This window comes from Cryptomeria japonica, chromosome 11 (assembly GCF_030272615.1).
Source record: "Cryptomeria japonica chromosome 11, Sugi_1.0, whole genome shotgun sequence".
In the NCBI taxonomy this organism is placed as follows: Eukaryota; Viridiplantae; Streptophyta; class Pinopsida; order Cupressales; family Cupressaceae; genus Cryptomeria; species Cryptomeria japonica.
In genome coordinates this window covers 696,913,341-696,985,429 of record NC_081415.1, presented here as the reverse complement: position 1 = coordinate 696,985,429, position 72,089 = coordinate 696,913,341, and positions in this window count along the sequence as shown.

Genomic DNA, 72,089 nt, shown 5'->3' with positions numbered 1-72,089 from the left:
ACTATTCCCCAATAAAATGTTTTGAAATGGTGAATGTATAAGTTTGTAGTTTACTTTCCTAGACTAGGACCCCATTTCGTCAACATTTCACTATGAAAGCATAAATATTTTTTCTTGAAGAGAACATCTTACAGATTATGCTTCAATGTATAACACATTTTCATAATCAATCATTCAACTTCACATGAATAAAAAAATTCACATATTCTAAATCATGATCTGATGATGTGAACAACTCATATACAACTATATGGCATGCAAAGCATTTATTTTAACATACACTTATTCATCCACATTGCAGGGATAACAATACAAGGCTCACATATTGGTCTAAGAGGATTCCATGGTCTCACAAAGTAACCAAGAACCATATGAAATGATGGTCTTGAATCCACACACAACTAGGGAGGATCCATATGATTATGTATGACTTCCCCCTTGTTTGTTTAATGGGATTAGCCTCCAAGACATAGCCGTCAATAATCACTAAGAATGTACAAGTGGATCGTAGCTACCCATACAACAAACACTTACCCCTATCCTCAAATTTTCCCAATGTTTGATTCCTTATATACACTCATCCAAGGCTATCTACGTCGATCTTGGTGAGGAATCACATCAAAACAAAGAAGGCAACATTTAAAAATAGCAAGAGTTTCACTAAACTACCAAAGATCATAAATATTGAAAGAAAGAAAAAATAGTACCAATAATAAGTCAAATAAATGTGTTCAATTCCAATAGCAAATCAAACATAGCCACAATAACTACACAATAGAGAAAACTCACAATAGTGATTAAACTAATTCAAACAAGATAAAATAAAATTGTTGGCCCATGCAACAAAGATGAGAGATCATCAATAATTGAAGGAAACTTCACAATCCTTAAAAGTGCACATTACATAACTATACGACTAGAAATTGTGGCTAAATAGAGTGAAGATTCATCATGACGCCAATAATAGTCCCTCATGTGTGCATTTATGGCATGAACACAAAAACTCCCACATGGCATGGCCATGAACCTAATGGAGAAGACATGCCTAGGCTACATGCCCAAAAAACATGACTATAATAATAGTCCCTCATGCATGCATTTGTGGCCTGCACACTACAAATCCTAACATATCATGGCAATACACCTCATAGAGAAGACACACCTAGGGCCACATTGCACTTAGCAACGTGCCTCACAAAGAAGACATGCATAGGGCACATGCCACATAGCAATGTGTCTTATGGAAAAATGTGCATGCATGTCACACACCAAAGCTATATGTATACATCATGAGGCACATTCATATGTTATCAAACACAACCTATTGTATCTAACATTAGTTCCTCTCTACATGTGTGCAAATCTTCCAACACTAATCACCACTAAGAAGTAATAATATAAAATGCATATTCAAATATTTGTGTGTGTGTGTGTGGAATTGTGTCTTTGAACCCAAATCGCTACCATCAACAACATGTAACCATCACCTACACTATATCAAAACATAAGTATGGTGTGACATCATATCTATTTGTATAATGTCAAAACACATGCAAACATGAAAATCATCATAGCATGACAAAAATCAATGTCCACATGTTGGAACAAAGATATAAATAAGATAATAGGGTAAGAGGAAACCCATACCAAGAACCACATACCAACTATCGGCAATTCCATCAAGATAAATGTAGGATAGGATACCACTATGAGCCATCCAATGGTCCATTCTATGAGGAGAACTAGGGGATACTATCTTTGAAAGGTGTGGTCAATAGAGATAATCCCTACTAACGCCACAATATGTCACCATAGCTTCTTGAGTTTTCCATTCTTCTACTTAACACCACATTTATTGAGTTCCTCAACAGTGAGGTTGGTTCTCAATAGGATGCACAAACATGTAAATACACAAGTATGGTTTCATCATACTTGTACAACAATACAAATTCGTTTTTCTAGTTAATTACTTAGTGTAAAAATAACTCCATTACATAACATAGGGCAATAATCACCATAAGTTTTCAAATAAACTTCCCAAACATCAATTGGAGTTACCCTTTCTAAGGTACAAACATAATTTATTTATAACTTTGAAATTAAAATAATCACAATACATCCAAATAAGTTCAATAGTGCATGGAAATAGACAACATGATCCATAATTAAACCCATAAATTACCCTAATTGGATATGCTAAAAAAATGGTGTCTCAAATAATAGAGATTATGTTGGACCTATAATAGAGATCTGGACTTTGTTTCATCATACACAAGCATGGTTTCATCATACTTGTATCCAAATACACCATCCATAGATAGGTACTCAGTACCACAATCTCATGGGTACCCTTTTAGCTGAATTTACCCTATATTTAGGTGAATCTACCCTTGTATCATTCCTTGATCTAGTATGTCATTCCACCAATCAAAAAATTTTCCATATTCTTGGGAGAATACACTATGCCTTAGGTGAATATGCCATATCCTTAAATGAATCCTCCTTGTCATCATCCTAAGTCCTCTTTTTGTTAAGTCTTATCCCTTCATCTTTAGGAAAATCCACCTATCCTTATGTGAATCTACTTTCTCTTAGGTGAATCTATTTCACATAAATCATTTATCTTATCCATCTTTCTTACGTAAATGGTGAATTTTTCCTATCCTTAGATGACTACACTCCCATTTAGGTGAATCTATCTAGTTTTAGTCTCCTTCCATTATTTTGTCCAAATTTGTATCCTCTAGTTTACATGAATCTACTTGTTCTTAGGAAAATCAACCCTATCATTCTAAGGAAAATTCACCTTGTCATCATCCTTAATCATCTACCTTTCAAGTGTATAGTCCATCCATCCTTGGGAGAATCTAACATATTATTGGGAAAATCCACTCCCTCTTAGGTGAATCCACCTTTTCCACCTTCTCTTTAATCTATTATTTGTTCTAAGAAGGACACAAAAGTGGATAGAAAACAATAGAGGAGATACTACTCAAACAAGTACTAAGGAATTGCATTAGTGACATGTCACAAATATGAGTTATACATGTCCCAAATTGATTGATTCTCATGAAGGAACTAAGTTATCTACAATAAATAGCCACCTAAGAAACCCATTTGCTTTAGGCAAACTATCTTCTTAGTAGTAACTTAATTCTTGAGACACTTGATTTAGATATGATCATGTAAATGGTGTTAAAAAGAGTAATTAGTCACCAACCAACCACACTCTTCATTTGTATATTTAAGAATTAGTTTGGTCAAACCTTGATTGTAACAAGCATAATCAAATCCTCCATGATAAAGTTAACAACAAATATATTATTGCATAACCAAATCTTTGTGGTGGGTGTCTTCAACAAATATATTATTGTGTGAATTGCTTTTGTCCAAAATGTAGGAACTTGATCTACATATCCATGAAGGCATGATTAGGTCTGTATACACCACTGTTTTGTTGATGCATTTATGTAGTGGTTAGTTGTTTTCTTTTAGTTGTGGATAAACCATTTTGAGTGAATTTCTCATTTACTTGAGCATTTTGCATTTAGAGAACAACTGGATGACCATTCAACAAGGGGTTTAAACTCTTTGAACTTCACAAATGCTTGAGCTTTTCTTGTCAAGCAATGTACCCACATCTTAAAGACATCAAATTATGAAAGATGACAGTCCCAAATCTACAAATGACTGTCACAACATAGTGAATAAGGGAAATCCATAGATACATTAATGAGTAGCCCTAGATCAATACAAAGAGAGCACATGCATGCTAAGGGAGCATTGAACAAGCCTTTTTCAAGATAATATAATGGTAGTAAAAGAAATCAATAAAGAGCATAAGTTCATCAAGAACAATTCTTAGCCACAAAGATCTAAGGTAATCATAGAGGAGCTGATAATAAGTGAGTTCAAGAAGACACACTCAAGCCTTCATCACATTCCATAAAAAGAAAATCATTATTCCATATAATTGGAAGGAAATGATATATGGCAAAGATTACTATGAAGGTCTAAAATAGTAAAAGAGATGAGACTAATCTTTTATTTCTACTTACAACAGTGAATTGGTTGAGATATACTCATAGACAAAGTGAATGACATGTATGAGAACAACCTCAATAAAGGTAAAAAGGACAATAAATAGTAGTGATAGATGACAATGCATTGAATGTGCCAAGAAAGAGATAGTGGAAGCCATGGAGAAATCACTATCAAAGCAAAGACATTAAATAAAACTTTGTTGGTGCAGCTTGAGAAGCACAGTAGAACAATGAAAAAAGAACACTACTTGGTCCTTGAAAAGCATATAGTCGCAATGATTGAAAACCACAATGACAATATAGAGGGCATGAATGTTTGGAGTATTTCCATTCTTAAGAATCTCATGATAGTCCATTATTAGGATAGGTGAAGTGCACTATGAAAGTATCTTAAAAAGCTAATATAGCCATAAGTGATAGTGCCAATGCTTTGAGTTCAAATCCTCATGAAATACAATCATGTTTATCTCAATGCAATGTTTGCCAACATCCTCCTTGCGTGTGCCAAAATAGGAGCTTTGGAACAAGGTATGGACATCCATCAAAGCATAATCGAAGGGGTTTTTTTGTCAAAAATTAGTTGCAAATGCTCCAATAACAAAAATCGCAAAATGGGGTAGCATACACACGGCATGTGAACTGTATGATGGAATACCTCAAAGAGATGTCATTTCATGGAATTTTAAGATAGCAGGATATGCACAAAATGGATTAATTCACAAAAAAAAACCAGTTGCCCTTGATTGCAAAAAAAAATTAGTTGCCCTTCATTGAAAAACAAAGAGTTCCTTTGATTGCAAAAAAAAACTTACCTTGCTTGTGCAAAGATTGCTTTGGTGGGGGGAGGGGGGGAAAGGAGGCAAGACGGTCGCCGCTTGCTTCGGTTTGCTTTCAAAATGAAAATGCGTTGTGTTTTTTTTTTTAATAAAATGCCCAAGGTCATCGGAATTCCGACGAACATGGGCATTTTTTTTAAAAAAAATCAAATTTTCACACAATGCTCCTTGTCCATTGGAAACCTCCATCGAAATTTGACCCCAAATGTATTAGTGACACAAACATCCCCAACCATGCTCAAAATAATAAAACTAATCGGGGACCTAATCTAGACTCAGGGGGCAATACAAACAACTTTCAAAAATGCATTTACACACCACTGGGACAATCACTAGAATCAGCATTCAAAGAACTCTTGGCAAACAAAATTATCTCTTTACCAGCAATCAGCAACTATGAACCACAAATCAAACCACCTTGGTGAAATGACTCGCACTTTTCTGATTTTCATCGCAACAAAGGTCATCAAACAAATGATTGCATGAGACTGAAAAACATTGTTCAGGACATGATTGATAGAGGTGATTTAATGGTGGATGGTCTCAAGACAAATGGTGACCATGGAGTCTTTAAGAATCCTCTTCCAAACTACAACAAGGATGGAGCTTCAACCTCGAATGATATACGTGGAGCTCATATCAATCACATCTATAGTAACACCATCAATCATATATCAGCTAAGGACAATCAAGTCAATGTCATCACAATCCGAGATCAACGTGATCATGAATCTATCAACGTAACAACTAGAGCTCAAAAATATGTCTTAAAGGGACATACGTCAACAACAAACACCGTACCTAAAATTCAATATGATCTAGTCAGCCAACTGTGCAAAACTCCTGCTCAAATATGTATACTGGGGTTTCTTAAACTTTCGCCAAAATACAAAGACATATTAGAGCAAGTGCTATTAGAAATGAATGTACCTCAAGATCTGGATGCTGACAAATTCCAAGCCATGGTCGCTCATATGACAGGGCCTCATAATCTCACTTTTTCTAAGCATGATAATATCTCGTTGAGTCATCCACATAATACTCCTCTCCATATTGAAGTCATAGTCTATAAACACCGAGTAAAATGAGTATTAATAGATGGAGGAGCTGGACTTAATATATGTACCTTAAAACTTATCAATGCATTAGGCTTCTTGGAGGAGTCTATTGATCCATGCAAAAAGATTACTATAAAGGCATGTGATGATGAAGAAAGATCCTCTAAAGGAATAGAGGTGTTTCCAATTCAAGTCGGACCGATACAAAGAGATACTATGTGCCAGGTCTTAGACATAGACCTCACATACAATATCTTATTAGGTCAACCCTGGATACATGAAATGCAAGTAGTGCCTTCTATGTATCACCAGTGTGTCAAATTCCCCTATAATGGGCAGGAGGTTTCTATATCTACTGATCATAATCCATTTCAACATTGTAATGCAATGGGCCAAACCCAGGACAGTTTGGTTCCACATAATAGAGAGAAACAGAATTCCTCAGCACCAGATCTTCAACAAGAGAAGTCTAAATCATTACCTAGAGATTTCAAGCAGAAAATGAAAATCAAAGAACAAGGCATGGGGGAATACTCTTTGGAACCCATGTGTTTGACTAACTTACCCACATCACCTAGATCTCATGGATTACCTATAGCATCAACACATCAAGCAACTCAGCCCATCATCAAGTTTGATGGCACATTCATTCAACTTGGCACTTTAGCACATGAATCTAAGGAAAAGGATATCCTCAGTTGGCTATACAAAGATGAGGAAGAAGACAAAGCAATTACTGTGGAAGTAGCTATACCCATACACCTATATGGATAAGGCTACTTAATCATGCAACAAATAGGATACAATGGCAAAGGACCTATTGGTAAGCGTCAGGAAGGTGTCACAGAACCATTGGATCCTCCTTCATAATTTAGTAAAGATAAAAAGGGACTGGGCTTTGAACTCACTCTACTACCAAAGAAGGTACCACACAAATACCAAAAACCTTAGTGGAAAGAAAAGAAGAAGTACAAAGAAGAATCCTAGCAAGAAGCACTATTTGAGTCAACAGAGACAATCCGTAAGGAATGTGAACATCAAGAAAGGAAGCAACATCAAGGGGAGTCCATTATTCACAAGAAGACAACATCTACAAAAGTCAATCATATTCAAGAACAAATATCCAACAAAGTAGTATCCTCTCCTGGTAACATCATTCCTCCCCAAGGAGGGATATTATATGAACAAATACAAAAGGTAGAAGCAGGATCTGACACAGAATCAAAGAAAACTATCAAACTTGTATCAATCATCAAAGACCTATTCTCACAATATAACATACCAGTTCACAGCACTAATAGAATCTGGGATGATACCTCTGAGACTGATTCCAATGAATATGAATGGGGTAGCTATTCTAATAATACCGAAGATGTTGCTGAAAATAGCAGTCATACACCCATTTCTCAAGAAGCATGCAACACAGAATATAGAACCCTTGAATTTGGTCCACAAAATATCTATGACGCCAAGGAAAATGAGCAACATCATTATGAACAAGTCTATACAGAAGATGATACCATCAAATACAGAAGATGATACCATCAAATACCTCGATGGAGTCCTTGACTTCTTTAAAACCTAAACCAATCATGATGAAACCTCTTTCCTGACACTTAAAACAGCAGAACTTGATCTGCCAAATGATTCCTTACCACTTGTCTTTCCGGACCTCATAGACTGGGAAGAACCTGAAATTCATGATATACCAATTTTCCTGAATGATGAATCCATTATCCATTACTTATATGTCATTAACCCCGAAACAGGCTCTACCAGTCAACAAAGTAATGATGTCTGCAACCAAGGGAGTGCCAAGTCTCTCACTCGCAAAAATAAACCAAATGAGGGATCTATTGCTGAAAACCAGTTAATGGCAGCTATGGATCACAAAAAAGTAAAAATAAAGGACACATCTGAGGGTGAAAACCTTTTTAAGGCACCTAAACATGGGAGACTTGACACTCTTCCTAAACATTATCATGAGTGATCACCCATATCCACTCAATCAATCAACATTGGTTCTACAGAAGCAACCAAAAACATACACCTGGCAGATTCTCTAACAAAGGAAGAAAGATCAGAATTTATAAATTTTTTTAAAGAAAAGCAAATCAACTTTACTTGGTCATATGCAGATATGTCTGAAATTAATCCACAATTAATCATGCATCACTTGTCTATTACTCTAGGAGCTAAGCCAGTTAAGCAAAAACTGCAAAAGATGAATCCACATGTGGCACCCATGGTCAAAGATGAACTAAAGAAACTATTAGATGTCAGATTTATCTGACCCATCGACTATGCAGAATGGATTTCCAACATCATACTAGTATCAAAACTAGGTGACAGTATCAGAATATGTACTGACTTTAGAGATGTCAACAAAGCCTATCCAAAGGACTACTTTCCTTTGCCCAGTATCGACATAATTGTAGACCTCATAGTAGGCCATGCAATGCTCTCACTAATGGATGGTTTTTCAGGTTATAATCAAATAAAGATAGCCCTGGAAGATGAAGATAGAATAGCGTTTATCTATCCTTGGGGAGCATACTATTGGAATGTTATGCCTTTTGGCTTAAAGAATGAAGGAGCTACTTATCAACAAGCAATGGCAACAATCTTTCATGACATGATGCATATCTTCATGGAAGACTATGTGGATGATTTACTAGCTAAATCCTTCACTAGAGCCAAATAGCTCAGCATCTTAGAAAAGATGATTGGAGAAATTCCAAGTCAGGCTCAACCCTAAGAAGTGTGTCTTCGGGGTTACATCAGGAAAGTTACTAAGCTACATAGTTTCAGCTAAGGGTATTGAAGTGGATCTCACAAAGGTACAAGCCATTATGGAGATGCCACCACCAAAGAATATTAGTCAGCTCAAATCTCTACAAGGACAACTCCAATCAATCATGCAATTCATCACTCAACTAGTAGATAAAAGTCTCCCGATTAATCATTTGCTACATAAGAATGTACCATTCAGATGGGAAACCAAATGTATAGAATCTTTCTATCTAACCAAACAGTACCTAATGAACCCACCAGTCCTAGTACCACCAATAGCAGGAAAGCCACTCATTCTATACATTTCAACAATAGATATATCACTGGGGGCACTGTTAGCACAAGAAGATCAACAAGGCAAGTAATGAGCAATATACTACATCAGCAGGACATTGAATGACTATGAGCTCAATTACACATTTATTGAGAAAGCCTGTTTAGCTGTGGTCTTCGCCTCTCAAAAATTCCACCACTACATGCTAGCTCACATAATTAAGCTAGTCACAAAATTGATCCTCTCAAATATCTACTCAGCAAAATAGCTCTTACAGGCCGATTGGCCAAATGGGTCATGATTCTTAGTGAATTTGATATCCACTACACAGAGCGAAGAGCTATCAAGGGACAAGAAATAGCAAATCAACTAGCAGAAGAACCACTACCTAGTAAACAACCAATGGAGATCAAATTTCCAGACAAGGATGTTCTTTCTATCTCTACAAAACAATGGACCCTATACTTTGATGGATCATTTACCCAACAGGGCTCAAGTGACGGCATTTTATTCATCACTCCAGAAGGACACACCATACCAAGATCCTACAGACTTATGTTTCTGTGCACAAATAACATTTCTGAGTATGAACTGGTCACATGAATCAAGATAGTTGTAGCATGGAAAATCACAAAACTAAAGGTCTATGGAGATTCACAACTGGTTATCAATCAAATCAATGATGACTATCAGACGAAAGATGACAAGTTGCTACCCTACAAAAGAATGGTGGATGACTTCAAATAGTACTTTGTACACATCAACTTCACACAAATACCAAGGTTGGACAACAGAGTAGTCAATGCAATGGCTACTATCGCTTCACTACTACAAATTCCAGAGCAATAGTCTCATTATGAATTTCTGGTAGAGCAACTATTTTCCCCAGCCTATGACAATTCTGCATCCCAGGTCATCTATGCCTTAATTGGTTCAGACTCCCCCTTATATGGAACAATATATGAGTATCTTAAGACCAATATCCTACCCATTGACCTGTCCCAAAACCAAAAACGTAACTTTATCTAACAAATTTCCCGTTATACCCTTGCTGCTGATACTTTGTACCATCGAGGTCTAGATGGTACTCTTCTTCGTTGCCTTGATCGTAATGAATCTGACTCCGCTTTACATGAGCTTCATGAGGGTATATGTGGCACACATTCTAATGGTACTACTCTAGCTAAAAAGCTTCTAAGAATAGGATATTACTAGCCTACAATGGAAAAAGATTCTTATCACTTTGCAAAGAAGTGTCCTAAATGCCAAATCCATGGCAATCTTATACATGCACTAGCACAAGAACTGTAGCCATTCACAACATCCTGACTCTTTTGTCAGTGGGGACTAGACTTAGTCGGCAAAATTCATCCTTCATCGTCAAATGGGTACAAGTTTATTATCACTGCAATAGAGTACTTTACCAAGTGGATTTAAGTAGTCCCCATGACCATAGTGACTGGGAAACAAATTGCCTCTTTTATCCTTAATTATCTGATCTGCAGATATGGCATTCCAAGTTCCATCATCACAGACAATGGGTGACCTTTCAAAAACCAGGATGTGAGAGAACTATGTGAATGATTCAAAATCCAACATCATTTCTCTACACCATACTACCGATAGGGAAATGGTTAGGTAGAAGCATCCAACAAAACGATATTGAAAATTTTAAAGAAGACAATCAATGATGCAGGCAAAGATTGGCATGTACAACTCAATTCAGCACTTTGGGCATATAGAACTAGCATCCACACAACAACAAGAGCTATGCCATATTCATTGGTGTATGGATCAGAAGCAATTTTACCCCTGGAGGTAGAAATTCCATCTCTCGGAGTCTCTTTGAAAGGCTTAATCCTAGATGAAGAATATCGAGTTAACTGATTGCAAGAACTTGAACTTCTAGATAAAAGATGCCAACGTGCCTACACTCATCTCAAAGCATATCAACAACGCATGTGTAGAAGCTACAACCATAAGGTCATCCCTAGAAACTTCAAAATAGGTGATCTAGTACTCAAAGAAAATCCTAGGAATGAATAGGATCGGGAAAAGAAAGGGAAGTTTGAACCTAATTAGTTGGGTCCATATGTCATCATCTCAACCTATGGATCAAGTACCTATCAAATAACTACCTCAGAAGGAGATGTGCTTGATGAACCCACCAACATCATCCATTTGAAGAAATACTACACTTGAGAAGTCTAAATGCACGGAAAAGTAAAAAATACAATAAAATAAAAAAATTAGAAAAAGAAAATAAAAAGATGCAATAAAAACAAATGGTGAAAACCTGGCAAACAGGCACTATTGTGAGAGGATGGCTCCTCCATCTATTCTTATCAAACTTTTGTATCCATACATCCAAGTACTATTGGTCATTGACCAACACCTTTATCAAACTAAGAATTATCCAGGACATACTTAGAGTAGTCATTGTCCTTGTTTATCACAAATCATTTCATCATATCCCACCATGGCTTGGTAATCATTGTACATAGCCACGTTAAGGAAATACATTTAGGTAGGGGCAACATCAATCTACATCCTATCCTATCAACATATCACACATTGCAACAGACTAGGCAAATCATGTCAAAACCAAAATTCAACAAAACATGAGGAGAATCAAACACAGCTACATTTAACAGATTCACAACACGTGATGGATGATTTTCTGAAGTAACAAATGTTTGCATCTTGCATGAAGTTTTGACTATTTTGTATTTGAACTCTTTTTGAACTATTGGATCCTCTACATTTTCTCCATGATGCATCGAGCTAGAGAAAGTAACGGGGACTCCCATATCTTTTTAGTCTTCTGTCTATGAGGTGATCACTTGTATTGTACAAAGAACTATCTTGAGACGTGATTCAAAGCACATCACTGAAGACATGATTCCACTTTGCACATACAAATGGTTTAATCTTTTCTGTTTCTTCCCAAGCAACATTCAGGTTATCCTGGCTCACTTATACCTTGACGCTTATGCTATCTTGCAATATCAAAAATCATGTAAATTTTTCTCAGGTCATTATGGTTCAATTATACCATTATGCTTGTATAAATTTTCAACATATCCCAACAAACCAATGCTCAATGATGATACCTCTAAAAGAAAGCAAAACATAGGACTATATCGGGATGACCAATGCAGAATGAGGATGTTGAATTAGTTGCATATCATTTTACAATTAGTTGCATATCATTTTACAATTAGTTGCATATCATATTATAAATTAGTTGCATATCATGCATCTCATTTTTAAGATATATCTCACATCATATCATATCATACGTCTCATTTTCAAAATACATCTCATATATCTTGCATTATCACCTCATATTCATCACATATTAAATCGCATAAGCATTGCATCATCATATAAAAAGTATCATCCATAACCTATCACATGAGGACCAAAGAAAATGGTGTCATATATATATATCAAAGTGATCAAATATACAAAATATGTAATGTCTGTGCCCAACAGAACAAAATAATCAAAATACAATAGAGACAACATCTCTTAGGTGTGACTATCTCCAGATGGTGATGGTCTCGTAGCAAATGTCCCAGCACCTGGATCTCCAGGTGGATTATGTCTAGACGACCCTGTCATGCCTCTACTCTCTATCCTTGACCCAGTCTCTCAGGATCGAATAGATCTCGACTGTGTGAAACTCTACACTCGATGCTCCTTGGGCACCACATCCTCGTAATGTCTTATGTAGTACTCTACCTCCCTGGCTCTCGAAGCCAGCTCTCTCAGGGTGTCTCTCATTGGGCCACCTATCATCACTCTCTCCAAAACCTCTGCTTGAGCCTCGACTCGACCCAACCGCTCTAAAGTAGTATCTTGCTCTGTATTCAACTATGTAATCTGACACTACTAAGCCAACATCTGTGTCTACAAATTCTGCACTAACAACTGTAGTGATCTAATCTGTGTGTCCTCCACATGTGTAGGAATCTACACCTGCAAGGGTACCTGTGAAGAGATACTACCTGTCCCTCTACCTGTCCTCGGTACTGGTGGAGGTAACACATCTAACCTCCTCCTCTGCACTGGTCACCACACATCCTCATACCCTCCCACCACCGCTATCACCTCCTCAACCTACTCCTCCTCCCCAGCTCTGATCGCCAAACCCCCTCTCCCTCTATCCACTGCCACTAGCTACGCAACTCTCTCTACCTATATTACCCTCCCCCCACCATCTCCACCCCTCTCTCCTCTCCTCCTCATCTCCAATCTCCCACTAACTCCTCACCAACCTCTACCACCACCTCTATCATCTCCTCCATCACCACCTCCCTCATCTACCTCCTCATCATCATCAAACGCGGGAATCATCTCAATGGGATCAGATATCCTAGCCACTACCCGTGCTACGAAGAGTGTTGTAAACTCATTTGTCATCCCTGCATCTACTATCTCTAGGGCATAATCCCAAATCTGGTTGGCTCTATGAAAGAACTCCTCCACTGCCACTCTGCTATCAATTGTTGACCCCCAATCTGGGATATCCTATCTCCGTCGAGCATAAAAGCATGCTCCCTATGGCATCCCCTGCTATCGACCATACTATCGCAGCACCTGGCTATGCAAAAACCTCTCTATAACAAAGGGCATCCACCTTATCAGATATCTGGTCATGAAGACATAAGGCATCTCCATCCCATCCTTAGCCCATACCTCGCACCCTGTATATGGTCGCCAAATGATCATATCAATGTCATCCAACACTCTCCTCCAATGCTCTAGTTCGCCCAGCTTACGCTGGACAACTATCCCTTTGTATCCATAGGCATACATGCATCCAACAGGCCTATCTCTATCTATTAATGGCCTAGCTGTAGGGATATGCTCCCATGCCCATACCTGAAGTAATGTCACACCAGCTGATAAACTATCGTAACCCAGGTACACTACCTCATGCAAATCCCTGTATAAATGGGCCAGAATAGCTGACCCCCATGCAAAATGGTGACCCTGCATCACCATATCCTCCAGCACCAATCACCATCCCACTAAAAGTCCCTTCGACCTATGGTTGGGACATAGAAACCCACCAATGAAACCTGCTAAGACTGATGGCAGAGGAGCATAATCCAAATCCAAAAATTCCTGCCAGGGGATCTCATACCCACAAATAGTGTCATCCTAGAAAATCCAGCGCAGTGCCTCAGTCCCACCCTCCTTTGTCTGCTCGTAGGGAAGCAGTGCACCTACTACAGGAATCCGCAAAATCCGGTAGCAATCCTTAGGCATCACTGTAATCTTGCCTGTCACCAAATGAAAGGTGTTTCTATCACTGTGCCACCTCTCTGCCAATGCTGTCAATAAACCGCAGTTTACAATAAATCGAGATATCTCTAACAAAGAGGTCAGACCACATCTATCAATAATGGAAGTCCAATATCAGTTCCCTTATCAACACATGGCTATCAAAATTAAAATCATCTCAAAAACTTGAAAACTTTGAACAAATCTAAATCAAGTCTCACATCATATCAATCCATCAAATCATATCATCTTGTAATACAACTCAAGTTTCAAATCATATCAACTTGTAATACAACTCAAGTTTCAAATCATATCAGCTTGTAACACAACTCAAGCTCTGCAATTCATATTCAAAACTTGAAAACTTTGAACAAATCTAAATCAAGTTTCACATCATATCAAAATCCACATCAAATCTATAATAACTTGAAACATCGCAAATCCAATCAAGTTATGTCGGAACTCATATTAGACAACTTATGACAGCAGACACACAGACAGACAATTTGCACCTATCCTAGCAGAACTAACCTCAACCTACCAATTTTCTTCATCCAAAAAATTACACTTTACCACAACAATTTTCCCTATGCGCTAAACAAACTTGTCTACACGCCAAAAATATACTCATGCGCTAACCTATGCTCTTCATGCGCTACCCAATCTACCCTATGCGCTAGCCAAACCCTACGTGCTCCCCTTTTCTTCCAATGCGCCATCCAATCTACCCTATGCGCTAGACAAAACCTATGCGCTACCCTATCCTACTTTTGTGCTACCTATCTAACCCTATGTGCAAGGGTACACCTATGCACTATCTGGCTCTACCCATGCGACCTCCTCATCACCCTATGCGCTAGGTCTATCTGATGCATTACCCATTTTGCCCAATGCACTACCCTATGCACCTAATGCACTAAACTACTATTATGCACTAAACTAGTATTATGCGCTACCCTATATCTTTCAGACGCTACCTAATTTGACAACCCCATGCACTACGAAACTTATCGTTTGCACTATGAAACGACCCCAACATGCTAAAACATAAATTCTGCATGACCAAATTAAAAACATGATCAAAAATGACAAAATAAATAATCAAAAAGGGTCAAAAAGGTTGACTTATCGGTGGTCCATATGCGGCAGGCCTCCGATACCTCTACACGTGCTCGAACCGATGAGTAGAATATGAAATCGACATGTTGATTCTTCTCCAAATATCACTATCTCCAAAGTCAACAAGCACAAATGAGACAAAACAATGCACTTTTCCCCTTTCATAGGGTTAATTGGAATTAGGGTTTGGAGATGGGGCATGTATCTTGCTTGCGGTCTCCATCTAACCTTAACAAACATTATTACTGGGAGATGAATCAACTTTTCGCATTCCACATTGATAAAATTTTAAAATGCAAACAAAACTATCAAATTAAATCAAATTTTCCAAATTTTGATTCATCTCCCGAGGGGGAATCATCAAACATCATTTATCAAATCTGGGGCATCACTTATCAAATCTAGGGTACAACATGAAAATCTTAAAATGACATCACACTGATCATAATCAAATTTTGACGACACATCATTTTCTTTGAATTAACATGTGCACACACATCACTTCAAAGAGGGGCAAAATGTAGATGTATAAAAATGACCATATTCCTAAATGAATATTTCATGTTCATTCCTCTATTTAGTTAAATCTAATTTAATTAAATTACCTACATTCTTCTATTTTATTAAGTAAATTATTCAATTTACTTAGTTAAATTCACTTATGTCATTTAATTGAATAAATCTAATTTATTCAAATTCCCAAATTGAAATAAAACATTTTATTTTAATTAAATCCTTTTATTCCTCATCCACTTGCAAAATCCTACATCTCCCACTTGCCTCCTAAACCCCCTTCTAGACTCTTCTAATCACTTCTAAATTAGCCTAACCTATCTCCTAAATATTGTCACATCCCTGAGCAAGGGGAAGTCACTTCTCAAACCCTCAAAGTCTTTGAAAACCATTAAAGGCTTCAACAACTTAACTTTGAAAGTCTTCCAAACCATTAATGGTTAACTCAACCCTCCAGCATGATTAGAGACTTTCTCTAAGCTCAACCCACATCTAACCTAGGGGTCTCATCAAGCATTCATTGCTTTGACCATGGTTATCACTTTAACCCTTGCACAAGAGTTTATCCTTTGGGTAAAAGATTTATCTAATGGATAATCTTAACCTAACTTTAACCCTTACCCCGTAGGGTAACCATGAGATCTTCTCAAGCATTTAATGCTTCCTACCTCTCCTCTCAATTGGTCTTCCCACTTTTCCCTCACACACATGGTATTTAGTTTATGCATTCGAGTAAAAGGTTTTGTGTGCTTAAAGTTTCATAATCTGTTGACAACTGATTCACCTCTCCCCCTCTTAGTTGTGTTGGCCATTTGCAGGAATTGATTATGTGTTGCATTGATGTTTTGTCATTGATGCCAACACTAAATTATTTTGATGCTTTGCTGGCACCCTTCTTGTCCCGGTAGGTTGAGTGGTTTCTAGTTGGTTTGGATTTGGCATGATCCGGTATAGTTTGGTTATGAAATTGGCTTATTCATGATACTCATACTCATATTCAGTAAGTTGGTTTTGGTCTGGTGATCGGATGCTATCCTGTTTGCTTAGAAGCTTGGCTTCTAGTTCCGGTGAGGGTTTCATTGGCAAAGCTTTTGATGGAGATATTTGATGAATTACATAAGTGGTGTTGGTGCAGCTTCTGGTGGAGTTTTAGGATGCTGATGGTGATCATGTTTGAGACTTGGTGGATGGAGATCATTTTTGTAGTGTGTGGACCTATACTGGGTCCTGGTTGATCTTGGTTATGGATGGGCTTTAATGTAACTTGTGGATTGGACCTCTCAATGTGTTTTCAAGATGCCTTATGTGTTGGATATTGTTTATTTGGTCTAAGGCTGACATGTTTTATAATTATGTATTTGGTTTATTAGCCGGCAGCTGACCCGATTGTTTATGGTCGAGGGTTTGTATATATAGATGTAAGATCTCATTGTAGATCATCACAGTTATGGGAAAGGGATGTGATGTGTGAATAATGTAATATCATTTAGGCAGAGGATTTGGTCAATCATTAGAGATTGAATTGGGTTTATGTAAGAGGATTTAGTCCTCTAGTATTGAGCTTAATTAGAACTGTACTTAGGAATAGGAGATGCTATCTTTTGCAGTTCAACACTTCTCCGGATTGTAGTTTGGATTTATATGTAGTCAATGAGGCTCCTTTTTTGATGAGCAGTGCGCTCTAGGTTGTTGGCCTTTCTGCAAGTGTAGGCCCCTCAATTGTAATTCACATACTTACTGTAGAAGTATTATCTAACTATGGGTAGGCTTCCCACCGTGGTTTTTCCCTTTACCGGGTTTTCCATGTATAAATATTGGTGTCATGTGGATGGTATTTATTATGTGATTATTCTTTATGCTTAATTAGTTTAACTATTATTCTGGTATTAATGTTTTGGATTCTGGTATTAAAGTTTTAATTGCTAATGGTTCCGATAATTTGTGACAACTGATTCACCCCCCTCTCAGTTGTCTTCTATTTATTTGAACTATCTAACAATTGGTATCAGATCTTTGGTCCTCTCTACAGAAAGATTAACCACTTGAGGAAGATCCTATGGCAACTAATAGCTCAAGTTCATCCATTTCATCTGGAGCTATCTTTTGGAGAGATATTCCTAGGCTTGATGGAACAAATTACACAATATGGAAGATTCAGATGGAGACTCATCTGAGATGTCTTGGCAAGGAGATTCAGGATATCACATAGAATGGTGTCACACCTTATAATCTAGTATCTAGCAATCCTCCTCCAATGAACTTGGACAAGGAGCTTGAGAATGATTGTAGAGCAAGAGAAGCCCTCTTGTGTGCACTTTCTGATCAATAAATAATGGGATTAACCATCAAATCATCTGGAAAGGCTATATGGGATAAGTTGGAGACTCTTAATGAAGGTGACCCTATAGTGAAGATTGATAAACTTGATGGTTACCAGGTGAGATATGAAAACTTGAAGATGGAAGAAGATGAAAGGATTACTCCATTCATGGAAAGGTTAAATGAGATTGTTATGGGAATTCAATGTTGTGGTGGAACTATGAGTGAAGATGGAATTGTTTCTAAAGTTCTGAGAGCCCCACCACCCGCTTACAAAATGAAAGCTATTGCTATTAATGAGTTGAGAACAATGGCTAATACATCTTTCAATAGAGATACCTTGGCTAGAAAACTATCTGCTTATTAGCTTGAAGAATTTGGACCTTCTAGAACTGTGAACACTGAACCTGCTTTTCACGCATCTACATCAACAACCGATAAGAAAGATTGGAAAATTTTATATGTAAAGAAATTGGAAGATATGAAGAGAGAAGATGATGAGTTTGAGAAAATTGAAGCACTATTTGCTAGAAGAGTACCTAAAGGACCGGTAGGAAGTAAGTATGAAGGAAAAGCACCTTTTAAATGTTTTGCATGTAATAAGATTGGTCATTTTTCATCTAGATGTCCTGAAAGGAATTCAAGATTTGAAGAAAGAGTTAAAATATCTTTTAAGACTAACCCTGGATATCAGAAATAGTATAAGTACAAGAAAAATAGAGACAAATCATGCTACATAGTGGATGAGGAAGGAATTGCTGATTCTGATGATGAATCAACAGAAGACTATCCTAGTGGTTCCGACAATGGGAAGGAATGGGTGTTCCTGGCTATCAAGGAAGATGTTCCGACACTGGAAGAGAATGTACTTGAAGAGAAGGAACTTGCTCCTAAAATTGAAGACAAGGATGAATGGGTAATTGACAGTGGTTGTTCACATCATATGACTGGAGATAAAGGGAAGTTTTTATCTTTTCAAGAGTTTGATGGCGGTCTATTTAGATTTGGAGATGATAAAGCATGTATGATCAAAGGAAAATGAACTATATCATTGGATGGTAAGAACAATACTAACAATGTTTATTATGTTGAAGGTTTAAGGAATAATATTTTGAGTGTAGGATAATTAGTGGATAAGGGATTTCAATTACAGTTCAAGGATGGAAAATGCAAAATCATTAACAGATCTGGCTTGGAGATTGCAACCGGTACACAAACTAAAGGTAACATATTTCATTTGAACTTTAGTGAGAAGACTTGTTTGATTACATAGATTGATGAGAGTTGGCTATGGCATAAAAGGTTGTGTCATGTGAATTTTGATTGCATTGTGAAGATCAGTTCAACTAAGGCAGTTAGAGATATACCTAAAATTATGAAGCCCAATAATCCGGTATGTAAAGAATGTCAAATGGGTAAACAAGTTAGAACCTCCTTTAGGAGTAAACAAGATAAATCTAATGATGTTCTTGATCTTATTCATACTTATTTGTGTGGCCCTACTAGAGTTAAAAGTATTCAAGGTGATGGATATTTCATGCTAATCATTGATGATTATTCTAGAATGATGTGGGTTACTTTTCTAAAGGAAAAATATGAGGCATTTGAAAATTTTAAAATCTTTAAGGCTAAAGTGGAAACTAAGACAAGATTGAATATTAAATGTTTAAGGTTAGATCATGGTGGAGAATTCACATCCGGTGAGTTTAATAACTTTTGTGAGAAGCATGGTATAAGAAGACAATTTTCTGCTCCCCAGACACCTCAGCAAAATGGAGTTATGGAAAGGAAGAACATAACTATCTTGGATGCTACTAGAATAGGGATGATGGAAGCTAGTCTACCTCATATCTACTAGAGAAAATAAATGAGCACAATGGTTTATACATTCAACAGAGTACACATCAAAGGAGAAACAGGTAAGACACCTTATGAATTATGGTTTGGAAATACACCTAAAGATAAGTATTTCAAAATATTTGGTAGTAAATGTTATATCAGGGGAGATGATATCATTGGCAAATTTGATCCTAGAGATGTGATGAAGGCATATCTTTTGGTTATTCTAATGAAAGAAAAGCATATGGATGTTATAACAAGAGATTGCAGAGAATTGTGGAGAGTGCTAATGTCAAAGTGGATGAGCTGAATAGAAGTCAAATTAGAGTTTATGAAAAGGAACCGGTGGTGGAAATGATTATATCTAAATCGGTAGCACCTTTATCAGAACAATGTTGAATCAACTACTTCAAAAGTATAAGAAAATTCTACAGTAACTGAAGAACAAGGAAGAGAAACAGAGAGTCAGAGGACTCCTAGGTATGTGAGATTGAATCATTCAAAAGATCAGATCATTGGGGATAAGAACAATGGAGTAATGACAAGAAGAAGACTGGAAACTAATGAAGTATGTTTAATTTCACAAGTTGAACCGATATCAGTAATTGAGGCATGAAAAGATGAATATTGGTTGAAAGCTATGGAAGAAGAATTAGATCAGATTGAGAAAAATAATACACAGACTCTGGTGCCTGGCCTAAAAATAAGTTATTGGAACTAAATGGGTTTCTAGGAATAAATTGAATGAGGATGGTCAAGTTATAAGGAATAAGGCTAGATTGGTTTGTAAAGGATATTCTCGGAAAGAATGAATTGATTATGGAGAGACTTTTGCACCTGTAGCTAGGATTGAAGTTGTAAGATTATTTCTTGCCTATTCTTCTTATAAAAACTACAAGGTTTATCAGATGGATGTTAAATGTACATTTTTGAATGGGGATCTTGATGAGGAGTTTTATATTGAGCAACCTGATGTTTTTTCACTATTAGATGATGCAAACATGGTTCACAGGTTAAGGAAAGTCTTATATGGATTGAAACAAGCACCTAGAGCTTGGTATGCAAGGTTAGATAAATATCTTTTGAAGTTTGGTTTTACTAAGGGTAGTGCTGACAGTAATTTATATTTTAAGATCACTGATGATGATATACTGATTATTGAAGTATTTGTTGATGACATTATTTTTGGAGGTGAAGATAAGTTGTGCATATAATTTTCTAAGAATATGGAGAATGAATTTGAGATGTCTATGATTGGTGAGATGAAAATTTTCTTAGGTTTGTAGATTACTCAAACTGACAAAGGTGTTTTTATCTATCAAACTAAGTATGTTGAGCAATTGTTGAATAAATTTGGTATGGGAGATTCTAAAACAGTAAGTAATCCTATGGTTACAAGTGAGAAATTGACAAGAAAAGATGTTTCTGCATAGGTAAATCCTACAAGATACAAATCTATGATTGGAGGTCTGCTTTATTTGACTCAGACTAGGCCTGGCATAATGATTGTTGTTTGTATTGTTTCAAGATTTCAAATTGATCCTAGAGAAAATCACGAGAGTACGGTGAAAAGGATTTTTGCATACTTGCAAGGTACATCAAAATATGGTTTGTGGTACCCTAAGGATGATAACTTTACTTTATGTGCATATACAGATGTTGATTGGGCTGGAGATGTTGATGACTGGAAAAGTACTTCCAATGGAGATTTCTTTCTTGGAAAGAAACTTGTTTCATGGATCAGCAAGAAACAATCATGTACTTCTTTATCTACTATTGAAGCTGAGTATGTTGATGCTGCTACTAATTGTACATAGGTTTTATGGATGAAGCAAATGTTGAAGGATATAAAGGTGGATTGTGATGCATTGATAGTTATTCACTATGATAACTCTGCTACTATTGATATATCAAAGAATCTGGTATTTTATTCTAAGACAAAGCACATATCTATCAAGTAAAACTTTTTGAAGGAAAAGATGGAAGGAAATGAAGTTAGATTGGTTTATGTGAACACTAAAGAGCAGATTGTAGACATTTTCAGTAAACCTTTGTCCAAGGAATCATTTGAGTACCTGAGAGACAGATTGGGAGTTTCTACCCTTTTTGTAGAGACTTGATTGATGTAGTTTGGCATCAGTTCGGTATGTATTTTCAGACATACTATTCATTTTGGCATTGATGTGGGGATGCTACTACTCAGGGGGAGTAGTCAGCTTTGAGATTCAGTAGTTTATGTTTTTGCTTTAATATTTTTGTCAGATTTATGCCATTGATGTCAAAGGGGGAGAGATATTTATGTGAAAAAGGAAAAGTAAAGGGGAAAGATATTGATAGGGGGAGAGATATATGTATAATTAGAGATTTACAGAGATATCATTCACAGGGGGAGTTTAGTCTTTATTTTAGAACTGTATGTGGGAGATTGTTGGTTGTCTTCCATTGGGGGAGACTTGTTTGGAATTTCTTGGCACTTAGATGTTTTCACATCTAGTGTTTCCATCAATGCCAAAGGGGGAGATTGTTGGTCATTTGGAGGAATTGATTATGTGTTGCATTGATGTTTTGTCATTGATGCCAACACTAGCTATTTGGATGCTTTACCAGCACCCTTCTGGTCCCAATAGGTTGAGTGGTTTCTAGTTGGTTTGGATCCGGCATGATCCAGTAGGCTCCGGTATAGGTTGGTTGTGAAATTGGCTTATTCATGATACTCAGATGCTCATATTCAGTAAGTTGGTTTGGGTCTGGTGATCGAATGCTATCCTATTTTCTTAGAAGCTTGGCTTCTAGTTTCAGCAAGGGTTTCATCAGCAAAGCTTTTGATGGAGATCTTTGATGAATTGCATAAGTGGTGTTGGTGTGGCTTCTGGTGGAGTTTCAGGATGATGATGGTGATCATGTTCGAGACTTGGTAGATGGACATCATTGCTATAGCGTGTGGACCTATACTGGGTCTCGGTTGATCCTAGGTTATGGACTGGCTTTAATGTAATGTGTGGATTGGACCTCTTGATGTGTTTCTGGGATGTCTTATGTGTTGGACATTGTTTGTTTGATCTAAGGATGACATTTTTTGTAATTATGTAATTGGTTTATTATCTGGTGGCCAACTTGATTGTTTATGGTTGAGGGTTTGTATATATAGATGTAATATCTCCTTGTAGATCATCATGGTTATGGGGAAGGGATGTAATGTGCAAATAATATAATATCATTCAGGCAGAGGATTCAGTCGATCATTGGAGATTGAATTGGGTTTATGTAAGAGGATTTATTCCTCTGGTATTGAGCTTAACCGAAACTACACTCAGGCATAGGAGATGCTATCTTTTGTAGTTTAATAGTTGTCTAGATTGTAGTCTGGATTTCTATGTAGTTAGTGAGGCTCCTTTTGTGATGAGAAATGTGCTCTAGCCTATTGGCCTTCCTGCAAGTGCATGCCCCTCAATTGTAATTCACATACTTACTACAAAAGTATTATCTGACCATGGGTAGGCTTCCCACTATGGCTTTTCCCTTTACCGGGTTCTCCACGTATAAATCTTGGTGTCATGTGGATGGTATCTATTTAGTGATTATTGTTTATACTTAATTGGTTTAACTGCTATTCCGGTATTAATTTTTTGGGTTCATGTATTAAAATTTTGAATTGCTAATGGTTTCAGTAATCTGTGACAATTGATTCACCCCCCCCCCCTCTTAGTTGTCTTCCGGTTATTTGAAATGTCTAACAAGTTGTCCATTAGTTATCCTAACAATTGGTATCAGAGCTTGGTCCTCTCTATAGAATCTTAACTGCTTGAGGAAGATCCTATGGTGAGTAATCATTCAAATTCAATTGCTTACTAGAAGGACAACCCTAGGCTTGAAGGAAAAAATTACAGAGTATGAAAGCTTCGGATGGAGACTCGTCTGAGATGTATTAGCAAGGAGATTTCTAAGATCACTGAGAAAGACTATACTCCTTATGATTTGGCATCTGGTAACCCTCCTCTGACAGACTTGGATAAGAACATTGAAAATGATTGAAGAGCTAGAGAATCCCTTTTGAGTGCCCTTTCAGATCAGCAAGTAATGGGACTAACAGACAAATCATCTAAAAAAGCTATATGGGATAAGATGGAGACTATGAATGAAGGTGACCCTACTATTAAAATGGATAAACTTGATGGTTATCGAGTGAGATATGAGATCCTGAGAATGGAGGAAGATTAAAGAATTGCTGCTTTTATGGAAAGAGTCAATGAAATTGTCTTGGCAATTCAATGATGTGGTGGATCTCTGAGGAAAGATGAGATTGTTTCTAAAGTATTGAGAGCTTTGCCATCGGCTTACAAGATGAAGGCTACTACAATTAATGAGTTGAGAACAATGTCTAACACTTTTGTCAATAGGGATATTTTGGTTGGAAAGTTATCTTCTTTTGAGCTTGAAGAATTTGGTCCTTAAGGAGTTGCAAAGACTAAATCTACTTTCAATGCATCTACATCATCAACCGGTAATAAGGATTGGAAAGCACTATATGTGAAGGAACTAGAGGATATGAAGAAAGAAGATGAAGAGCTTGAGGAACTTGAAGCCTTATTTTCTATAAGGGTACATAAAGGTCTGACAAGAAGTAAGTATGAAGGAAAATCTCCTTTCAAATGTTTCACATGTAATAAGATAGGTCATTTTGCATCTAGATGTCCTGAGAGGAATTCAAGATTTGAAGAAAAAGATAGAAGATCTTTTAAGCCTAACCATGAATATAAAAAAAAAAATATAAGTACATGAGGATCAAAGAGAAATCATGCTACTATGCTAATGAGGAAGGTGTAACTAATGATTTTGATGATGAACCGATAAAAGATTTAGCTAGTGGATCCGACAATGGAAAGGAATGGGTGTTCTTAGCTATCAAGGAAGATGCTCCAAAACCTGTCATTCAAAATGAAGAGAAGGCCCTTTCTGCTAAAGTTGAAGACAAGGATGAATGGGTGATAGACAGTAGATGTTCACATCATATGACTGGAGATAGAAGGAAGTTTCTATCTTTGCAAGAATTTGATGGTGGTCTAGTCAGATTTGGAGATGACAAAGCATGCATGATCAGAGGAAGAGGAACTATATCATTGGATGGTTTAAGCATAACACTAATAATGTCTATTATGTAGAAGGCTTAAGGCATAATATTTTGAGTGTAGGACAGTTGGTGGATAAGGGATTTTAATTACAGTTCAAGGATGGAAAATGCAAAATCATCAACAGACCTAGATTGGAGATTGCAACCAGTAATTAGACTAGAGGTAACATCTTTCATTTGAACTCTGGTGAGAAGACATGTTTGATTGCACATATTGATGAGAGTTGGCTATGGCTTAAGAGGTTGTGTCATGTGAATTTTGATTGCATTGTAAAGATCAGTTTGACTAAGGCAGTTAGAGATATACCTAAAATTGTGAAGCCTCATAATCTGGTATGTAAGGAATGTCAAATGGGTAAGCAAGTCAGAACTTCTTTTAAGAGTATACAAGACAAATCTAATGATATTATTGATCTTATTCATATTGATTTATGTGGTCCTGCTAGAATAAGAAGCTTTCGGGGTAAGATATTTCATGCTAATCATTGTTGACTATTCTAGAATGATGTGAGTTACTTTTCTAAGTCAGAAATCTAAAGACTTTGAAAAGTTCAAGATCTTTAAAGCTATGGTTGAGACAAAGACATGGTTAAAGATAAAATGCTTACAATCTGATCAGGGTGGTGAATTCACATATGGTGAATTTAATATTTATTGTGAGAAACATGGCATAAGGAGACAGTTGTCTGCACCCCAGACACCTCAGCAGAATGGTGTTGTGGAAAGAAAGAACATAACTATCCTGGATGCAGCTACATCTATGATGAGGGAAGATAATTTTTCTCATATCTATTGGAGAGCAGCTGTGAGCACAATAGTATACACATTCAATAGAGTTTATATCAAAGGAGACAATAGTAAGACACCTTATGAGTTATGGTTTGGTCATACAACAACTGTTAGGTACTTCAAAATCTTTGGTAGTAAATGCTATATCAAAAGAGATGATTCCATTGGGAAGTTTGATCCTAGATGTGATGAAGGAATATTTCTTGGTTATTCAAATGAAATCAAAGCATATAGATGTTATAAAAAAAGATTATAGAAAATTGTGGAGAGCACTAATGTCAAGGTGGGATGAGCAGTACAGAGGTCAAATTAGAACTTATGAGAGAGAACCGGAAGTGGAAATGATCATAACTAATATGATAATGCCTGTACCAGAATAGAATGTTGAACCAGTTACCCTGATAGTATTAAAAAATTAAAAAGTAACTGAAGATCAGAGAAGAGAAACATAAAGTCAAAAGACTCCTAGGTATGTAAGGTAGAACCATTCAAAAGATCAGATCATTGGAGACAAGAGAAAAGGAGTGATGACAAGGAGAAGGTTGGCAGCTTAAGGGGTATTCTTAATTTCTCAAATTGAACTGACATTAGTAGCTGAGGAATGTAAGGATTAATCTTGGATGAAAGCTATGGAACAAGAATTGTATCAGATAGAAAAGAACAACATATGGACTTTAGTTCCCCGGCCTAAAAATAAGAATGTTATTGGAAATAAATGGGTTCTTAGGAATAAATTGAATGAAGATGGACAATTGTGAGGAACAAGACTAGATTGGTCTGCAAAGAATATTCTTAGAAGGAAGGAATTTATTATGATAAAACTTTTGCTCCGATAGCAAGGATTGAAGCTGTGAGATTATTTCTTACTTATGCTACCCATAAGAAATACAAGGTTTATTAGATGGATGTTAAGTTGTGCATTTCTAAATGGAGATCTTGAAGAGGAAGTCTACATTGAGAGATTTGATGGATTTTCACTTTCAAATGACAATAACATGGTTTGCAAATTGAGAAAATCTTTATATAGATTGAAGCAAGCACCTAGAGCTTAGTATACCAGATTGGATAAACATCTTTTGAAGCTAGGTTTCACTATAGGTAATGCAGACAGTAACTTGTATTATAAGATCACCAATGATGAGATATTGATTGTAGAGGTCTTTGTTGATGATATCATTTTTTGAGGTGAAGAAAAGTTATGTATGAAATTCTCTAATAATATGAAGACTGAATTAGAGATGTCTATGATTGAAGAAATGAGATTTTTCTTAGGTTTGCAGATTACTCAGACTGATAAAGGTATTTTCATTTTTCAAAATAATTATGCTAGAATTTTGTTGAAGAAATCTGGTATGGAAAATTCTAAACCAATTGGTACTCCTATCGTTACAAGTGAGAAATTGAAAAAGAAAGATGTATCAACTCCAGTAAATCCTACAAGGTATAAATCTATGATTGGATGTCTGTTATATTTGACTTAGACTAGACAGGATATAATGAATACAGTTTGTATTGTATCAAGATATTAGAGTGATCCTAGAGAGAATCATGAGAGTGGGGTGAAAAGGATTTTTAGATATTTACAAGGAACAACTGAATATGGTTTGTGGTATCCTAAAGATGATGACTTTACACTATGTGCATATATAGATGTAGATGGGCTGGAGATATAGATGACCAAAAAAACACATCCAGTAAAGCTTTCTTTCTTGGAAAAAAACTTGTTTCATAGATCCGCAAGAAACAGTCATGTACTTCTTTATCTACTACTAAAGTTGAGTATGTTGTTGTTGCTACTAGTTGTACACAAGTTCTATGGATGAAGCAAATGTTGAAAGATATAAGGGTAGATTGTGATGAACTGGTAGTTATTCACTTTGATAACTCTGTTGCTATTGACATATCAAATAATTTGGTATTTCATTCTAAGACAAAGCACATATAAATCAAGTATAACTTTTTGAAGGAAAAGGTAGAAGCAAATGAATTCAGATTGGTTTATGCAACCACTAAAGAGAAAACTGGAGATATATTCACTAAACCTGTGCCCAAGGAATCATTTGAGTAATTTAAAAATAGACTGGGGGTCTCTGCCCCTCTGGTAGAGACTTGAGTGATGCTGATTGGCATCAGTCCGATATGCATTATTAGAACTATTATTCATTCTAGATTAATGATATGGTGCTACTACTTAGGGGGAGTAGTCATCTGTGTGGTTCAAAGGATCTATGGTTTTTCTTTGATGTTTATGTTGGATTTCTGCATTGATGTCAAAGGGGGAGAGATATACATATCAAAAATAGAGCTTAATAGAGATATCAATCACAGGGGGATTTTGGTCTATGGATGGTTAATTGGTTCAGAAATTCATTGATATATATATCATTTGTTGGATGTCTTCCATTGGGGGAGACTTGTTTGGAATTTCTTGGCACTTGGATGTTTTTCACATCTAGTGTTGCGATCAATGTCAAAGGGGGAGATTGTTGGAAATTTGGAGGAATTGATTATGTATTACATTGATGTCAACACTAGCTTGTTTGGTTGTCTACCAGGTTCTGGTAGAGTGCTTGGACTTTGATGATGATTAGGAGATTTGTCTCCGATATGTTCCGATTAGTGGAATTGGTTTGGTTTGGTCATTCATGTGTGTGTCACATTTAGTTGGTTCAGGATTTGGTGATAAAAAATCTATCATATGTTCTAGTAAGCCTTTTTTGTTACTGGTAAGGGTTTTACCAGCAGAGCTTTGTTGAAGATCTTTTAATGGATTTGATAAGTGGTGTTGGTGTGGCTTCTAGAAGGTTCTTTGGATGCTGATGCCTATCATTTTCATGTTCCAGTTGATCAGTGGTGTTTCCTTTGGCTTATGGCAACCTATTTTAGGTCTAGTGCTATTCTGCTAGGTTACGGATCAGTTTATGTAATTTGTTGGTGGATGTTCCCGATGCATTACTAGTTGAATTTATTGTTTGGTTAATGTTGTTTCAGTCTTAGGCCAACTTGGATTATCATTGGTTTGCACATTTATGTAATGGATTTATCGTATTATCTTTTAGGTGGCCGATCTAATTGTTTAGGTCCCGGATTGGTATAAATATGATATAAGATCTCTTTTGTAGATCGTGGTTATGGTTTATGGAATTATCTATGTGCGGATAAAGTTGTAATCATATGCAGAGGTTTTGGTTGATCATAGGTGATCGAATTGGGTTTGAGTAAGAGGTTTAAGACCTCTAGCATTAAGATTAACTAGAACTGTACTCAGGCATAGGAGATTCTATTCTTGCAGTTCATTCTTATTTCTAGATTGTAGTTTGAATATCTTTTGTAGTTAGTGAGGCTCCTTTGTGATGAGAAATGCACTTTAGGATGTTGGCCTTCCTACATGTGCATGGCACTTATTGTAATCACATACTTATTGTAGAAGTATCATCTGACTATGGGTAGGCTTCCCACCATGGTTTTTCACTTTATCGGATTTTCCACATACAAATCTTGGTGTTATGTGTTGTGGATGCATGGTATTTGGTTTATGAATTTCGGTAAAAGGTTTTGTGTGCTTAAAGTTTCATAATCTATTGACAACCGATTCACCCCCCCTCCCTCTTAGTTGTCCATCGGTTATCCTAACAACTATGTTCCAAGAGGAGGTTGAGGAGGCTATGCAGATACACCTTCAGGTTGTTGATCTTGTCTTTTTGATGACCCCTCCCTTGGAGTAATCCCAATAGCTATCATTACTTGGGCCATAAAATCCTGTGGAGTACCAAGAAGACCAATGGTAACTCTTTGTTCTGACTCAACCTTCAAAGAATTATACTCCTTCATTTTCTTATCCAACTTCTACTACAACTCAATCTTCTCAATTGGTGACATAGGTGTTTCTTCATCTATAGGAACTGGTTTTCTCAAGTCCCAACTCTTCTTTAAATAAAATTATTGTGTAGTTTGTGATTGGGGATTCCCTATGGCCTTTCCTTTTCCTTTCTTCTTCGATGTATTGGCTAGAATCCTTAATCTTAGTCATTGTCCACTCCGCTCGACCACTTCAGTAGTCACATTTTCATTTTTTGTATTCTAAGGCTCACACCATCTGATTGGAGAAAGAGGCCTTTGATCTATCTTCAGAACCTCATAAACTAGATCCAAGACTATTCCATCATGAAAAAATTCCTTGGGGACATCCTCTTCTAAGCCAAATTCCATAATTTGGATGCAGTCAACCTATAAAATCTCTTCTTCCTAACCTCAAAACTATATTGCATCCTAGCTCAAAAATCCTCTAGTTTGGGCTCATGTCCTGTGTATGTATTAGGTATTAGTCCTCTCAATTTCCCAAAAGGATCATATGACTTCGAGAATAGTCAAACTCTTTTAAGTTCAGTGCCCGCAATTCATGCACTAGAGTCTTAGCTATTTGCAAATTGGCATATTCATAATGTTCAAGCCTAAAATGGAAGCCAACTTATGGCCTATGCTTTTGTGTTATTAGAGCATGAATCTCCATAACCTTGCTGGAAAATTCCAATAAGATAATTTTTTTACTGTAAAAATGAGGGAGGAGGAAAAGATTACCAATATACCCACTCAATCTAATATATGTAGAGCTTGGGTTATAAATGAGCCATGTTCTTCAAACTTCCAGTAGGGCCATTACTTCTCTAGAGAGCCTAAATCCTACATCTCCAATAAGTCTACAAAATATTTCATAAATGAATGCATCATTAATCTGCTTGAAGTGATTCTTTGCTATGTTGAAAGGCAAGTCTTACACTTTTATGGTCTAGGCCTTCTCCCTGTCTACCTAGGGTGCTCAATCTAGGATAAACTCCACTTCTAGCCACCAACCATACCACACAAGAGGTCATGAAGAATTTCCTAGTATACAACACACTGTAAATCTAGTTTTGAATGTTATTAAAGATAATATGTGCCCAGTCAAAGAACTTTCCTTTAAGAATAGTATAGATATAATAGTACATCCATGTGTGATTGTGTCTTGTCTCTTCCTTTCCAAATTCCCTATTTAACATTATGATTATGTCATAAGGAGGGTCTTTCAACTCCTACGAATGCTATATGTTACCCTTAATCCAAATTTCTTGGGCTCTGATAGGCAAGAATTGTTTAAATATTCCTTGTTATGAGCAGCATTATTGTTGTATTCCTATAAAGCTTCCTATTCTATGGTTTACAACACTTGATCAAATTATGGAATTTGAAATGTCAAGGCTACCATCTTTAGTGAGAAATCCACTATAGTGCATGGTGTTCCTATCATAATGTTGTGTAATTGTCATGACTAGGGGAAATGTAGTGTTGTGGACTAAACCAGATCTTCCATTTTTTCTCCAAACACTATTTGCATCTTTCTCATGTACTACCTCTTTAATTGCCTCAAAGTCAATATTCCACCCTATTCTCAAAATTGGATTGAATTAACTGGTCTTGATACATATACTTCATAGTTTCAAGGATCTTTTCAAATTTTGTCTCCACCTTTGTTTCCCTCCTTTCTTTAGGCACATCCATTGATTCCATAAAACCTACTAAATATGTAAAAGAGAGGATCAATCAAATATCATTTTAACAAAACTAATTGATTTCACAAACCCCCCTTTGATATCCAATCTTCTTTTAGTTAAGGGATGAAACTCTGAAAATCTTAAGTTTTGGGGTCAAAAGGATTGGAGAAATGGTAACTAGGCTTGAAGTTTGAAATTTTGAGAATCTAAGATTCCAGAGTGTTGTCATGTTGAAATTTTGAGAATCTAACAACATGGCATCAAGAGGAAACTACATACCCCCTAGAATCCACAGCAAAATGGCCTAGTAGAGAGGAATAACCAGACTGTGGTTGAAGTAGCTAGAACCATGTTGATTCAAGGAAAGGTAGCTCACACCTTTTGGAGAGAAGTGGTGAGCACTGCACTCTACACAATGAGTCGGGTACTCATCAAGAATGGTAAGGATAAAACTCCTTATGTGTATTGGACTGGTAGGACACCTGTGGTTAGCTACTTTAGAGTGTTTGGTAGCAAATGCTACATCAAGAGGAGCAAACACCAGAGAAAATTTGATGTGAAATGTGATGAGGGAATATTCCTAGGGTATTCCACCAAGAGCAAAGCTCTCAAGTGTTTCAATAATAGGACTTGGAGAATTATGGAAAGCATCAATGTAAGAGTTGATGAAACCTCTGAGAAAATGGAGGAAACCGATAGTGAGCAAGTGGTAAATGAACCGGTTGTAACCTTCTGGGAACTGGTTGTCAATCAACCGAGTACCAGTAATAGTGTTCCTACATCAGTAGATGTAGATGCTGATACTGATGGAGATGAGGATGAAGAAGAAAAGCAAGAGAAATCTATCAAGACCATTCCTCGGTATGTCAAGCTGAATCATGATCCTAAGCAGATCATAGGAGATAAGGATGCAGGAATCCATACAAGAAGAAAGGTCAGAGAAAAATCATGTATGATCTCTGAATTTGAGCCTAAATCATTCAAAGAGGCACATAAAGATGAAGATTGGATCAAGGTAATGGAAGAGGAACTTGACCAGATAAAGAAAAATGCTACATGGTCTTTGGTACCCAGACCAGAGCATAAAAATGTCATTGGTACCAAATGGGTTTTCAGAAATAAGCTGAATGAGGATGGCATAGTGATTAGAAACAAAGCCAGACTGGTGTGTAAAGGATATGCCCAATAAGAGGGAGAAGACTATGGAGAAACCTTTGCTCCTGTAGCTAGATTGGAAGGAGTTTGTATGCTTCTTGCATATGTGGCTTTTAAAGGATTAAAAGTATATCAAATGGATGTAAAATTTGCATTCCTAAATGGTGTACTTGAAGAGGAAGTTTATATAGAGCAATCGGATGGGTTTGTCCTATCTGAAGATAGTGACATGGTGTGTAGGCTACATAAAGCCTTATATGGTCTAAAGCAAGCACCTAGAGCATGGTATGAACACCTGCACTCCCATCTTGTGAAGATTGGATTTGAGAGAACAATTGAAGATAACAATATCTACTTGAAGTTTGAAAAAAAGTAGATCCTGATCTATGAGGTATTTGTTGATGACATTATCTTTGGTGGAGATGACAAGACGAGTCACAAGTTTGCAGATGAGATGAAGAAAGAGTTTGAGATGTCACTCATAGGGGAGATTAAGTTCTTCATTGGACTACAAATCTAGCAGATGAAAGATGGAATCTTTATCACTTAGTCCAAGTATGTCAAAGATGTTTTGAAGACCTTTGGCATGGAAGATAGCAAAGCGGTTGGTACACCGATGGTGACTAGTTGTAAACTATCCAAAGAGGATGACTTAGCATTGGTTGATGAGAAGGAATACTGATCAATGATTGGTAAGTTGCATTATCTAGTGCATAGTAGACCACATATTGTTCATGCAGTTGGCATTATTGCAAGGTTCTAGAAAATTCCAAGAGAATCCCACTTGGTTGCAATCAAGCAGATTCTTAGGCATCTGAAGGGAACTATTGACTATGGGTTATGGTATCCATACAGTAATGATTTTAACCTGAGAGTGTTCATAGATGCTGACTAGGCTAGTAATGTAGATGACCAGAAAAGCACAACTGGTGGTGCATTCTTTCTCAGTGGTAGACTGGTCTCATGGATGAATAAGAAGCAGAGCTGCATCTCTCAGTCTATAGCGGAAGCAGAGTATTTTGCAGCTTTCATGAACTGCACTCAGACAATTTGGATGAAGCATGTATTAAATGGCTTCAAAGTTCCTATATCTGAACCAGTAAGTATATTTTGTGACAATACTAGTGCAATTAACATCTCCAAGAATCTGGTTTTGCATTCTAGAACCAAGCACTTTGAGCTTAAGTATCATTTCTTGAGGGAAAAAGTTGAGAACAAAGAGACTGTACTGGAACATGTCTCCAGTAAGGAGCAGTTAGTAGACATATTCACCAAGCCTCTCCTAAAGGCTACATTTATGTACTTAAGAGGTGAATTAGGGGTGTTTCCCCTTCAGGAGGTCAACTAAAGGTATATGCTCCACATCAGTCAGGTATTGCATAGTCAATTTTTTCTTCAGGATTGATGTGTTGAAGGATGCTACTCCTCAGGGGGAGCATCATAATAGAACAGGGAAGCTTGTGCCTCCACTTTGGCATTGTTGTCAAAGGGGGAGAAGAAGAGAAGTGGAGAAGATATCTGCAAAAATTGGGGGAGAAGATGTGAAGCAGAGAGATATCTTTGTATATTGCCATCAATGCCAAAGGGGGAGATTGTTGGCATTATGTGAATCAGTATGAGGACATAATAACATTGTATGTTGTCATTGATGTCAATATGATGAAGAGGAGAGAACTGGTATATATGAGAACCAGTATAACACTATGAACCGACATTTGTGCCAAAGTAGAGCAGTATGTTTGCTTAAAGTGAACCGGCATGTGGTTATGGGAACTGACACATGGAAGCTTTGTATGACTACCGGTTGGTAGTCACAACTTTAGGGTTTCTGGTTGAAATGTCTCAAGCTTGTGTGACTCAATCAGTGACTTTGTGTGATGAGTTAGCATTGTAATGAAGAACAGATCATGGTGCCACATCAACCTTGTGCATGTGAAGGATCTTGCATGAAGGAGATTGTTCCTATCTACCTCAGGAATGTGCGAAGTCTGTAAACAATGATAACGTGTGATGGGTTATTAGCTGCCATGAAATCGGTGGAAAACGAATGATGGAGAATGTCTTGAGATTGGATCAAGACTATTACATTTAATGTAGTGTGCTCAATGGTTAGGATTGAACCGTTTGAATTCCTTAACATAACAGGTTTAGGGTTTAGGGTTTATGCTACCGAACTATCTATTTTCCTATAAGGTCGATGTTGTGTTTCTTTCTGAGGTTGTTGGCAAAAGTTGTGTGTGTGTATCCAAGTGAAGAGATATGTGATTCTTGCTAGACTAGAGGAGAGAAGTGATACCTATAGAGTGTAAGTGCAGAAGGTGAAGAGGAGCTAAAGTGGATCTGCATTAGCATTGAGTGTTGTTACCAGATCATTGTAATACCTATTGATCTCTAACCACTTCAATAGTTAGGAAATCCCTTAACAGGGTAGCTTTAACCGGCTTGCTATAAATCCTTTAATACAGTGACTCAAAACCATTGAGTTCTTGAAATCCTCTAACAAGGTAACCTTTAACAGGGTTTAACCCTTAACCGGGTATTCTAGCCATCCCTTAACTGGGTGATCCCTAACAGGATCAATTCCTAACAGAACCTATTGTATTAGTCTTTAACCGGATAAGGCTCCTAATAGAGTGGATTTCTAAAGAGTTAAAAAACAAGCTTGTGGGTATTCATCCCCACCGTGGTTTTTTCCAGTTGGGTTTCCACGTGAAAAATATGTGTGTCATATGTGATGTCCTTTTCATGTGATGATATGTTGTTTTCTGTCAAGCGGTGAATCATGTTGATCTAGTTGTTTACATATATGTCTTTGATGATAGTTTACCTGTTCATGCACTAGGATGAAATAGAAATGAAGTATTAGATTGTGTGGGAAGATAAGTGTCAACCAGTTTATGCTTGTCTCAGTTATTCTTTGTTTTTCCGGTTGTACTCTGTTTAAGACGAGTGTTACTGTCTGTAAAAGCACAGTGTCTGCTGACAAACCAGTTTAGCATTCTGATTTTTGTCTATATTGATTCACCCCCCCTCTTAGTATCGGTTTGGTACTATCCATTCATTATTGAGTTATCACAGAGTTCCGGGAGCTAAAACAAAATGCATAAAGAAATCCTAATTCTAGGATTTTGAAGCTTGGAATGAAAACTACTTAGGAACCTATGATTCTAGAATTATAAGGGAAAAGATGGGGTGAATATAAATTTAATTCTAAAACTCTAAGATTTTTGGGTTCTAGGGTTTTATGCAAGCTGTAGACACCCAAAATTGTCCAGTCTAATTAAATAAATATTTTATTTATTTAATTATCTAAGCTTAATTCTTCTATTAATTAAATAAATCTTTATTTATTTAATTAATTCATTTATCCTCTTCTAGCCTTATTTCTCATTTAAATAAATACATTTATTTATTTAAATTATCATTTTCCTAAATTAAATAAATATCTTATTTATTTAATTGATCCCACTTCTTCTATTAATTAAATAAATCTTTATTTATTTAATTAATTCATTAACCTTTTCTACCCATGACACATGTCATTCATCTCTTAATTCATACACTACCTACCCCTTTCATTATTTTATTATTTCTTTTACCTACCCTCTAATCATAGCCGACCTCCTTTTACACCTCTCAATCTTATCCCTCCATTTCATATAGTGTCTTCTATATAAGGAGATGCTTCCTTCATTATCAAACCCTAATCATTCTATGCACCCTAATCATTCATGCTAATCATCTTTTATGCAATTGACTACACTACGATCCTACTTGCAACCACATTCCGTTCTTTGTTGAGCTCTTGTGCATATCAAATCTGAGAGCAAATATATCAAGCAAGATCAATGGAGATAGGAAGAATGGAGATCAAAACCCTATTGGACATGTGATGGTATAATCTTTGTGATTTCATGTGATTTGCATTGTCTTAGGTAATCTTCTTATGTTATGGTGGATCTTTGTTGATTGTTAGGCTAGGGTTTTGTGGTTGAATTCATTTAGCCTTTCAATATTGTTATTATTGTTATCCATTTTCACCATATACACAAGCTTCAAAGGAACAACTCCAAAACTCTGAAATTCTAGGGTTCTAAGGTTTCAAATGGATTAACTCTAGAACTTCAAGATTCCAGGGTTCTGACGTTTCAAGACTTAGGACAAAAACCTTTCTTTAGAGGTGATCACTTTAGGACTTTTAGGATTCTGAGATTTCAAAATTTTGGGGGTTTGAGGCTCCAGTGTTCCAAGAATATCATCAAAACTCTATATTTTAGGGATCCCAGGGCAATTCAACATGCAATTGTATGATTCAAACAAACTATAGATCGGGTGCATGGAAGTCAGGATAATGATGAGAAAAGGAAACCCTAAGATCCACAAGGCTAAAGAAAATCATAGAGCTGAAATTAAGAACCAAAGGATGATTTGGGAGACTACAATGCTAGGTTTGCAAGAAAATCCAACTTATTTATAATCTAGGAAAGAGGAAAATAACCTAAACTAACCACCACATGAAAGTAAGAAAAAAAAAAAAAACATAATGAAACAATAGAGGGAGGAAGGATCCTACCACACACCAACAATGTGAGAGAATGCACCAAGGAAACCAAGACGCCATGAAAATCCACAGTGAGCAACTCACCAAGCAATCACCAACAACATCAAAGCTCTATTGCACAAAATTTTGAGGGCATGAACTGAATGATATGAGAATACATAGGGTATAAATACTCCTACGAGGTCATGGGATTTTGGAGGTTTGAAGCCTAGGCATGCACAACACTAAAAAATTAAGGATTCCAAGATTATGGGGTTTTGGGTTCGAGGGAGCCCGAAGGTCACATGATCTTGAGAATCTGAGGTATGAAGAAAGACTTCAAGACTCTAGATATTTGGGACTCCGAGGAACACAAACCAAGGGGAAACAAGGCAAACAAAAGGAAAAACGGGAAGAAAAAATGAAAGAAAAAGGAGGACTTGAATTTTACTAAGCAAAAATGTAGGTGTGGGTAATCAAGGCACAACACTATAATGCATTCATCATAACACAATGAAAAATAAATGTGTTGATGAGTAAATATCATAACACAAAATATTTTAAACCCTAGGAAGAGTCAACTATCATGCACATGGCACATAGAAAAATTATATGCATAGTATTGATGTAGGTACATGGCATTGGTCGATTCTTTCAAAAGTGTACCATCTATAGAAGATAGACCATAGGCACCTAAATTGTAAATAGAGGCTATCATGTAGGGACCTAACCAATTAGGGCTAAACTTTCCTTTTTGTTTTGGTAGCACATTTATGTTTCACTAGTATTCATAGAGAATGATATCGCCTATCATGAAAGTGCAATAAAAAAATATTCTGATTGTAATGCTTTGATAGGATTTTTTAACAATATTAAATATGCTCAAGGGCCTTTAATTGGAACTCATTAATAAAATCAAGTTGGTTCAAATTTTCTATACAACAACTTCCATCCTCAATTAGCCACTTAAGTGAAACCTATAAAGAAGAAATTTCAAACTTTATAGGCATGATATCATCAAAACCATACCCAAGGTTGTATGGGATAGTACCAGTAGTTATATGAACACTCCTACAATAGGCCCATAACACATAGGTTAATTTATTATGCCAATCTAAAATGTTTTTTTAAACCATACTACACAATATCTATTTAATGGTCTTATTAGATGCTTTAGCTTGGCCATGAGATTGAGAATAGTAAGGTGTAGAGAGTTGATGTTGAATATGAAATCTCTCCAATAAATTTTTTACCTCTTTGTTCTTAAATGACATACCATTATCAAATACAAGGTTAGAAGGCAACCCAAAATCATAAATTATATCTTTTAGAAGAAAGCTATAAAGATTGCTTCAACATTAGTAGATCGAAGTCGAATTTCTTCTACCCATTTTGTAAAGAAATTGGTAGTTGTTATGATGAAGGTAGCAGAATAGATTCTACCCACATTTAGAAGAAGGTGGAGATATCTTTTTGATGATATCCAAGCCCCATGTTTGAAAAGGTCAAAGGAGAAATTTGGGTAAGGAGTTCTTTTGTAGGAGCTCAAATAAGGTCTCTATGTTGTTGATATTGAGGATACTTCTTGACAAAGTAAAAATAGTCTTGCTCCATTGTTTGCCAATAGTATCCCATGTGTATCAATTTATGTACTAAGTATTTACCACCAAGGTTTTCACTCCTAGAGTTTAGTAAGACATTAAAGAAGAAGACCATTGTAAGATTTTAAATAAAGAACATTAGGTAAGATGATATATCAATTTGAAATATTTTGTATCTACACATGATTATTCTTACTAGAATCATCAATAAATAATCTAGTCTTTATATAGTTATATATTTGTGAATACCATTATCCTAAGTCTATTTGTACACACATAAGACTATCAAGCTCAAGTTTATCCAAGACAGTAGAAAAGTGAAGAAGTTGAACCACGAAGTGATACTCATCTACACCATCATTGGGTCATACAAGGGAAGATTCACTTACCATTGCATCTACATGATGATTATCTATCCTAGGAACATTATTGATGATGTACAAAGTCAAATGATCAAGCAAGGATAAAGCCAAATATTAATAATGAGATAGCTTGTTCTTCTTAGCTTGATATATTCTGGTGGTATAATTTCTCATTAGTTCAAAATCACCATGAATGCAAATATGTTTAATTTTTAGTGCTATCATGGCATGAAAGCTAGAAATGAGGGCTTTGTACTCAGTGATATTATTTGTAAAGTCAAACTATAGTCAAAAGGAAAGAGGAATTAGATTTCCCTCAAGTGATATTAAAACTACAACTGCTCTGGAACCAGTTTGAGATCTTAAACCATTAAAATACGTTTCCCATATAGGCTCATGATTCAAATTACATATATTTTCATTTGGGAACAAGTCTAAATTAAGAAATAAATTAGGCAATGAAGCTTCTACTAGTTTATCAGTGATAACTTGAGCAACATCACCCATTTCACTAACCTTCCAAAGAGATCATCTCTAGAGAATAGATTTTTAAGATCACATTTTATTATCATGAGTCTCTACATTGAGAAGATAATGTCGAAGCTTCTATGTTACAAATACAAGACCAGGATACTACTTTTTTATCATAAAGTAATGAGTTTTGTAATTAGCTAGAATATGACTGATGTAATAGGTTGTTCTTTCCTTGCCATAATCATATGTGTTGAGTTAATAAAGTTGCCAAAATATGAGGTGATGTTGAAATATAATGTAGAAAGGGTATATCTTGCATAGCTAGAATTAAGATTGGAAAATTAGTCTAGTAGCTCTTGATGGATTCAAAAGTCTTTTGGCATTGATCATCTCACCAAAACATACTAGTTTCTTCAACAATTGTTTGAATGGAAGGGTATGATCAGCAAACTGAGATATAAGTTTGTGAATTGCCTGGATCTTCCTTTGCAAGATATAAAGTTGAGAGATGTTCTTAGATGGAGGCATGTTAATGATTGCATTGATCTTATTTGTTTCATATTTGATTCATGGTGAGAGATAATAAACCCCAATATTTTTTTAGCATCCATGTCAAAGACACATTTAGGAGGGTTCAATCTCATCTTATAGAGTCAAAGAATTTTAAAGATAAGATGAAGATTCCTAATGCCATCTTGATGAGTTACAAACTTAGTCAAGATTTCATCAATGTAATATTATAGGATCTTATGAATGTGTTAGGATTAAGGTGTCATAAACCTTGTAAATCCTATGTAATTATTTACACCTAATGTTGTTTGTAAATTATTCATAAGGGGTGTCAATTTCACCAATGATAGTAAAAAAAATTATTGGACTGGTAATTTTTTATTTACTAGTAACGGCAAGTTAATTATTTATGGGAAGTGGTTACTTTTCATATTTATCATGAGGTTGACCACAAGTAAATATGAGGTGCCTAGAATCTATTATTGGTTTATGAAAAGTGTTAGAGCATTTATTATTTTTAGTGTCTTACCATTGTAAGAGAATATACTAATATTAGATGGAGCATGCTATGATAGTCTATGAAAATATGTAAGAGCATCGTATGACAGTTGGGATAAAGTTGTAAGTGAAGTAATGGTGCTATTTTTTAACTTGTAAGAGGAAATATCAATGGTGAGTCATGGATTTTTACCATGGATTTTTGGAACCTTGTTCTGACCCATGGTAATGTTTTGTTGTAGTTGTAGACACCTATTTATGTCCACTTAATTAAATGAATTTAATTTATTTAATTATCACTTATCCAACCATTAATTAAATTAAGATTTAATTAATATCTCTTTTCTTCTATTCAACTATTAATCAAATTTAATATTTGATTAATTAACCTTTCTTCTGTTAATTGAATAAATCCTATTTATTGATAAAATTCCCCTTCCACATTTAATTAAATTCATCTTTTGATATAAATAAATCAATATTTATTTATAAATTACCCCCCAACTTATGCAAGTTGCACCCATTAATTGAAATAAATCATTTTATTTTAATTAAAAAGTCCTAATTTCTTCCACTTGCACCCTAATAATTCTTTTAGAACCTCCTAAATCCACTTAATTAAATAAAATCCTATCCTAAACATTGTCACATTCCTAAGAAAAAACAAGTCACTTCTCAAACCCCCAAAGTTTTCAATAACCATTGAAGGCTCTTACATAAGCCATTAAGGGTTATTTCCCTTCAAACAAGTTAACCTCCAAAGTTTTCAAAAAATATTTATTACTCTTACAAGACTTCACTTGTCAAAACACTAACCTTTGCACAAGAGTTTGTCCATTGGACAAAGTCTTTATCCTTGGATAATAGATTTATCCAATAACCTTTCCCACACAGGATTAACCACCATGTCTACTTAAGCATTTAATGCTTCTTCCCTCTCCTCTCAAGCAATCTCATGGTGACACTTGTAAACATGGGATTTGGTTGAAAATCTCACATGGATTGAAAATCATTCAATCGTAACCCTTCTTAATCCAATTCAATCTTGGCCATCCAATTGACCATTTCTTCTATAAATAGCGACCATTTCTTCATAATCAGGATCCCAAGTTATTAGATCCAAGTTCTATAAATCCAGGTTATGAAGAATTTACATTTGCCTCTCTCATAAGCTTAATAATTTTAGATAGAAATAGTATTATCATAGCATGTTAGTTTCTTTATCATGAATTAGTACTATCGTAGCATTATCATGATAGGATAACTTATATCATATTAGTTTAATCTTAATCTCAATCTCATCATCTTGCATCATATCATAGCTAGCTTCATATAAAAATCATGTTAATATATTAGTTGCTTTGCATTTAGATTTTTGATCACATATCCCTCATTCTTTAGGTAGTCATCCAAGAGATCAAGTGCTCATCCAAGCTAAGATCCACCTTGATTTGAAGGATCCTTGGAGATAGAGAACAATGGAACAATCTTAAGAGATGGATGATTAACTTGTGTTATCATTTAGATCTTTGTTTTGTTATGTTTCATTGGTATACTTGCTTGTCTATGCTATTAATTGGCTAACCCTCATTTCAGGTAAACAATAGTATTTTGGGCCTCCATATAAGCCTATATATTGAGGTCTTGAGATGGAGACATAAAGGGAGCTCATTTTTGTACATGGGTGTTATTGGATTGAAGGTTGAAGAGGAAAAGGAAGGAAGGATTGTATGTAATACCTATTTCATAAAGATAATACAAGCATAGGCCTCTCTTATAGGTGGAGTTTTTTCTCAAAATGGTTTCTCCATGTAAATCATGTGTTGTGAGATGTTATTCTTGTGTTGTTGATTTATACTTCCTTATTGTTCCTATCTTATAGTGAAATAGTGTTCATTTATTTGATGTTTTATGTTCATCAAAGATAGTTTTATATGATGAAATAGCTCTAATTCTGAGAAAACAACTGAGAGGGGGGGAGGTGACTTAGTTGTCTCACAAACTTATACAAAGTAAACTTAATTTCATATTTGATTAATAAGCATGAAAGGATAGATCAGCAACACAACATGAACACACATAACACCAAATTTTTGACATGGAATACCCAGTCAAGGGAAAACCCATGGTGGGAGCCTACCCACAATATGATGATACTTTGTTAGAAGTATATGAAATATTACAATGGGGAATGCACATGCATTCAGGAACACTTCCTAGAGCTCACAGCACAAAAACAACAAAGGGCTACAACCCAGGGAAGATTCATTGTCTTACAAACATATTCAGATTACATCCAAAAGATCATGAACTCAAGAATTAGCATCTCCTAATGCCTGGTTACAATTCCAGATAAGCACATAACAACTTCTTCTCTTCCTCTGAAATATGTTTGCATTTTCACTCAAACACTTTTGAATCTCATCCATACACTTACTTTGCACACTCAATTACAAATATATTACATTTATTTATACATGACATCAACCTCACCAAGTTTGGCTCAACACACTTCACCTAATTATAAAAATATAATCACACACACTACAATATCACATGAGGACCAAGCAATGTCAGCTAAGACATAGCACAGACCCAAATCACATGCTCAAATATGAAACACCTCCAAGTATTATCCATCGAACATCCGCAATATGTTACAAGCATCTGGTCAGCCAAAACAAAGAAGAACACCAACACAATAGAGAAAATCATCAATCACATGCACAACGATTAATGAGCACCAACACAAAAGGCACATGATCCAGAAAAATTTGCAAGCATCATGAATTACCACCGCAATAACTCAAATTACTAGAATCGCATCATCATCATACCAAACTTCATGAACGCTAACTGCAATGATTGTCAACCTAGAAAAATAACTTGCAGAGATCCAAATCACAAACCACTTGAATTGAAGACACACATCAACATCCTAAACATTCCTTCAAATCTACAGAAAAAGATATTGCAATGTGGAGCAATGTAGAACAAAACAGTGATATTCTTGCATCGTTGAACAAAAGAAAAACCAGCCACAACACATATAACTATAGCTTACTCAAATATTCATGCAGACCACTTCAAATTGAACTAGATCATCCAAACACAATCCTCTACAAACCCTTTAATCCACAAACACTGATCATCAACATGTTGAATAAATCAACTCACTGACCTTATTGTAACACTATCATAGACAGAGAAATATGTTGACATCAATGACAACACATCTCTCAAATATCATTAAAACACATATTTGCATCAATATCTAAGAATCTCCCCCTTTGGCATTGATGGAAACATATGATGTGAAAAAATAATCAATGACAAAGAAATCAAGAACTCTCTCATATTACTCTTTCCCTCTTACAGATATTCTCTCCCCCTTAGATTATTACATATTTTTTCACATGAATCTCAATGACAATGACACATATTTGCATCATAGAAACTCAAAGCTAACTCACTGACTACTCCCCCTAAGTGGTAGCCTCCACTCATCAATTTGGATCACAAGATATGACTGTGAAATGCAGCGGACTGGTGCATACCAATGCACCTTAGTTCTGATCAGGAGGGGCAATCACCTCTAACTTCCCTCTGAGATACTCAAATGTATCTTTAAGAAAAGGGTTTGTAAAGATATCTACAATTTGTTCCTTTGTAGGAAAATACTCCAATTTGACTTCCTTCTCATTTACCTTGTCTCTCAAAAAGTAAAACTTGATCGATATATGCTTAGTATTGGAATGCAATACTGGATTCTTAGAAATTTTAATGGAACTTGAATTATCATGGTAAATAGAAATAGGCTCATCATACACAGCTCTGATATCTTTCAACATTTGTTTCATCCACATAACCTAAGTACAATTTCTAGCAGTAGCAATATATTCCCCTTCTGCAGTAGATAAAGAAATTGAATTCTTCTTTTTACTCAACCATGAAACCAACCTTTTTCCCAAGAAAACTACACCACCACTAGTACTCTTTTGGTCATCAACATCTTCTACCCAATCAGCATCAGTAAAAGAACTCAAAGTAAAATCATCATTTTTTGGGTACCATAAACCAAAATCAATAGTTCCTTTCAAGTATCTAAAGATTCTTTTAACAACAACAACATGAGATTCCTTCAGATCGGCTTGAAATATAGCAACAAGACAAACAACATTCATGATATTGTTAGAATCAGGGATCACTGAGAGGGGGGGTGAATCAGTGATGTACCAGAAGTCAAATCCACAAACTTATTATTTATCCACCGATTAGCAATACATAACAAAAAAGAACATAAACATGCAACAAGCAATCCACAAATCCACAACACCAAAAATTTTACGTGGAAACCCGAAAAGGGAAAAACCATAGTGGGGCTAGAACCCACAATATTCATATACTATGGCCAAGAGTACATAAATATTACATAGAAGGGGAATTCATTTGCATTCAAGCTCACTTCCTAGAGCTCACTGCTCAATTACAATTTCCTGGAAGGCTACAACCTTCATGAAAGTCTCATTGATTTACAATTTGATTACAATGAGGAAATACAATGAAATGAACTCTCAAGTAGCTCTTGACAATGCAAGAATGAGTTTTAGTTAAGCACTGAATCTCTTACTGTCTTTGCTCTACTAAATACTCTGTTTCTATCTCAGTTAGCTACCGGATTGTCTGAAAGAAAAGTGTGCACGTGAAACTGTGCTTAATCACACCAAAATGGATCACCACAATAATATTACCACCAAAACCAACTACCAATTCGATCTTATATATCTGGTCTTAGCACAAAAGAAATTTCCTTCAGGTCGGCTTCAAGAATTGTAATGTGTAGATCCAAGTCGGCTTCAATCTCTAACAAAACATAGCACCGGGCCAAAAGAGTGTATTCACACGCTTCCTAAGGATCTTACCATTCATCAATAACACGAAATCAACCACCAAAATTAACGCAATCATTGGAAATTATTCTAAACCAAAACATTACTAAAATACCTTGTTTTATCGGTTAATTGCCTATCAGTTAACTCCAACTTATAGATAAGATGAATCATGGCCATCACATCGAGTCTCCAAGAAGAGTTACCTTCAATGACAACCCTAGACCATAAATCAAGCATCAAAGATCACCAGATGAGTGTTAATTGACAACAATCTCCTCCTTTGGCATTGATGGCAACACCTGTGAAAAATGTCTAAGTGTTGAAACTTGTGAAACCTATAAACCAGATGAAAGAATGAAAGAATTCTAAGGTTCCCCCTTAGATAAACAATCCAAAAATCTACATTACATTAGACTATACACTCCTACATACAATTAGCCTATACATTTTCACCTCATCTCTCTCCCTTTGACAACAATGCCAAAGATAGGGTGTGCATGAAAATTGCCTGTACATATATACACATTCACCAGATGATCAAATATATACATGTTTTAGGACATCTGCATATGTCATCTTAAGGAACCCAAGATATGTGTTCCATCCTACCCGCAACTTCTCCAAAATTGAAAGAAACCCATTCAAAACATAAGCATGAAATTGTATAGCCACAATCTTAGTAGGATTATCCTAAGATATGTTTTGAATGCAGTCCATCTTATGATACACTAAGGTGTCCAATGAGGACCAATTAGGTTCCGGAGTTCACCTGTACACCTAATCATCATCTCCTTCTCCTTCTCAAAATTTCTAATCTACTCCATGATATTCAAAATTGGTCCTTCAATATTGTCAGTTAAGTTACCTATAGGATCATAAGCCTAAGAAATCTAAGCTAACTGTCCTCTACAATTATCTATCTACTTGTCTATCTCAGTAGTAAAATTGGTCAAAATTAGAGGACTTATAAATTTTACTGCCTTCTTCTAAGGCCTCATCAATTAGTTTTAACTCCTTAAATAGCTAGGCCTTATCATTACTAATCATTTGCAAAAATGTTTGAACTTTAGCATCTTTAAATTTCTCCATAGCTTGTTGGGTTGATGCCTTGGTCAAAGAATCAAACTGGGTTGATATATGATCTATTTAGTTCTGAAGCTTACCAGATGAACTGGTGTTTGCATCAAGTTGCAGTTCCAGTACCACCTATTCTCAAACTTTAACCAATTTTTCAATGAGTCTCTTCTATTCAGATTATGTCTATGCTAACTCCTGACTGGCTTGTGCCTGGAGAGAAGCAGCAACAATCATCCTCTATATTAGAGACATCTAATTGAATGGTTTATCAAAACTGATATTGAACCATGAAAAAATCCCTTGGATTTGAATTTTAGTTGTCAATTGCCACAAGGATCAGAATCTCCTTTGCCTTACCCTTTCCTTTATCCGGTTCTTCATGTTTTTCCTCTACCTTTTTGTCAGCTTTGTCCTCTCTGGATTTGCTTTCTTTAGGTGCCTCATGCGCACTCGTGTCACTACTTGGTGCACCATCCTATGCCTCTGCTGAATTAACATTTTCTTTAGTAGGCTCAACCTCAACAGAATCCAAAATTTGTTACTTTGCAACATCCTAAGTATCCTCTTCCTTATTTACATCCTTAACCGGAGGATTTTCTGACTGAGTGGCTTCATCTTGTGAGACAGTTTCTACAAGTCAGTTCCTAGTAAGAAACTTCTTCTAGATTGCACTGGTTTCTCTCCTTATTTGTCCAACTCGGCCAACCATTAGACTGTTTGTTGGCATTATGTGAACCGGCATGAAGACATAATGACATTGTATGTTGTCATTGATGTCAATATGTGTTATGAAGTGAACTGGCATATGTGATATGTGAGAAGAGGGAACTGGCATATGTAGGAACCAGTACATTTGTTCAAGGTGAACTGGCATGTAGTTATGGGAACTGGCACATGGAAGCATTGTATGACTATCGGTTGGTAGGTAGCTTCCACTTCAGGATTTCCGATTGGAGTACCTCAAGTCTGTGTGACTCAATTGGTGATCTTCGTATGATGAGTTAGCAATATAATGGAAAATAGATCATGTTGCCACGTAAGCTCTATGTGCATGAAGGATCTAGCATGAAGAAGACTATTCCTATCTACCTCAGTAATGTGCTAACTCTATCAAATGGTGATAACGTGTGATGGGTTATCAGCCACCATGAAATCGGTGGAAAATGGATGATGGAGAATGTCTTGAGATCGATTCAAGACTGTTGCATTTAATGCAGTATGATTCAATGGTCAGGATTGAACTGCTTGAATTGATTAACCTAACAAGTTTAGGGTTTAGGGTTTTTGCTACTGACTTGTCTGTTTCCTATAAGGTTGATGTTGTGTTCTTTCTAGGGTTGTTGGCAAAAATTGTGAATGTGTATCCAAGGGAAGTAATACGTGATTCTTGCCAAACCAAAGGAGAGAAGAGATACCTACAAAGTGAATGTGTAGAAGGAGAAGAGGAGCCTAAATGGATCTGCATTAGCATTGAGTGCTATTAATAGATCATTGTAATTCCTATTGATCTCTAACCACTTCAATAGTTGTAAAATCCCCTAACAGGGTAGCCTTAACTAGCTTGCGACAAAATCCCCTAATAGGGTGGTCTTAACAGGCTTGATTCAAATCCCTTAACCGAGTAACTCGAGCTGAATGAGTTCTGAGAAGCTATAGAGCTTAGGAGATCCTTTAGCTATTGAGTTCTTGAAATCCTCTAACAAGGTGACCCCACTGGGTTTAACCCTTAACCGAGTATTATAGCTATCCCTTAACTAGGTGATCCCTAACAGGATCAATTCCTAGTAGAACCTATTGTAATGTCTTTAACTGAACAAGGCTCCTAATAGAGTGGACTTCAAAAGAGTTCAAAAGCAACTTGTGGGTATTCATCCCCACTATGGTTTTTCCAAGTTGGGTTTCCACATGAAAAATATGTGTGTCATGTGAAATGTTTTTATCTTGTGATGCTTTGTTTTACCTATTGAGCATATGAAGGTTCTATGTTTCTTTTTGCGTGTCTATAAAACATATTGAGCTCACTATTGTGAAGATCTGATGATTAAGTTTACCTATTTATGCATGAGAGTATAATGATACTGTAGTATTGAGCTAAAAGGAAAGCTTATTGAGTGACCAGTTCCTGACTGATTGAGTTGTACTGGATGTTACCAGTTGCACTCTGTTTTACCAGTATCCCTTTTTATCAGTCATTTGGAGTATTTGTTGTCAAACCGGTTTTGGACTATATTTGTGTTTGTACTGATTCACCCCCCCTCTTAGTACTTGTTTGGTACTAGTGGTTCATCATTGAGTTATCAATTGGTATCAGAGTGCCTCCAGGTCCTCTGTGTTGTAAGCTTAACTACTTGAGGAAAATATCCTAGTCAAATGATGAAGAGGGGAGGTCCAAAGTTTAACAAGGAAAACTTCGGTATATGGAAAGACAGGATGAAGATATTCATCAAAAGCATGGGTGTTCAACACTAGAGTTATGTTGAAAATGTATATATTGTTCCTACCAATACTCTCATCGATGACCAAAAGAGAGAGATACAAGAAAATGGGCAACTCATGGAAGCCCTCATCAGTAGTTTATCTGACATTGAATTTATCGATGTTTAGGACAAGGCTAATTCCAAAGAGGTATGGGATGCTCTTGAAAATATCTATGGTGGTGATGAGCATGTAAAATAGGCTAAGGAAGAAAGCCTGAGAGGGAAGTTTGAAGACATCCGGATGGTTGAAGGAGAGACCATTCGGCAGTATGGAATAAGAATCAATATGGTTGTTGGAGAAATCAAGAGTGCAAGTGGCAAAATAGAAGATTCCACTATGGTAAGTAAAGTCCTGAGATCCCTGTTGTTGGTCTACGCAATAAGGGTTGCTGCTATTCAGGAGCTGAGATCAATAGACAAGTCTAAGGTGTCCTTGGACTCCATCATAGCCAAGTTGATAGCCTATGAGCTGAATAGTTTTGATGGTAGTGCTCAAAAGATAGAAACAACATTTAGAGCCTCTGCTATACCATCCAGAAAAGGAAAAGAGGCTAGCACTAGTGGGGAACCTAATCAGAATAGAGAAATGAATGATGAAGAGTTTCTGATGGAATTTGAAGCTCTTCTTGCCAGGAAATTTCCAAAAGGAACTGCTAAATACAAAGTTAAGCTCCCTTTGAAATGTTTTTCCTGTAACCGGATAGGACATATTGCTATGAAATGTCCTAATAGTGACAACAAGGATAAATCAGAAAGGTTCAAGAAATTCAAAGGAGGAAACCAGAGAAACTATTTTGTGGTAGTTGATGAAGGTGTCACAGATGAGGAATCAGAAGATGAAGAGAATGAAGACATTGTGTTTGTTACTGTAAAGGAAGATGTGGCAGATAAGAAGGCTCTTGTCTCCTAGTTTGATAATTCAAATGAGTGGATCATTGACAGTGGCTGTTCTCACCATATGACTGGTGACCGGAGCAAGTTTCTATCCTTAAAGGAGTATGATGGTGGTGTGGTTCGCTTTGGCAATGATGCACCATGCATGGTCAAAGGAAGAGGGTCCATCTCTTTTAATGGATAGAGTAGTGCTGACAATGTGTAATGGGTTGATGGTCTCAGACACAACCTTCTAAGTGTTTCCCAGCTAAATGATAGTGGCCTCACTCTGTAATTCAAGAATGGAGTTTGCAGAATCAAAGGAAAACATGGTAAATTGGTGGCCACCAGCATGCAGACCAAAGGTAACTTATTTCAGTTGAATGCAAATGTAAGTACCTATCTTATGGCTAAGCTTGATGATAGTTGGATATGGCATAGGAGACTTTGTCCCATAAACTTTGATAACATTGTAAAGGCTAGTAAGATCAAGGCAATTAGAGGGTTGTCGGTGCTAAACAAACTGGATAATACCTTGTGTAGAGAATGTCAATTGGGGAAAATGTCTTCCTCAATTTTTAAAGGTAAATCTTTCACTGCTGACAACTTGCTTGATTTTGTACATACTAATTTGTGTGGTCCTATGAAAACTAGAAGTGTGCAGGGTGATAGGTACTTCATGATCCTCACTGATGACTGCTCAAGAATGATGTGGGTCACATTCTTGAAAGACAAGTCTGAAGCTTTTGGGAAATTCAAAGCTTTCAGAGCATTAGTGGAGAAGGAAAGTGGTAAAAGGATCAAATGTCTTAGAATTGATCAAGGAGGGAAATTCACTTCCAATGAATTCAACAAGTATTGTGAAGAATTTGGCATCAGGAGACAGTTGTCTGCCCCCCGGACTCCACAACAGAATGGCCTAGCAGAGAGGAATAACCAGACTGTGGTTGAAGTAGCTAGAACCATGTTAATTCAAAGAAAGGTAGCTCACACCTTTTGGAGAGAAGCGGTGAGCACTGCAGTCTACACTATGAACCGGGTACTCATCAAAAAGGGTAAGGACAAAACTCCTTATGAGTATTGGACCAGTAAGACACTCATGGTTAGCTACTTTAAGGTATTTGGTAGCAAATGTTACATCAAGAGGAGTGAACATCAGGGCAAATTTGAAGCTAAATGTGATGAGGGAATATTTCTAGGATATTCTACCAAGAGTAAAGCTTTCAAGTGCTACAACAATAGGACTTAGAGAATTATGGAAAGCATCAATGTAAGAGTTGATGAATCCTCTGAGAAGACTGAGGAAACCGATAGTGACCAAGTTGTAAGTGAACCAGTTGCAACCTTCAGGGATCTGGTTGTTAGCCAACCAAGTACCAGTAACAGTGTCCCTGAACCGGTGAATGCTAATACTGATGAAGATGAGGATGAAGAAGAAAAGAAAGAAGAACTAGTTAAGACCATTCCTCGGTATGTCAAGTTGAATCATGATCCTAAGCAGATCATAGGTGATAAGGATGTAGGAATCCTTACAAGAAGAAAGATCAGAGAAAACTCATGTATGATCTCTGAATTTGAGCCTAAGTCATTCAAAGAGGCTCATAAAGATGAAGACTGGATCAAGGCAATGGAAGAGGAACTTGATCGGATAGAGAAAAATGGTACATGGTCCTTGGTACCCAAATCTGAGCATAAAAATGTCATTGGCACCAAATGGGTGTTCAGAAATAAGTTGAATGAGGATGGCACAATGATTAGGAATAAAGCCAAATTGGTATGCAAAGGATATGTTCAAGAAGAAGGAGAAGACTATGGAGAAACCTTTCCTCCTATAGCCAGATTGGAAGGAGTTCGTATGCTTCTTGCATATGCAGCATTTAAAAGGTTCAAAGTATATCAAATGGATGTAAAATCTACATTCCTAAATGGTGTACTTGAAGAGGAGGTATATATAGAGCAACCAGATGGGTTTTCCCTATCTGAAGACAGTGATATGGTGTGCAGGCTGTATAAAGCTTTATATGGTCTAAAGCAAGCACCTAGGGCATGGTATGAGTGCCTAAATTCCCATCTTGTGAAGATTGGATTTGAGAGAACAAGTGAAGATAGCAATATCTACTTGAATTCTGAAGGAGATTAGATCCTGATCTGTGAGGTTTTTGTTGATGACATTATCTTTGGAGGAGATGACAAGATGAGTCATGAGTTTGTTGATGAGATGAAGGAGTTTGAGATGTCACTCATAGGGGAGATTAAGTTCTTCATTAGACTACAGATCTAGCAGATGGAAGATGGAATCTTTATTACTCAATCCAAATATGTCAAAGAGGTACTAAAGACCTTTGGCATGGAAGATAGCAAACCGGTTGCAAATTGACAAAAGAGGATGATTCTGCACTAGTTGATGAGAAGGAATACCGATCAATGTTTGGTAAGTTGCATTATGTAGTGCATAGCAGATCGGATATTGCACATGCAGTTGGCATTACTGCAAGGTTCTAGAAGAGTCCAAGGGAATCCCACTTTATTGCAGTCAAGCAGATTCTTAGGTATTTGAAGGGAACAATTGACTATGGATTGTGGTACCTATACAACAATGATTTCAATCTGAAAGTATTCACAGATGTTGATTGGGCAGGTAATGTGTATGACCGGAAAAGCACAACTGGAGGTGCATTCTTTCTCAGTGGTAGACTAGTCTCATGGATGAGTAAAAAGCAGAGTTGTATCTCTCAGTCTATAGTGGAAGTAGAGTATGTTGCAGCTTTCTTGAACTACACTCAAATAATTTGGATGAAGCATGTACTGGAAGGCTTCAAGATCCCTATATCTAAACTGCTAAGCATATTCTGTGATAACACAAGTGCTATAAATATATCAAAGAATCTAGTTTTACATTCTAGAACCAAGCATTTTGAGCTTAAGTATCATTTCCTGAGGGAAAAGGTTCAGAATAAAGAGATTGCACTAGAGCATGTGTCCAGGAAGGAGCAGTTAGCAAACATATTCACCAAGCCTCTCCCAAAGATAACATTCATGCATTTGAGAGGTGAATTAGGGGTATTGCCCCTTCAGGAGGTGAACTAAAAGTAATTGTTCCACATCAGTCAGGTATTGGAAAGACAATTTTTGGTTGATTGATGTGTTGAAGGATGCTACTCCTCAGGGGGAGCAGCATGATGGTACAAGGTTTCTTGTACCTCCACTTTGGCATTGTTGTCAAAGGGGGAGAAGATGTGAAGTGAAAAGATATCTATAGTAAATAGGAGAAGATGTGAAGCAGAGAAGATATCTTTGTATATTGCCATCAATGCCAAAGGGGGAGATTGTTGGCATTATGTGAACTAGCATGAAGACATAATGACATTGTATGTTGTCATTGATGTCAATATGTGTTATGAAGTGAACCAGCATATGTGATATGTGAAAAGAGGGAACTGGCATATGTATGAACTGGTTTATATGCCAAAGTGAAGCAGTACATTTGTTCAAGGTGAACCGGCATGTAGTTATGGGAACTAGCACATGGAAGTATTGTATGACTACCGGTTGGTAGGTAGCTTCCACTTCAGGATTTCCAATTGGAGTACCTCAAGTCTATGTGACTCAATCAGTGATCTTCGTATGATGAGTTAGTAGTATAATGGAAAACAAATCATGTTGCCACGTAAGCTCTGTGCGCGTGAAGGATCTAGCATGAAGAAGACTATTCCTATCTACCTCGAGAATGTGCAAAGTCTGTCAAATGGTGATAATGCATGATGGGTTATCAGCCGACAAGAAATCGATGGAAAATGGATGATGGAGAATGTCTTGAGATCGATTCAAGACTGTTGCATTTAATGCAGTATGATTCAATGGTCAGGATTGAACCGCTTGAATTGATTAACCTAACAGGTTTAGGGTTTAGGGTTTTTGCTACCGACCTGTCTATTTCCTATAAGGTCGATGTTGTGTTTCTTTCTAGGGTTATTGGAAAAAATTGTGAATGTGTATCCAAGGGAAGTGATACATGATTCTTGCCAGACCAAAGGAGAGAAGAGATACCTACAAAGTGAATGTGCAGAAGGAGAAGAGGAGCCTAAACGGATCTGCATTAGCATTGAGTGCTGTTAACAAATCATTGTAATTCCTGTTGATCTCTAACCACTTCAACAGTTGTAAAATCCCCTAATAGGGTAGCCTTAACTGGCTTGCTGCAAAATCCCCTAACAGGGTGGTCTTAACAAGCTTGATTCAAATCCCTTAACCGGGTAACTCGAGATTAATGAGTTCTGAGAAGCTATAGAGCTTAGGAGATCCTTAAGCTATTGAGTTATTGAAATCCTCTAACAAGGTGACCCCACTGGGTTTAACCCTTAACTGAGTATTATAGCTATCCCTTAACCGGGTGATCCCTAACAAGATCAGTTCCTAGTAGAACCTATTGTAATTTCTTTAACCAAGCAAGGCTCCTAACAGAGCGGACTTCAAAAGAGTTCAAAAGCAACTTGTGGGTATTCATCCCCACCATGGTTTTTCCCAGTTGGGTTTCCATGTGAAAAATATGTGTGTCATGTGAAATGTTTTTATCTTGTGATGCTTTGTTTTACCTATTGAGCATATGAAGGTTCTATGTTTCTTTTTGCCTGTCTATAAAACATATTGAACTCACTGTTGTGAAGATTTGATGATTAAGTTTACATATTTATGCATGAGAGTATAATGATACTGTAGTATTGAGCTAAGAGGAAAGCTTATTGAGTGACCGGTTCATGACTGATTGAGCTGTACTGGATGTTACTGATTGCACTCTATTTTACCAGTATCCTTGTTTATTAGTCATTTGGAGTATTTGTTGTCAAACCAGTTTTGGACTATATTTGTGTTTGTACTAATTCAGCCCCCCCACTCTCAGTACCAATTTGGTACTAGTGGTTCATCATTGAGTTATCACTGTTTACTATGTGCTTGCTCCTAAATTCCTTTTTATTAGACAATAAAATCAATTTGTCAATTTCCTCTATAGTGATACTGGTGCACTAATTGACCAATTCACTCTCCTTTATTTCTTTATCCATAAGGCTAGCACATTTTCTCCTAGCATCAATTAGACTGTACAAATATTTGGGAAGATATTTTTCTAATTCAATCAATGCTTTGCTAAATACATCCATGTACATAATTACAACTTCCTCAATCTTCCTTTGATCCTTAACATCCATATTCGCATAATATACAGAGATGTTCTTCAAATTTCCATCTTTAATAATTTCATCAATTAATTCTTGAATAGACAAGGGAGGAATAATATGATACTTTGTTTTAGAGGTCTTCATCTTACTAGATTCTATAGCTTCATCCAAGTCAGATTTTGTCTTCTTTCCTATCTTGGGCTTGCATGTCAATATAGGATCAAACCTTTCCTTCTTCTCCTTCTGCTCTTTCTTCTCACCACTGGATTGGGGTTTCTAGATCACTCTAGAAAACTCTCCTTTCTTTCATGCCTTGGGAATGTTTGTATCTGATTCAGTCTTAGATTGCACCAAAGAAACTACTACATATTCCCTTTGGGGTTTTTGCTTCCTCCTTAGAAAACTTTTACCCTTTGTAGATGAACCAAAGGGTTCTACTATAGCAGGAGGTGTCTTCACCAGAGCAGGAGAAGGTCATGTCACCTTTACGTTAACTAGAGCAACTGTAGACTTTTGTTTCTTTTCTTTCTCAGTTGTATCCCTCATAGCTCTATCAGATCTAACTTTCTCATAGGGGTGTTATTCTTCAATAATAATATCCTCCACAATCTTTGCAACTTTTCCCTTTCTTGTTGGTTTGGTGAACTTAGTATGCAACTCTATTGATTTCTCCTTTCAGGTTCTGAACTTTTCTTATTTGGTGTCTACCGGAGCTTTTAACAAATGTTGTGTGTAGGCATCCAAAGTAGCTTCATCAACTGAATATCCCATAAGCAATATCCATATTGTCCAAGGTTGAACTACTTCCATAAGACTTCATCTTTATTCACCATAAAGTAGATTGTCCCCTCATATTTCTTTACAATTTCTTTGGGGATTCTAACTCTCTGTTTCATCTTGTCCTTAAAGGTTTTGAAGAAAGCCCATAAAGCAACATTCTGATTATCCTTGTTGCCAAGTCTGTCAAGCCCCTACTTTATCTGTTGAGCCACCAGTTTGTCAAAATCCCATTATACTCTGTCAATTCTGGGGATCTGATTCATGAAGAACAACACCATACATATAACCAAAGAACTAGATTTAAGGACATGCTTTTTATCCTATTTAATTTTCTTCAAATTTATCATCAACTCCTCCAATAGGACACTGTATAGGTCATAATGAGAATCTTCTTTGAACATTTTGTAGGTTGCATGAATAACAATGCTAGATATAGAATTCAGTCAGTTAGACTGATACACCTTGTAACCAATGACCATTGCAACAAATTTGACATCATCCTCCTTTATTGTGTTGATTTTCATTGATCGCCCATCAAATTTTACACCGGTTAATTTGTTCATTGTAGGGTTTGTGACCTTGCATAACCCTGGCATGTCACCGGTTTGATTCAAACATGTTACCGCCTTAATCCTATCAGTAGTGATCACATATGGTTGGTCAAGCCATATAAATTTAGCATGGATCCTACTTAGTACATACCTCACCCATTACTTCTCATCGAATGTCAGAAAGTTTACAAATTGAGTGAAACCCTTTCTCTGCAACTATGCAAATTCTAGCTTAGGGTTGCCAAACTCATCCATGATGTTGTCAATATAAAGTTCCAAAATATCCTCAGAGCTCATTTCCTCAATCTCACAGTGAATGTAGGCTCAAACATCATCAATGTGCAAAACTTCATGTAGAATGAAAGAGAAAGCTCCAACTAGGTTGACTTCCATGGATTTGTAGGGGTGTTTCTTGAACACGGGATGGGTCCTATCCTTGACTTCAACAACTAGAGGGGTAGCTATGGAAGATGCAGATTCCATTTCAAATTTTGAAAAAAATGAAACTGAGAAATGCTCTTTGAAAAATACCTCAACTGAATGATGGATGCCCTAGATTGCTCATTGGATTGCTTTTATCTCTCTGATTGCCTGAAAACCTTGATCGCATTGTTCTTTAGCTCAAAAACACTATTCACAAAGTGAAGAATGATTCTCGTATTTGCCCTTTTAACTTTGCAAACCCTAATTTTACTTTGAAATAAATGTGCCTCAAATATTCAACCGGATGCCCTGTTTGAGTATCAGATGCCAGAATCAACCATCTAAATCCTAAATATCAATTAAAACTCAATTCCTACCATCTATAATCATCGACTACAAATCTCGTCAAGGGGTACTGCAAGATTTGCATTAGTTTTCCTCCCCCTAAGGCCAAAAGCCCTAGTTACTGGATGAAGGTTCTAAACCGGATTTAGGTACAAATCCATTATCTACCTTACATTCATCCTTCTATACCTTACAAATCCCTTTTCATCTGATTTGTTCTTGTCAACCAGAGCACTTGTTTTGCTTCTAAAGAATTTTGCAATATGACCAGTTTTGTTGCATGCTCTACAAACAACATTATTATGCATAGGTCTAAAGTTCATCTGATTTGGTCTTATCTTGCACTGATTAGAGATATGTCTAAACATTCCACAAGCATAACATCTCTTGTTCCTTAAGTTTATTTATTACTTCTCTACACATATTTGAATTGTGTCCAAAGTTATTGCAAACGAAACACTGAATAGTAAAGGTAGGAATATTATTCATGTTGTTTATCATATTGTTATTGTTCATCATTCCATTATTCTTCTACTTCTACATTTACTTGCCATATTCCCAAACTTGTTGCAAGTAAAACATTTACCATTAAATTTATGATCATTAGGTCATCTTATCAGAGGATTCTTGCTCTTCTTCTGATCAAGTTTTGCATTGCCTTGTCCCGATCTGGAGGATTCACCTTTCTCAAATCCTAGGCCTCGCATAGCCTTTCCATGTCTCTAACTTTCTAGCATCTCATCAATCCTTGTTGAACTAGCTTTGAATTTTTCTTTGTATTCATTGGCAGTAGCAAGTTCATCCCTCAAGGTAGCAATCTATCTTTCAAGTTCTTGACCATTATTCCTTGATTGTGTCAACTCAAGCTTCAACTGATCATTCTTATAGGTAAGCCTAAAGCATTCATTGTCTCTTTCCTTCAATGATTGTGCCAGATTCTCTTCACTCTTTTTTTGGTCCTCAATCTCCTTAGTCAGTCTCATCATAATGGATTGCATCTCATTCTTCAAAGAAGCATTCTCTCTCTCAAGCTTGTTAACTTCATCAACTTTGTCCTAGAATTCCATGATCCAATCTTCTTTCTCCTTCAACTTGTTCATTAATTCCTTCCTCTTCTCTCTATAGACACTTTCTTGATCCTTTAGCTCACTAATGAATTCATCAACAATATTTTGGTTCTTCTTCAAGGTACAAATCTTATTTCTAGCTACATCAAGATCTTCAAGTGCTACATTGAGTTATCTCTGAAAACCGGAATCCATTGAATCAATCTCCCAAATATTCATCAAATGCTTAAGCTTCCTCAAAGGAACTAGGCTCTGCTACCAATTATTATAATCAAGGATCACTGAGTGGGGGGGGGGGGGGGGTTAATCAGTGTTCTATCAGAAGACAAATCCACAAACTTATTCTTTGTCCACTAGTTAGCAATGCATAACAGAAAATAACATAAACATGCAACAAAGAACCAAAACTTTTACATGGAAACCTGGAAAGGCAAAGACCACAGTGGGGCTGGAACCCACAATATTCATATACTATGGCTAGAATTACATGAATATTACATAGATGGGGAATGCACTTGTATTCAGGCTCATTTCCTAGAGCTCACTACTCAATTACAATTGCCCAGAAGGCTACAACCTTCAAGGAAGTCTCACTGACTTACAATTTGATTACAATGAGGAAATACAATGAAATGAACTCTCAAGTAGCTTCTGACAATGCAAGAATGAGTTCCGGTTAAGTACTAAATCTCTGACTATCTTCACTCTATTGAATACTCTATTTTTGTCTCAGTCAGCTACTGAATTATCTGAAAGAAAAGTGCACACATGAAACTGCACTCAATTGCACCAAAACATATCACCATAATACTATTACCACCAAAACCAATCACCAATTCTATCTTATATATCCGGCCTTAGCACAAAACAAAATTCCTTCAATCTCAAACAAAACATAGCACCAGACCAAAAGAGTGTATTCGCAAGCTTCATAAGGATCTTACTATTCATCAAGAACATGAAATCAACCACCAAAATTACTGCAATAATCAAAATTATTTCGGACCAAAACATTACCAAAATACCCTATTTTATCGGTTAACTCCAACTTCCAAATAAGATGAATCATGATCATCAAATCAAGTCTCCAAGAAGAGTTTCCATCAATTAAAACCCTAGACCATAAATCAAGCATCGAAGATCATCGAATGAGTGTCAATTGCCAATAGATATCTAGTCTAGTCTGAGTCAAATATAACAATCCACCAATCATAGATCTATATCTAGTCTAATTTTCTTTAGGGTAATCATCACGCTTAGTCAACTTACATCTATTCACCATAGGAATCCCAACTAGCTTTGTATCCTCCAAACCAAAATTCTTCAACAATTCTTTCACATACTTTGACTGTGATACAAAATTCATTTTTTCGATGGAGTAATTTGCAATCCCAAAAAGAATTTCATCTCTCCAATCATGGACATCTAAAACTCATTCAGAATCTCATTACCAAACTCTTTACACAAGCTATCATTTCCTCCAAAAATAATATCATCAACAAAAACTTCAACAATCAAAATGTTATCACTATCAATTTTGAAGTACAAATTACTATTAGGCGCACCTTTGTTAAATCCAAGCTTCAGCAGATACTTATCCAATCTATCATACCATGCTCTTGGCACTTGCTTCAATCCACACAATTCTTTTTTCAATCGGCACACCATATTCCTTTGATCAATCAATAGAAATCCATCTAGTTTCTCTATGTATACCTCTTCTTCCAATTCACCATTTAAAAAAGCTTACTTTACATCCATCTAATATATTATGAAATTGTTGTAAGTAGCATAAGCAAGGAATAATCTAACAACTTCAATCCTAGCTATTGGAGAAAAAGTCTCCTCAATATCAATTCCTTCCATTTGAGAATATCCTTTACAAACAATTTTAGCTTTGTTTCTAACAACTTCACCTTGCTCATTCAGTTTATTTTGAAAGACCCATTTTGTTCCTATTACATTTTTGTCCTTAGGTTTGGGAACAAGAATCCATGTGTTGTTCTTTTCAATCTAATTCAATTCTTCTTCCATTGCTTTTACCCAGTGTTCATCTTTGCATGCTTCATTCACATTTTTAGGTTCAATCTTAGAAATCAAAAAATATTCAACTTGGACTTCTGTAATTCTTCTCCTAGTCTGAACACCTTTATTTCTATCTCCTATAATTTGATTTTCTAAATGATTCAATCTGACATACCTCAGAGTCTTAGGTTTTTCTTGATTTTCAGACTCTTGATTTCTTTCTTCTGCACTTGCATTAGTTCCTTCACCTTGATTCTTTGAATTCACCGAAACAATTTGAACTTGATTCCGGGGCTGCGGTTTCTTTCCTTTATTCACACTATCACTTTGATCATCTGAATCATATTTGCAAAATCTGATCTATTTCTCATCCCTTTCATCAACTCTAACATTAGCACTCTCAACTATCATTCTCAGTCTCTTGTTATAACACTGGTAGTCCTTTATTTTGTTAGAGTAACCAAAAAATATTCCTTCATCACAATTAGGATCAAACTTCCCTAAATCTTCATCTCTTCTGATATAGCATTTACTTCCAAAAACTCTAAAATGTTTAATAGTAGGAGCATGACCAAACCATAATTCATAAGGAGTCTTACTAGTATCACTTTTGATATGCACCTGGTTAAGAGTGTACACTACAGTACTCACAATTTCTCTCCAATAAACATGCGAAATATTTCCTTGCAATCTTGGCATTTTTGATGTTTATGTTGTGATTGTCATTTATGGAAAAACACTTGTATTGAGATTATATGTATGAGCTTGTGCTCAATTGGTATTTGTTCCAACTGGTATGTTGTATACTAGTCTTTAGACTAGTGGTGATTTTGCAGAATGTGTTTCCCAGTCTGAAGCGGCATGTTGACCCCAAGCGGTTTGTAGATCACAAGTAGTACAAGGGAGAAAAGAGGCACAACACATTCTTACCAGTCTTCATTGTTGTCAAACTAGCAACCGGTATATTGTATGAACCGGTAATACTCTATGATGAGTTACGAACCGGCATTTTGTGATGAGTTACCAATCCACCGATTGTTTGATGGTGCCGACACATTGACAGTGCTTTTTGTGTTGTGTTACTGAGTATGTCTAGATTCATTGAACCTAGGAAATTGTAATGTAATCCTATTGGACCGACATGAAATCAGATTCCTTTAAAAGGACATCATGTCTAGGGTTTTAAGTTGTTGCTGAAAGGGTTAATGTTGAGCTAGGGTTTAAGGTGGGAGTTGAGAACGATATTATCTGAGAAGATCAAGTTGTAACTGTGAGTGAGAGAGAGAGAAAACTGAAGTAATGTTGGAATGCATTAGCTGTGAGCAATACTGGATCTAACCAAGCAGTTTGTGCTATTAGATAGATGAAACAGTTGTTGATTACTCACATCTTTGACAAGTCTGTAGCCCTTAACCGAGTAGGCCTCAAAGCCTTTGTAAAATCCTCTAACAAGGTAGTTCACACATGTGAATCCAAAATCCTCTAAAAAGGTAGTCTTTAATCGGACTTATCTCCTAACAGAGATTGAGATTCCTAATAGGATCTGTTCTAGTGAAGAACATTGTAAGACCTTAACCAGTCTGACCTTAACTAGTCTGGTTTCTATTCTGTAGATAGTGACTTGTGAGTTCCATCTCACCGCGGTTTTTCCTAGTTGGGTTTCCACGTCAAATATCTTGTGTTATGGTTGTATTGCTTTTGTGGGTGAATACTTTATTCGCATTTTGGTTTGCATGTGTGGTAACCAGTTTGACTGTTAGACTGCTTTACCAGTTTATCTTTAGACTATGTAAGTGTTTTAGTGCAGAAGTTTTTGGCATACTAATTCACCCCCCCCTCTTAGTATTCATTAATTGGTATCAGAGCCTACCTTTCTATAAGTTTAACCACTTGGAAAGAGATATGGGGGAATACACCTTAAGGGAACTTACTCAATGGCTCAATAAGTCTGAGCAAGCCTATGATGATCTTATGGTCAAATACAAGGCATCTCAAGCAAAAAGGAGAGAACATGTAGAGAGGCTGATGGAACTATCTAAAAGTAGTTCTGAAGATGAAACTAACATGGAAGCCATGATTGCTGAAGTGAATAAGCTAAATGATTCAAACTCCAATCTAAGAAAGGAGTTGGAAGGACTGACTATTCAGTTTAGTCAAGAGCTTGAGAACCGGAGAAAAGTTGAAGATCTGGTAAAGGACAGAGATCATGAGATCTCCAAGTTGAAATAAGAGATTAGTGCACTGACTGCTCACCTTCATGAGAGCATAATGGAAAAAGAAGACATGCAAGGAGAACTAAACATTGCCATCTCTAAAAATGAAAGTCTAATGGAGACAAATACTGTTATTTCCAAAGAACTCTTTGAGTCAAAGGAAATACTTGCTAAGTTTGGCAAAAGTACTGTTAAGCTAGAGAAAAAGCTTGAGTCATCTAGACCGGCAAAGAATACCAATGGTCTTGGTTTTTCTGGACATGAGGAAGGAGAATCCTCAGGAACAAATGCTGAAGCATCAAAGAAGCAACCGACACTCAAAGGAAAAGGTAAGAAAAAATTCAAACCTGTTTTCTTTAACTGTCTTAAAGAAGGACACACTGCCAATGTATGTAGGAGCAAGGCCTACAATAATTTTCCTTATTTTATCAACAATGTACCTAGATGAAATAAGTTCAATGGTCATTGTTATGCATGCAACAAGTTTGGGCATAGAGCGTTTGAATGCAGGTCTATAATGAATAACACTGGAAGATATCCTCAGAGGACCCAAGGAACTGGTCCTGAACCTTATATGAACCAGAACCACAACCAGTTTAATGTCTTCAATCATCAGTCAAGAAGCAGTGGCCATCAAGCGGCAACCAGATGGAGAGAAAGTTGTATGATCTATCATGGTCATGGTCACATTGCTGCAACATGCAGAAGGAAGAATGGAAACATGTACAATGGACCTTGGAGAGCATCTGGACTTGTTTTCTATCACTGCAACAAACCGAGTCACATTGCAAGATTCTATAGAAGTAGAAAAATTATATCTAATGATATACCGGTCACTCAAGAAGGAGAAATAGATGTTAAAAAAGTTCAAGGGGACATGAAGAAAACATGGAGGAAGAAACCAATAATGTCGGAAGAGGAACCAATTTCTGCACCTAGTGTGGAAATATCGAAACCAGCAAACTAAGCCTTAAAGGCTTAGGGGGAGCAAACAGCGAAATGCTTTTGAACCCCCAATTGACACCAATAAAAGACCTTAACTAGTATGTGATACCTATCACTTGGCAGAAGATTGGAAATGGTAAAAAGGCAAATTAGGGTCTATGCCCTAATAGAGGAGCATTAATGACGGTAGGTGAGAAACATGTATAAATGCATTTTTCAAATCATTTCTCACTATCTATTTTTGAGTGAAGAAAAGGTGATTTGAGCTTAGATTTCAAGAAATTGGATAACCTTGAAAGAGATTCAAATCCAGTTTGCAAGCAGTAGTGGAGAACTCAAAGCGATGATTTGGCATCCGATGAAGAGTGGAGTGAAGCAGAATCAGGAAGCCCTAAATTCATGTTTGAAAGGTATTTTTCATGTTCTTGAAATACTCTTCAATGGCTTCTGCATCACATACAAGTTCAAGTACATCCATGGAGTCAGAAAGTTTTATTCAGAGGAAGTCCAAATATAATGCTTTATCACAAGTTCTAGTTGGAGTCATAGTCGAAGAAGGAATTTCTGATTATATTGATTGCAAGATAGAAGACCTAGGGTCTTTAGCTATTCATACTCAGTTAGGTCTATTTTGTGGCAAGGACAAAAAGATCAAACTAGAATTTAGTGTAATAGAGAAGAAGAAACTCCACAATGCAGTATATTTTCTAGAAGACTTCACAGAGGATCACATCAAGATCACCTTGAGTAGAGTCCATGGTGACAAGATGTACCTGGAAAGGACACATGATATCACACCTTAGGAAATTAATGTAGTCACTGGTTTCTGCAACATAGGGGAAGTGCCAGCCTTGAGAAAAGTGAGCAAAATGGAAATGACCAAGCTCACCGGTTCAACAAGTGATTCACGGGGTATGACAGTCAATCCTATCAAGGATGATCTAGTGAAATACACCTACATGGTGATAGGATACAGAACATTTTCAGCTAGCAGGATTAATTCTATATCTATTGCAGCGGTAAATGCTGCTTACCGAATGATAAAAGAGGATGCATCTTTTGACTTATACACTGGCATGCAAAGGCAACTACTGCTAAATCTTAAGGCAATCAAGCAGGACAGCTCACTGAGGTTTAAGTTTGGACAACTGCTGGTAGGGTTGTTTTTCTATTTCCAAGGCTACTTTCCTGGTGTAGGAGATGTCTAGTGGTCCCCTGACCAACCGGTAACTAAGAAGATAAAGGAAAGTATACAAGCCATTGGAACTAGCTACCCTGAGGTACTGAACAAATATTTTGATGAGTTCAGAAGGAAGATGATTTAGAGGGTAAGAATCTCAGGTGACATAGTGAAGAAATACGAAGATGACATTTGTTTCACTATTCAGGTGGACAAATGTCTAATGGAGGTTGTTGAGCCTAGAATGGAGGAGGTAGAGCCAATGGGTTATGAAGTTATGTTTGACATGCTGGAAGGGTATGCCTCAACCCTTATTGTCTCACCTCTTGATCCAAAGGCTAAGAGGACCGGAACCTACTTGGAGAGGATTGCACCCGTTGAAGAACCATCGGTAAAGAAAGGAAAAGAAGCGGCAACAGTGCCTACAGCATTGGCACTGGCTACCACTGCAACTCCAAGAGTGACCAAGCGGTCACCAGCAAAGAAGAAACCAGAGGTAACACCGGAAAAAGTCTTCGAAAGAAAGAGGAAGACTAAGGCAAATTAATCGGACTCCGAAGAAACTGAGCCTGATGAGTAGCCAAAGAAGGCAAGACAGACAAAGAAGATAAAGAAGAATGAACCGACAACATCTGCATTGGTAAATATAGACATCTCCTCTTACAAACCTTTGACACATTGTCAAAGAACAGTAAAAAATATTAGGAGAAAGCTACTTCATGATTTAATAGACTATTATGATGAATTTAATAGTGAGGAAAAAGATGAAGTACTACAATAAATCATTCTTTATTTATGTAAAAATGATCGGTCACCATCAGAGATTAAATCTTAGACACTAGATTCATTATTTAAAGCATTAGATAATAAATGGCGCATTTCCATTGAAAAGGAACAAGAGATTAGGGAGAAAGTCTTTGCACAGTACTTCCCAAAACTCTCAAATTCAGAATTATTTGATGCCCTGGATCAAAATAAAGGTCTCTTCTTCACAAGGAGAAGAAGACTATGGTTGTTGGAGAGGAGAGTTGATGATGTTGAAAAATATACACATCAGCATATGGCTCATGCTATTAGCTCTCACAAAGCATGAATGGCCAACCTCCAAGCGGAAAAGGAACCGGTTATTTCCAAACCGGATGAGGTCTTTGATGAGGAAGGAAACCTGGTTGAAGAACCAATTGACACCATCGATGTCGATTCCCTGGATGTAGATGATGTCACTTAGGACATACCTTTTGAGGGAACTAAATAGGGGCAACAGGCCGATCAGGGTGGTGAACAAGTTGAGGACACACAACAAGTGGCAAAGGAACAGGAAGAGAAAAAGAAGAAGGATGAAGATGAGAAACAGAAGAAAGAGGAAGAGAAGAGAAAAGAGGAAGAGGAGAAATGGAAAGATGAAGAAAAGAAGAAGAAAGAAGATGACAGGAAAAAGAAAGAAGAAGAGGATAAGGAAGAAAAGAGAAAGAAGGAAGAAGAGGAGAAGAAAAAGAAGGAAGAATAAGAGAAGAAGAGAAGAAGAAGAAGGAAGCGAAAGAGAAGAAGAAGAAGGAAGAGGAAGAACAAAAGAAGAAGGAAGAGGAAGCACACAAGAAGAAGGAAGATGAAGCAAAGAAGAAGGTAGAAGCAGAGCAGAAGCAGAAAGAAGAAGAAGACAAGAAGAAGATGGAAGAGGAAGAGAAGAAAAAGAGAGAAGAGAAAGAGAAGGAAGAGAAGGAGAGGAAAAAGAAGGAAGAAGCAGACAAGACAATTGAAGCGATGAAGAGCACATAGATGGAGACTCCTAAGGCAACCAGTAGCCAAGCCAAACCGGTTGCTATCTTGAGCCCTATTGATCTCCAATCTGCAAGTGAGTCTGAGCTTATGCAGAGCATCAAGTTTGCCCAAGATCGCCTTGAAGGCATTCGTAGGAAAAGAGAACAAGATATTATTTAAGTGGTTGTAGACACACTTACTGGTTTAATCCCCGGTACTAATCTTCCTGACACCGATTCATCACTAGCACAACTCAAACTTCTATTTACTGTAGTGGATGATCAGGTGCAAAGTCTATAAGAAGCAGCAAAGGCCAATGTAAATAAAGAGCACCAAAAGGCTCTTAATGTTGCTCTAGTGAAGAAGTTGAATGAGCTTAGGACTGAACTGCTAAAAGATCAAAAGGACATAAGGAATGCCTTGGATGAGGGAAACTTGCTACTTAGCGAAATCTGTCAACCTCATCTATTCTATGATGATGTGCTAGCCAAGAAGCGACAGCTTCAAACGGACCTATAGTCCTACTTGGGCACATTCAAGACTCCTTATGATTCCTTTGCAGCATATGGGCAAACCATTCACTGGTTCCAGATCCAGTCGGCCAAGATGGAACAAGAGATCAACACACGATCTAGGGATTTGTAGGAGCTTCAACTAGTATTACTTCCATGACTGCAAATTCTTCAGAAGTGTTATCTGAACCTGGATGCCCTGATAGTCACACAAGAACTGAGCAAAATAGATGCCATGGAGGAATAGGTATCCCAGATGCAAACAGAGAAGGAAGTGGCAACCTCCCTACTTGAGCCCTGGTCCCTCTCCATGAAACAATTTTTGTAGGACTATAAATCAGTTTTTGACAAGTATTATTCATTATTGTCATAAACTCTTTTATATACATATGGAAACAAGGTTTTTCAGCGGTACTTTGTCATTGTTGGCAAAGGGGGAGAAGTATATATGGTTTTTGGTTTTAAAATTTTCATCTTCTGTCATATGGGGGAGAAGTATATCAGGGGGAGAAGTATCTGTTTTGAAATTTTGATATATGCTGTGATATATGCTATATGCTCTGATCATTATGCTCTGTATGCAAAATTGCTATACACTATGTTGATTAAGGGATAGTGTATATGCTTAGGGGGAGCAATTTTGTTAATGACAAGTTTTTGTTGTAAAACACTTAGATGTCAAAATTTTATTTTCCTAAGTGTTGCCATCAATGCCAAAGGGGGAGATTGTTGGCATTTTTGATGTTTATGTTGTGATTGTCATTGATGGACACACACTTGTATTGAGATCCCCTTTATATGTATGAGCTTGTGCTCAACCGGTATTTGTTCCAACCGGTATGTTGTATACTAGTCTTTAGACTAGTGGTGATTTTGTGGAATGTGTTTCCCGATCTGAAGCGACATGTCGACCCCAAGCGGTTCGTAGCTCACAAGTGGTATGAGGGAGAAAAGTGGCACAACACATTCTTACTAGTCTTCATTGTTGTCAAACCGGCAACCAGTATATTGTATGAACTGGTAATACTCTGTGATGAGTTACAAACCAACATTTTGTGATGAGTTACCAATCCACCAATTGTTTGACGGTGCCGACACATTGACAGTACTTTTTGTGTCGTGTTACTAAGTATGTCTAGATTCATTGAACCTAGGAAATTGTAATGTAATCCTATTGGACCGACATGAAATTAGATTCCTTTAAAAGGACATCATGTCTAGGGTTTTAAGTTGTTGCTGAAAGGGTTAATGTTGAGCTAGGGTTTAAGGTGGGATTCGAGAATGATCTTATCTGAGAAGATCAAGTTGTAACTGTGAGAGAGAGAGAGAAGACTGAAGTAATGCTGGAATGCATTAGTTGTGAGCAATACTGGATCTAACCAAGCAGTTTGTGCTATTAGATAGATCAAACACTTATTGATTACTCACATCTTTGACAAGTCTGTAGCCCTTAACTGGGTAGGCCTCAAAGCCTTTGTAAAATCCTCTAACAAGGTGGTTCACACATGTGAATCTAAAATCCTCTAACAAGGTAGTCTTTAATTGGACTTATCTCCTAATAGAGATTGAGATTCCTAATAGGATCTATTCTGGTGAAGAACATTGTAAGACTTTAACCAGTCTAACCTTAACTGGTTTGGTTTCTATTCTACAGATAGTGACTTGTGAGTTCCATCTCACCATGGTTTTTCCCAGTTGGGTTTCCACATCAAATATCTTGTGTTATGGTTGTATTACTTTTGTGGGTGAATTCTTTATTCGCATTTTGGTTTGCATGTGTGGTAACCGGTTTGACTGTTAGACTGCTTTACCGGTTTATCTTTAGATTGTGTAAGTGTTTTAGTGCATAAGTTTTTGGCATACTAATTCACCCCCCCCCTCAACAATCTATCCAACACTCAAAATATTATGCTTTAGACCTTCTACATACAAGACATCATTAGTATTGTTCTTACCATCAAGAGAAATAGAACCTCTACCACAGATTATACCAGCTTCATAATCTCTAAAATTTACAAGTCCACCTTCATACTTTTTCAAGCTTACAGACTTACTCTTATCACCTATCATATGATGATCTCATCCACTATCTATCACCCATTCATATTTCTCTTCAACCTGTGTAGTCAAAGCTCTTTCCACATTCATGCAACTACTAGAATTAGTAGGTATTGGATCAGGTTCCTTCATAGCAATAAACACCCATTCATTGTCACTTGTATTTCCTTTATCCAATTCATTATCTATCACACCTTCATCAACAACATAATAACATCTCTTTTAATCTTTAGGCTTGTAAATTTTCTTAGTAAATCTTTCCAAACATGTTAAGGAAAAATTTCTTATCTTATTGCATGAAAAACATTTAAGAGGCAACCTTCCTTCATACTTATTGACTCCTTTATGTAATCTCCTGGTAATTAATGCTTCAAGATACTCAAGCTCTCACTCTTCTTCTTCCATCTCCTTCATCTCTTTCACATATCTTGATATCCTCCTTGAAGAACTTTCTCCCGAATCATATCTCTTCTTATCCTTTCTGAAAACAATGGCTTTGAATGCAAATTCTACCTTAGAAAGGGAGCCACCAAATTTGCTCAATTCAAAGGTTGATAACTTACTAATAAGCATGTCTCTGGTCACATCAATCATGGTCTAGATTTCCTCTATAGAAGCAACTTTGTGTTTGTAGGATGTAGCGAAGGATTTGAGAACTTTAGCAACAATCTCTGGTTCTTCCAACTTTCCATTGGCAAATCCGATATTGCACACAAGTTTACTCAATTTTTGCATAAAAGAAGTAATGTTCTCATCTTTGTCCATCCTCAACATCTCATACTTTCCCTTTAGGTTCTACAACTTAGCAATATTCACATAGTTGTCACCTTCATATAGTGTTTCCAACTTCTTCCAGATCTCATGAGCAGTCTGCAATTGCATAACATTTGTCATTTCACAATCTATCAAGGCACTCAACAACACTTCGTTAGCTCTAATATTACATTCAACTTCCTTAATCTCATCCAAAATGGAAGGTCCATTTGCAGGAATAATATACTTTTTTTTTAAAAGTCCAGTAAGCTTCACCAATGCATTTGAGATGACATTCCATGCAGCTCTTCCAAAGAGAGTAGTTAGTACCATCAAATCTTGGACTCTCCTTTTTGAAAGATGCCATCCTTGATCCCCTCAAGAGGTTATGCTTCTCTGAAGGAATTATTGTTCTCCATTTTGAAAACTTTTGTTTCCTCTCTTTAAAAGTGAAAACTATTGCCTATGTGTTGCAATGGAAGAGAACAACAAAAGTTTGAAATAAAGACAACAATATGAGTTTCCAAATTTAGGAGACCTCCTACACTTTAAGCTTGTAAAAGCTTGGGCAGGTGAACCCTTTTAAGATTATTTTCTCACAAAAATATTAAATGGTTTGTAGAAAACCAGTGTAAATACCTACAAACTTTCCTTTCTTACTGGTATAACTAAAACATAAATGGAAATTTGATTTTGTCTTTTGAAAAGGATCACAAAATGCACCCAAAAACCCAATAGGTAAACTAGTGCCTTATCTGGGCAATAGAGTCATCTACAATAGACTGCAACCTGACAAGAGAAACTAATACACAAATCACAAATTCATGTTCTATCAACTCTGAATATGCCTAACATATACAGAGTCCTAATCTTCACTAGACTTCATCATCAAATCCACACCAAAAGTGCTGATGTCAATGACTTTGCTTAAAGTATATTTATATTATCCTCCTTGAAAAAAGACTAAAAACAACTTCATTAGATGCCTAGAAGATCATTCAAATAAGCAATCCTTAATTACTTAAATGGAATGAACACCAATACAATGACACCGTGACAATACAAATCTGAATTTAAATACTTTGGACTGTATATTTCATTCCTCTGTCAAAAGATTACAAGTACTTCATATCTAACTCAGAAATTGCTAAGAAAAAGGCCTGCATTGATTTTGCCAGAGTTTAGCTACAAAATTTGTGTCCCCCTTCTCTAGGTAGCCTTGGTATCCTTTTATAGAAAATCAGGATGCAACAAGCTTTGGACTACCTAGAAGAAAAATATTACCCTAATAGTCATTTACTCCAAAAGTTACATTTCTGTGCCATTGCAGTAGAGGGAGAAACCTAATATTCTTTCTGGGATGCATGCTTCATTAATTCACTAGGCATTCATTTGGAAAATGGTTGAAAGGGTAAGTTCCTATTACCCAAAATTGGTTACAACCACCGTCAGCTTCATAATGTTGGTGGATCATCTCATGCTTGAGCATTTAATGAGTTCTTATCTAAGAAAACTCATAGTCGCACACCATTATGTTCTCTACACATCTCCTTGAATACCTCTCACCAACTTTCACTTCAGAACAATATCTAATGAGATTTGCACATCTCTTCCATTGATTCTTTTGAATATTTTAAAATTTGGTGGCAATGGACCAAGGAAGCCTTCTTTCTGAGCACCTTTCCTTTAGTCACCGTGTTGCGACGTTTAACATCGGACATACTTCCATTGTGCTATAGAAATAGTCATCCGATCATGGAAAACTAGCATGCCCTTTAACTTTCTTGAGTAATCCACTTAGAAACGGGCCCCACCGCTTGGTCTCCAGCTTTTAAAAACTTAATCGCTACCACTAGTTGTCTACCATAACCACTTACCTTAACTACTATCAATAACTGTCGTCGCACTTGGCCTACAGAAAATCATCACCTTTTGATTGAGAAATAACTTCTGAGATCCTAAGGTCACTACCCCAAAAATATTTGTCATGGGTTACACTTGACTGCAGAATCAAATTCCTCAGATTGAGAGCTTAGTGAGGATACATGATAAATCCATATTTGGGCAAAAATTAACCGTCAAGTGAATAAATCCCTCTACATGTCAATAATTAATTTCTCCTTTCTCACTATAGTCTGAAACTCTATTTTAACCTAACTTTCCCTTGCAGATCTTGGCCACATGTCACCTCCTAGTTCACTCGTGAGTCCCTCTGGACTCCACCTGTTTGCCACTTGGACCACCACTGGACTTGTGCTTGCCTTGGTTCTTCTTCTACTCCCTACCACATGGTACATCCTGATACATTCTAA